Raw genomic sequence first — 72089 nt, 5'->3', positions numbered from 1 at the left:
TTATCTCTATTGACCATACCTTTCAAAGATAGTATCCCCTAGTTCTCCTCATAGAATGGACCATTGGATGTCTCATAGTGGTATCCTATCCTACATTTATCTTGATGGAATTGCCGATAGTTGGTATGTGGCTCTTGGTACGGGTTTCCTCTTACCCTATTATCTTATTTATATCTTTGTTCCAACATGTGGAGATTGATTTTTGTCATGCTATGATGATTTTCATGTTTGCATGTGTTTTGACATTATGCAAATAGATATGATGTCACACCATACTTATGTTTTGATATAGTGTAGGTGATGGTTACATGTTGTTGATGGTAGCGATTTGGGTTCAAAAACATAATTCCACACACACACACAAATATTTGAAGATGCATTTTATATTATTCCTTCTTAGTGGTGATTAGTGTTGGAAGATTTGCACACATGTAGAGAGGAACTCGTGTTAGATACAATAGGTTGTGTTTGATAACATATGAATGTGCCTCATGATGTATACATATAGCTTTGGTGTGTGACATGCATGCACATTTTTCCATAAGACACATTGCTATGTGGCATGTGCCCTATGCATGTCTTCTTTGTGAGGCACATTGCTATGTGCAATGTGGCCCTAGGTGTGTCTTCTCTATGAGGTGTATTGCCATGATATGTTAGGATTTCTAGTGTGTAGGCCACAAATGCATGCATGAGGGACTATTATTATAGTCATGTTTTTTGGGCATGTAGCCTAGGCATGTCTTCTCCATTAGGTACATGGCCATGCCATGTGGGAGTTTTTGTGTTCATGCCACAAATGCACACATGAGGGACTATTATTGGAGTCATGATGAATCTTCACTCTATTTAGCCACAATTTCTAGTCGTATAGTTATGTAATGTGCACTTTTAAGGATTGTGAAGTTTCCTTCAATTATTGATGATCTCTCATCTTTGTTGCATGGGCCAATAGTTTTATTTTATCTTGTTTGAATTAGTTTAATCACTATTGTGATTTTTCTCTATTGTGTAGTTATTGTGGCTATGTTTGATTTGCTATTGGAATTGAACACATTTATTTGACTTATTATTGGTACTATTTTTTCTTTCTTTCAATATTTATGATCTTTGGTAGTTTAGTGAAACTCTCGCTATTTTTAAATGTTGCCTTCTTTGTTGTGATGTGATTCCTCACCAAGATCGACATAGATAACCTTGGATGAGTGTATATAAGGAATCAAACATTGGGAAAATTTGAGGATAGGGATAAGTGTTTGTTGTATGGGTAGCTATGATCCACTTGTACATTCTTAGTGATTATTGACGGCTATGTCTTGGAGGCTAATCCCATTAAACAAACAAGGGGGAAGTCATACATAATCGTATGGATCCTCCCTAGTTGTGTGTGGATTCAAGACCATCATTTCATATGGTTCTTGGTTACTTTGTGAGACCATGGCATCCTCTTAGACCAATATGTGAGCCTTGTATTGTTATCCCTGCAATGTGGATGAATAAGTGTATGTTAAAATAAATGCTTTGCATGCCATATAGTTGCATATGAGTTGTTCACATCATCAGATCATGATTTAGAATATGTGAATTCTTTTATCCATGTGAAGTCAAATGATTGATTATGAATATGTGTTATACATTGAAGCATAATCTGTAAGATGTTCTCTTCAAGAAAAAATATTTATGCTTTCATAGTGAAATGTTGATGAAATGGGGTCCTAGTCTAGGAAAGTAAACTACAAACTTATACATTCACCATTTCAAAACATTTTATTGGGGAATAGTAAATTTCGTTCAATTTAATTCCTCTAGGAGAGACCAGCAATATGATTAATTGTTCCATTTTGATGTGATTGGATATGATTAGATATAATTTCATTGAAGATGCAAGAACTAAGTAAAATTATGGAAAATTGACAAGATTAAGCATAAACAAGCAAATAATAAAGTAAAAAGCTAACATAGAGGTACATATTTGGAAATAAGACTCTAAAATGAACCGAATCAGTTACCTATAGGGAAAATGAGTTTAGAGATAATCTACCTATATGGAAAGTGGTTAAACTCTACCTCTAAGTGGCTCATCTTGAGCATTGTCGGTATATGGGAATTGATGGCATATTATATCTGGTTCTATCATTTTTGTGGGTCCAAAATTAACAAGGCCAAATAGTATTAGTGGGATCATGATCTCATCAAAATGGTTTTGTCTTTGCATTTATGATAGCACATTGATCACACCTTACAAAAGGTTCCAATCTCATCCATAGCATCCCAAAGTAAGGTCAATAATGATGTAACTTAATGCTTAAACTAGAGTTCTGGGTAGTCTTATACTAATCATTTCTAGGATTGATGCTTAAACTAGAGTTCTAGGTAGTCATATACCCATGGCATAGGGTAGGGGTGTCCTGCAAACAATGCTAGTTCTAGATGCCTATTTGCTTGGTGTATAACATGTCAAAATTAGATCAATTGGCTACAGGTCTGCCATAAATTTTCCAACTTATCACTAGTGAAAATACAAGAACCAAGGCTTAGAATACTCATAAATGTCTCTCAGAAAGTCTGCAACAAGCAAACTTTTAGTAAGAATTTGCAAACACACTTTTTAATATTTCATTATATTGCACAGTTAATCTTATTGAATAATGTATGTATATTGAATCTTAATTGTAGGGTCCAATAGAGCCAACATGAACAACACCATGGTGCGACTACAAAAGTTGTGAATATGCCTCATCATGAATAAAGCTGAATTAGCACATTCTCTGTAAAATCTCAAATGCTCTATACTTTGGAAGTTTTGAAATTTTTATGATCATATCGGTCCCCTGCCTAAAAGATTTTTTCCTTGATTTGTTTGTAATACACATTGAGAGATTTTTGTTTTCCTTTTATTTATGCATGTCTTAACCATTCTCCACATGCTTCCCATTCTTATTTAGATTGTTGTATTTTTACATATGTTGGAAAATGTTCTTTGTAACTATATGAAAAGGTGTAAAATGTGGGTATACTCCAAAATCTTGATTACCAACAAGCTATTGTTGTTTAATAGTTCCAGTGTTTGTATTAATTGAAATAGTTTAACCGTTTTAACATGTTTCATAGCAAACCTGCAATTTGTATGCAATCTTATTGTTACAGTTCAATTACTAAGGTGATGTGATTTTCAAAAGTTTTCTGACGAAAACAAAATTGGTTTTCATTTATGTATTTTATTAAAATTTTAGAGTTTCTTCGTGAACATTTAAACTTAGAAGGATTTAAAAATTCATTACAAGAGTATTGGATATAATTTCTGGAGATAGAACTGAAACTCTCTCCCATGACTTCAGATTGTTTCCATGCTCTCTAGGCTAGTAGCTTTCAGACACAAAACATAGGTCTTCTAAATTCTATCCCAACATTAATTAGTTCCTTTCTCTTCTTTTTCATCCTTTTGGAAAGAGAATTGGAAATTGTTAGGAACGAACATCTTCCTAGGTGATTTGTTAAAATACAATGAAGAACTCAATCAAATTTTAATTCACTTCATTTTAAGTTATTATCACAATTCATTGAATTATACTTACAAAAGGCTTCTATTTCCAAGGTAAAATATCAATATCTTTCTTGGATGATATTAGATAGTAGGGTCTCTTGGCTTAGACAAAATAATTCTCTCATTGTATTCAAAGTAGATGCATAGCAAAGCTAGATGCATCAATCGTTAAATCATAAACAAACACAAGCTCAAAAATTGTGTTACCAAGTACGCTTGGAACCTAGCTTATAACTAATTAGTTCATACTAGATATTGTTTGGGTATGGTATTCAATTCTATTAGAATCTACAAAATAAATATTAACCTATAAATTAATGTAAGTGATAACATTTTTAAAATTGGTAAATATAAATGATAATAAAATCAAAATAGCATAACATAGTTGATTTCATAAGAGAGAAAATGAAAAAGTTCACAATATCTTCACTCGATATCCAAGATTTTTAATCCATGAGGATGAAGATGAGGATGAGATAGAAAACCAAAAGACAAGGAATTGTTTATCCAAGTTTCCAAATTTTTGAGGATAAGGAAAAAAACATAATCCTATGAAAGAAGGAGATTGTGCAAGTCATTATCTCAAGTTAAAAGAAATTACTTAAGTAAACTAAACAAACAAATGCAATATCATACTTACAATAAAACATATCCACTTGGTGAATAAAATGGTACATTGGCACACCCCCTTAAGTGCAATTGAGGTAAGAAGAAATGGGTCACAAGGTTAGGTATCCATGTAAAATATGAAATAACCCCAAATTATAAAGAGAGTGTACCCTCTCGAAGTAGAGACTAGAAAATCCATAGGACAAAACTCCATCCCAAGTGACATATGTGAAGGATAATATAGACCCACCCCATCCACTAAAGTTGGTACCTCCACAAAGAAGAGAGAAAAGCAATGCAAAATGTTGAATGGCGAATGTTGTAGTAGGTTCATTTGCAACAAATGATGCACCTTCCTTTCACAATATGGAAATCTTGAGTTGTCAAATTGTTGAATTCCCAATCAAGTGGAATGTAGAAAGGAATTTAGATGTATGGTTTTTGAAGTGACTCATGTGTCTTGATGTTGATGTTAAGCTATGATTGTTCCATAGAAGATTCAGGGACTACAATCATTGAAGTGTGAAACCTTAATTAATGTGAAATAGAATGTGTCATGTTGCATGATATGGTGGGGATAGAACAAGTGAATTTACAATGGGAGATGATGTAACTCGATGGGCATTGTCATCAATGAGAAGACAAATATTCTCAATTGTTTCATCAATATTTGAAAGGTGAGAGTCCACAAATAGATGTGAAATGTTTAAGTAGGCCTCCAAATGAAGTGGATCCCATAGACACGAAGAATCCTATATAGAGAATCATTGAGAGCCCTTGAAGAATCAAATTTGAACTTTAATGAAGCAATACATGATGGAGGAATATCTTGCAAGAGGAAATCAAAGTCATTATGGTGTCATCTAGATCTAAAATGTGGTCTACTTTTCAAAAAAGTAAAGATGCTTGATAGGAATGTGTCCTAGTGGGGTGAATCTATAAGTCATAATCCTATTGCAAAGAACCATGGAAAGTTATATAAGAAGCAAATTTTAATTCTAAAGTAGCAACGTGTATAAGAGATGTTCTCATTTGTAGATGGAGTATCAAGAGGAGGATCACTAGTCCATGGACCATGTCATTGTTGTTAAATACCTACGCTTTTGCTCATAGTCACTTGGTGTAGGAATGAATTCAATGAGATAGGGTAGGAGATCCTACATAATGTAATTTTTCACTATCCCTTGTTTCAAGTACAAATGCTTCTCTGAATTTATCTTGACAATAGAATGTCAGAATTTAATACCATAATCCATGATGAAAACTGCCAAAAATGGAAATTTATCTTAGTTCACAATTACAAAATGCTTTTGTATAGGCCTCTCGAAGATTAAGTACATCAAATTGAGACTTTATAAATTGAGTGTATGTATTAGCAATCTCCCAAATTGTTCAATGGTCTCCAAACCTTGTCAATTTTTTATTTTTATTTTAAGTCAAATATGTATGGTATAGGCATATCATTGGTTGTGTGATTTTTTTTTTCCTTAAATGCTTCTATGACCAAAAGAGACAAGTTTTAGATGAAAATGGGGTCTTATGGGCCTTTTTGACACAATGGTAGGTTCTTTAGACCTGAAAATGCCCCAAAAATTCGTCGATTGCCTTAAGTTACAAACAAATCCTTGTTTGTGAGCATGCTTCTTGATCTCCAATTTTGGTGGAATGAAAGATAATGTTGAATTTCTCAAGCCTTTTGGATGCTTCGAAACCACCAAAAAAAAGCTACTTTGATCATTGAAATGTTGTAGTGACTTGGATAAATAAAGAAAACTAAGTCTAAACTTTAGAAGTTAGTTTTTTCTTGTCAAATTGTTTTCAATTTTCAAATCATCCAAGGAGGCAAGAGGAGTATATTTTGTTATGACAAGATTAAAAAAAAACTTAGAATATTTTGAAACCATTGAAACATGGGGACCCCTTCCCCCCCTCCAAAATCCCTATTTTTTCAAGATGCAATACTTAGGGGAAACATCCCCTTGCCGCACCACTTAGGGATGTCCTAGGGACTCCAAGGAGTCTCTTGAGAATCTTGAGGATGCCTATAGGTCTCCCATGGCCCCCAATTACAAACTCCAATTCTAAACAAAAATGGTGAAATTATTGTGAAAATGTCATCTATATAAAAGGTTTGGCAATGCCCCCTAACCTTGATGGGGGCTCTACCCCAAACCCCCCACAAGGGGCACTACCGATTGACCCCAAACCTTTACCCACCATTCTTATTGTTAATGCAATCGTTTCCATTTTTTTTATGTTGACTAGTTTAAACACTTAGTATGCCAAAGTTTCATCTGCAATTCTTATACTTATTCTTAGTTTGTTCCCAAAGTTCCAAAACTCTATCACCATTGTTAATGTTCAAATTTCAATGCAATCATTGACATATTTTTAATGTTTATTGTATAATTTACATAGTGTGGCAAAGTTTTATTTACAGTTGTTATACTTATTCTATACACATCCTTTTATAATTAATGTTTTAAGTTGTATATATATTTGCATCCCACCCTGCCCCTTTCGTCATCCCCCTATCATCCCCAAACATAAGCCCTTGGTATGTTAAGATATGAAAGCTCACAATAGTTTCATTTGATATGTTAATCGAGGAAAAACCTACAATATATAGCTTACAAGATTCCAAATCCATGAGGATCGTGAAGAGGTAGAAAACCAAAAAAAGAAATTGCTTATCCAAGTTTCCAAATTTATGACAAGGAAAAAGTAGAATCTCAATCAAAGAAGGAGAATGTGCAACTCATTATCTTATTCTACCTAAGTAAAAATATTACCTAATTAAGCTTTTTAATAGTGGAATATCACACTTAGGATAAAACATATCCAAGGTAAATAAAATATTACATTGATAGGCTTCTTTGGTTGCTCTAAAAGTGGTGCCTTATGAATTATGTTCTTGGATACTAAAGTTTCCAAATTTTGGGCACTCTTGATAGCTTCTCGTAGAGATTGTGATTCAAAGGCTTTAACCAAACCTTTCAATGGTTTCTATTGATGTGTTTTTTATGCACTATGCAACACAAAATAAAATACTAAGTATTATATGCTCTCTTGAACAAAATCCTCCCAAGTGCTAAACTACGTGATCAAATGGGATGACTCCAAGATTCCAATAGTCAGGTCTTGACTTTATATTGCAGATAGACTCAATGATTGTGATGTGATATCTGCTGGAATCATAAGGGGGACTTACATTGCTTGGGTCAAGACCTATCCATTCTCATGTTTCATGATTGATTTACACTCCATGATTTAAGTCATCCTTGAGCAACATCTCGACTTAGCCAATTTTTGTTTTTTGTACCCTAATTCTATAATTTTGACCCCTTACTAGCATTGCCTTAGGTTTTATTGGAATTCTTGCTTCTCTAGCATGGGCACATTTCTAGGGTTCATTCACGCAAATTGCTCTTGATGAGCAAGCTAGTGTCATGACCATGACTTAAACAAAATTTTAACTTAGTCAAATTATCCCCTCCAAACTTCTATGAGTTCATCGCCTTCATTCTTCATCATATGGATGTCTTTTGTCATTGGAAGGTAATTCTTGACCACCATACCGCAATCTTGACCTATGCTACCCTAAAACCCTAGAACCTAGTCATGTTTACAATTGAGATCTTGGTGACTTGATCACTTAATATAGCGTAATCATGCAGGTCTCATCTAACTCCGACTCCAACACTTAAGCAAATCAACCCTAGCAACCAAGTACTTTGGAAAATATCTTGCAACTTGACAACATGGGTAATGATGGAGGAATGGAAGGTGAGACCTATAGAGATGAGAGAGAGAGAGAGGGTGAGAGGAAGAGATAATGACCTGGAGAGGGTAGAGAAAGAGAAGTAGAGAGGGAGAGAAGAAGAGAGGGATGGAGAAAGAGACCTAGAGAGGGGAGAGAGAAGAGAGATAGTAGAGAGGGATAGAGAAGAGAGATAGAAGAGAGATACCAATGTTAATCTTTTTCTATAATTTTTTTTTTCCGAAAAATCGGCCTATCGTCAGAATTTTGACTCCAAAGGGTAAAATTCTGACAGAGGGGTGCCATCGGATGCACAACATCCTCGTCAGAACTCTCCTAGAGGCCACCATGATAGCCTCTAGGAGAGTTTTGATAAGGATGTTGTGCATCCGACGGCACCCCTCTATCGGAATTTTACCCTTTGGAGTCAAAATTCCGACGATAGGCTGAGATTGCGATGGTATTCTTTTAGGGTATGAGCATCCATGGCGGCCGTCAGAAAGGTTGGAGGTGATGTTGGAATTACGATGACCACAAGGATAGTCGGAACTTCTGACACAAAGTTTTTGATGACTTTTTTTGTCGGTAGTGTGATGAAATTGTGTCGGAATCCCAACGATTTGCCATCGAAATTTTGACCCGAATGTGCTAGTGAAGGGAAAAACCATAGTGGAAACCTACCCATAATAAGATGATACTCTATAGTAGTATGTGTAAATATTACAATGGAAAATGCACTTGCATTCAGGCACACTTCCTAGAGTTCACTACTCAAAAGATAATGGCTCATAAGGCTACAACCCTCAGGGAAGTCTCACTGACTTGCAACAAGATTCAGACTACAATCTAGAAGAATGAACTAAAAGAATAGTATATCCAAATTCCTAATTATAGTTTGGGTTAAGTACAATTGTCTTCCCTGCAACACAAATCTCTCCTCAATCACAACACCGAAGGATAAATCACTTGTTTGTACGTACACCACTGTCTGATAATGTAGACACACTATCGACACCTAGATTACATGAATATATCACCTATATATATCACCTATATATAATTCATCCAAGCATTTTAACAATTCTAAACATGAAACATGTCCAATTACTCTTGCTCAAATAATGCCTCAATTTCTAGAACATGCTCAACATTGGTGGTGATCAATATATGGTTGAGCGCAAGATAAAAATTCAAAAGATTGGATAGCAGATATAGATTCAAAATTAATTACTAAAATGATAGACACTAGTGAGAATTGAGAGGATTGCAATAGAAAATGAAATTTTTTATGGAAGAAAAGTGAGATGAAAAATCCAGTGGAACAAAGTAATGGCTAGGCCCATCAATCATGTAGAAATTCAAACTTTGATGTGTGCATTTTAAACTTGGCCCAATATTTATGATTATATTATATATAGTAAAAATTTCATTTAAATTTAGAATTGGATATTAGTAGACTTGGGAGGGGTTTTGGTCTGCAACTTGGACGCGATCACCAACTCGTCCTTGTTGCAGGCTCTTTGTACTTCGCAGGGGTTCCCTAGCACTGCTGGGTGGCCCCTGCATTCATTGTTCTTATTTCATCTACTTGGAGGTCTTAATACCCAATTAATACTTGTTAATGGACCAAAGCAAATCAGTTGCTAACGATGCCCATAAGGAGAATTCCATTTGACAACTTGCGAGCGGTGGAGCGAAGCGGTCTTTTAGCGAAGCCATGAAGGACTCATGTGTTGCCCTACCAGAAGGTGCTCGTTTCACTGCCAAAGATAGACAACATGCTCCAGCCAATTCCAACAAAGAAGAAGGTGAGGTTTAGTCTACTAAGCATATCCTCATTAAACCTAATTTGAGGTTTAGTCTACTAAGCATATCCTCATTAAACCTAATTTGTCTATGTCAGCCATTATTTCAAATAAAGTTTCTAGGCTTAAAGAATCTGCCATATTTCTTGCAGCATTAGATGTTGATAATTTACCTTCTAGGTCTTTTATGAATAAGTGGCTGCAAGATATTTGTGGTAAAAAGTTTGCAATACACTTTTTGTCATATGATACAAAAAGGTCACTTTCTTATTTTCTTTAATGACCCTACTAGTCAACAGAAGGCCATTGAAAAACACTTATGGAATATTGGAAATTCATGCTTTAGGGTTATTAAATGGTCGATTGACTCGTGCTCTGAAGAAATCATGGCCTTATCTAGCCCCAAATGGATTAACCTAGGTAATGTCCCTTCATTTCTTTGGAACTACATCCCCCTCCTCCTCGAACCGTTTGGGAAAGTCTTGAAAGCCGACTCCTCTCTCGCCCTACTCCTGCACATGAACGCCAGAGTCTTGATAGCCTTTAATATTGGTGCCTCCTTCCCTTTTGAGATTGAAATAAATATTGAGAATTGCCCTTTCATCTGCCCTATCGAATACCTTGGGGAAATTAATGCCTGCTATGTTTGCAAGCAAAGTGGGCACTTCAAGAAAGATTGACCTGTTTTAGGTAAGTGGGCTCCCCGCCCTTGTTCCTCTACTCGTCATGGCCTTGCTTAGAATAAAATAGCCATATATTTTAGTGACCATGGGAACCTTGCTCTGCACCCACCTCCTCCCCCCCCTCCTTCCCCCCGCCTCTGCCTCCACCTCCCCCACCTCCAAACATTCCCTCTTCAATCCCTATTGTGGAGAGTATTAAGTTCTATCAGCAAGCATTGAGAAATGCTACTTTGGCCCAAGAGGTGCCTTCAAACTCTGAAGCCTCTCTAGACACTAGTTACCATCATAGTAATGGTCCACACACAAAAAATGCGCAACAACTGGTTCTTGAACAGTTGAAATCTGCTGCAGATGCTAGAAATCAATTAAAATCTCTACTTGACAAACAAAAAAATGAAATTGACTATGAAGCTAATGTGACTGGAATGAATGTACACACCCTTCTATCGGGTCTAGATGATGAGATCAATGGAGAAACCACTCTGTCTTCCAGTGAGGGATTTGATGGAAATTGCATGGTTAAATCTTTTGTCCCCAGTATGACCTTAGAGAGCCCCGCTGGGTTGAACTCTCCCTCTGTTTTGGCCAATAGTGCTTCACCTTCTGGTGCCACCGTACTTTGAAATGTCAAAGCTCCTCAAGAAACTCTTGACATTAATGATGGCCCCCATAGTTAGGGGGACTCCCCCAGATCAGTTCCTTGTTCTCCTAATGGGAATGAGAATTTTAATTATGTTGTTCCCACCTGGTCCCTCAATGAAGGGCAGACTGATGTGTCCACCGTGGTAGGGGAAAATCAGATTACTCTGTCCTACACTGATTTTGTGACCCCTAATGCCTCTTTCACCCCTGGTCCGGGTATCACCTCTGAAGAGTCCAAGAGTAATAAATTTCACAAAAAGAGATCTCCTAGAGTTTCTAATAACAGGAAAGACTCACTAGGCCTAGATCAAATCTCTGAAGCAAGAAAGAAAAGGGGTAGACCATGCAATACTGTGGCATTTGATGCAAATAATCTGACTAATACTGAAAGCTGGCCCAAATGCTTTGTGGGGTTTAAGACCCCATAGGAACCCATGGTCCAATCTTAATATTTCCTCATGATGGTTATTTCTTGGAATGTTAGGGGCCTTGAGGCTCTGGATAGGAAATATGTGGTTAAAAGATTCCTCAACTACAATAAAGATGTTGACTGTCTCCTCCTGTAAGAGGTTAAGGCCATTGGGTTTAACCTGGAAATTGGACTTAAATATATCTAGAGGGATGATGGCTCTTTTAATACTAGCCATACCAAAGGTAAAGGGGTCATTGCCATCCTCCTGGGTTGTAAATGGGCCAAATATGTGGTCAAATGGGGTCAATCCCCCTGTGCTCATGCTCTATGGATTGTTCTTCATTACAATGAAAAAAACATTTGGGATTTGCTCAGTATATGCTCCCAATGACTACAAGGAACGAGCCAACCTTTGGGAATGGATGACCACACTTGAGGAGATCCCCTAGCTATTGGGAGGTGACTTCAACATGGTGGAAAGATCTTCAGATAAATGTGGAGGAAACCGGTTTGAATGGAAAGGATTTGAAAGAATGCATTGGGAAAGAATGGTGAACAAACTTAAACTTGTTGACCCGATTGCAGGTAGGAAGGGGGAAATCAAATCAGTATGGTATACATGGTGTAATTACCAGCAGCTCTCCAAAAGGATCTACTGCAAGCTGGACAAATTTTACTTTAATAGAGAGGTGTTTGGGATCCAGAAGGACAATAATGGAGATAAATACTCAATTACCCCATACACTCTCTTGGATCACCACCCTATAATGATATCTATTGACTCCTTAGATCAAGCTATACAAGATATCATTAGATCCCCCTCTTTTATCCTAAACACCCATTTACTCAAGGATGAGGATGTTTGTTGTGCCTTCTTTGCCATCAGAAACATCAACAAAATCTGCAACCACCACCTGTCTTGTACTGAGAAATAGAATCTGCCTATTCAGTCTTGGACCGTTCTATGCCAAATAGTGGGCAAGAAGAGAGCTAAGGATTTCAGGAGAGGTGATCTCTCACTGCATAACTCATTATCTTGTGTTGAAGAGGAACTACAAAAAGACCCCTCCTCTCCCCAACTTACCCACAATTTGATCTCAGCCAAAGCTGAATTAAGGAAGCTACAAAATGAAAAGATTAAGGGAACTAAGGCTAGAGCCAAACTTAATTGGCTTCAAGATGGAGATAAGGGGTCCAAATATTTCTTCCATAAGATTAAGGTTAAAGAAGCTAAAGAGAGAATCCCCAACATCAAAGTCAATGATTCCCTTATCACTAACCCCCATGTTGTCCTTAAGGGTTTTTCACAGTACTATCAGAGCCTTTTCACCTCAAAAGATGGAGGAGAGAAACAATGTGCTGCCAGAGAGCTCATCAAGGGCCTTGTTCCTAGAAAAGTATCAGAGGAGGACTACAAGAAACTAAGCTTGCCAATTTCTAGAGAGGAGGTTGAATATGCTATTGCTTCACTGGGTAATGATAAATCCCTAGGACCAGATGGCTTTCCTGCTGAATTTTATAAAAAGAACCCAAAATGGATCTTGGAGGACTTGCTCAGCTTGTATGTGGAAGCCATAGCCAAAGGTACTCTTGGGAAAGACATTAATCAAGGGCTCATAAAACTCTTACCCAAAGAGGGTGACAAATCCTTGATTAAAAATTAGTGACCTATTACACTGCTAAATGTATCCTATAAGGTCTTTAGTAAGGTTATGGCTATCAGGCTTGAAGCAATCCTCCCCAAAATTATTAACCCCACACAAACAGGCTTCATCAAGGGGAGATATATCTTAGAAAATATCATCACCTATTGGGAGGCCCTTCACTGGGTGAAGGATTCTGGACAACATGCTAGAATGCTACTCATTGATTTTGAAAAGTCTTATGACAGGATTGAGTGGGGCTTTATCAATTAGATGCTAACTAGTCTTGGTTTTTCTCCCCTCCTTTGCTGAATGGTCAATACCTTACTATCTGAGGCTAATGCTACTATGGAGCTAAATGGAATGAGATCCAACAGTATTACCATGTCTAGATCCATCAGGTAGGGGTGTCCACTTGCCCCTGCATTATATGTGATTGTTGCATATGCTCTATATTATGTCCTCAAAGATCAGACCTGCTCACCTAGGGTTTAGGGCATTTCTCTTCCAAGTAATGAGGAGATCTTGAATTTACAATTTGCTGATGACACTGCTATTCTTTTGAAACTAAAAGAGACTAACCTTGCCGCTCTCATTGATAATATTGAGATTTTTTGTCAGGCCTTAGGTAGTAAAATAGCCCTTCACAAATCTTGTTTGTTGCGTTGGGAATGTGACTTTCCTTGCTGGCTTCCTAGATTCAGTTTGAAATGGGAAGGACCCAATACTATTATTCGTTATCTGGGTATTCCATTCTCAATAGAATCCAATCCTAAGGAGATGTGGGAATGGGTTAGAGAGAGGATTGAAAAGAAATTTACCAAGTGGAATAACAATTACTTATCTCTAGCAGGGAGGTTCCAAGTCTAGGAGAAAGTTTTATCCTCCTATAATATCTATTTCTCTTCCTATTGGCTCTTCTCTAATTATTAATACAATCACATTCAGAAGTTGATTAGGAACTTCCTATGGTCAAATGGTAGATGTAACAAGAAGAGACATGATGTAAAATGGGAGTGGTGCACAATGAGTAAAATGAGAGTTGGCATGGGGTTGAAGGACCTCAAACTTCATGGTGTTGTTCTTGCTGTCAAGTGGATAACTAGATCCCTATCTGGGGATGAACCTTGGAAACATCTGATTAAGAATAATATCACAAAGGCAATCCACAAAAATGCAAGGAAATGGAAAAACCTACCTCTTAGGGACTTACTAGCTAGGCAATTTGAAGTTAGCATAGCTCAGTCTGTTGTTTTTAAATCTATATGGAAAGCATGGGGCCTTGTAATACAATTGCTCAGAGATAATGGACTAAGAGATTCTAATGGCAGAATTTTTGGGGATAGATCAATATGGTGGAATCTATATCATAACAATAAATAGTTGGCCATCCTACAAGGGTGCTCTGCTCTCAACTGGCACAATAAAGGGATATGGTGCTTTGCTGATATTATTAAAAATGGTTCTCCTGTTTCCTGGGAGGAGTTGTCCACCGCCTTTGCACTTCCACCCTCACATTTCTGCACCTATAAGATTCTCATGGATGCTCTGTTGCCCCTCCTTCCTCCTAATCTCTCCTCCCTGCCCCTCCCCTTATCTTCCACTCTCCCCTTCCGCTGGGCTGACAGCTCCCCTCTGCACAATACTAAGGCCAAGATTATTTACAACTTTCTTGTTGACTCTGAATGCATTTTTACCCATCTGAATTCCTCCTAGCAATTAGGCTAGGATTGTAAAAAGTGGATTAATTTGTTGGAAAAACTCTGGAATGGACCTGTGGAACCAAAGAAAAAGTTTTTTTCTTGGAAAATAGCCCTTAATAGACTCCCTCTGAAAGACTTTGCTAGCAATTATTTCATTTGTAAATTTTGTCGCCTACCTGAAACTGTCCAACATATCTTTTGTGACTATCACTTTGCCAAAGAAATTTGGAAGCCTTTTGGGTTAAATATAGGGGGTAATGGCATTCTGCTTATCTATGCTTGTTTTGGCTTCATTGATGGTTGCAAAAAGATTGCTAAACTATTTTGGTCTAGTCTCTCTATTGAAATTCTATGGCTGATATGGAAGTTTAGGAATGATGATATTTTTAGTGGATCATCCAAAACCCTCACTGAGTCTCTTAGGAGATTCACCATGCATTTGGTTTCCTTGCAGGTCACTGATGTCCTTCGGCTTGACAAAGAGAATTTTGAGAAATGGTTCAAAGATGGATCCACCATTGCTTACATCAGAGAAATCACACATGGCTTCACCTGGGACAAAGCTGAGGGGAAGAATGTTCCTTTTGAGCAGGCATTGCTGAGCTTCATGCACCAATTGGAAGAACATCAGCAACACTTTGACATGCTATAGGCTGAGGCTGATCTTCTGAGTGTACATGCGGGACACCCTCACAGACGCAAAATATTGGATGGCAAGCTAGAATTTTGGCAGGATGGCTGCCTAGGCTGGACTACCTGGATACCAACGGTGGGGGATGCTAGTGATCGTAATGGAGAATTTACCTTCTCCTGACTATTGTTCATATGACTTGCTGGTTTTCTTTTTTTATATAATGCATACTATATGTTTATCCTTTTCTCTATGGACAAGATGTATATGGTTTCACCTTTTTTTCTTATGTTGTTAGTATGATCTAACTATCTCCGTACTGTTACTCTGTGCTACTGTGCAATTTGTAATAATTCTTCCACCATAGACTCCCACTCTGTTGTTGTTACAGAGTCCATTAAACATATCTCCTCTGCTAAGGGTCCGTTAAATGAACCAAACCCGACACCTGCATGTTCCAGCCAATGGGCAAACCTGAAGTCCCTTAACCGAGCATTGAAGGTGGAATCAAGCATCACATTGCAAGAGCACTGTGAACAACCTCCACAATGTTGTCATTTCGATTCTCTTTCATTCTTACAGAAGTTGTGCCTTCTGCAACTTTCTGCAAATCATCAAACGAATTCAATGCAGATCCTCCAACGTTAGCAAAAACATCATCATATGACATCATATTCTGGCTACTATTTTCCAGCTCTTCCTCTTTTACGCAGCTCCCCTCAACCTTAGGTTGTTCATTATCGTCGCTGGCACTATCATCAACTTCCATCCAATTAGGTTGGTGAATGTCAATGCATTCTAGCCGAGAGAAAACATCTCCTCCTCCATTAGAATAAGCATTAACAGATTCAATAACATTTTCATTCACTCCATGTGTTTCCCGAAATTGCTTAGAGCGATGCCCATTATCGTCTACTCTTGTCAATGGTCGCTTTCACTTCAATCCAGAAAACTGACTTTTATCATTTACTATGTCATCTAAATCCATAGGCTCATAAAATTCTATGAAATTATCTGCACAAAGGTTGTCATCATCATGGGAATGCCTCTTTATTTTCGCCAAGGCCATGCCATCCGCAGAGCTCTCTGAAGCCAAAATTTCTCCCAAGCCTCCTTGCCCTGCTACCTCACTCCAATCTACACCCTCCTCATCCTGGGAGTCAACAACAGATTCAACTTGGGTCTCCAATGGCATACACTCTTCCTCCCACAATCTCTTGAGTCCATCCTCTTCAATAACAACCTCTTTTTCAACATCTTTCAGCTTAGAAATTCCAGTGTCTATACAGGGACTATCATGGTGTTCAACCTTCACCACACGAATGCCAATAACTTCCCGACCATTAATAGTTTGGCCAATAAGTGCCAAGGCTGGCTCAAGGGGAGAGCAAATAAGAATCCCCACATCCTTTTCTTTCATTGGATTTTCCTCTTCAACTGAGTCCCCTTCTTTCTTCCAGCCATCCCACCAATGTACGCATCATTTGAAGCATAGTTTTACATGGAACGTAAAACTGCCATAGAATTTATAAGTTTTACCTTCTCCTTCTTCCTCCATCTCTGCTCAAGCCAACATGGCTCTGATACCAATTGTAAAGATTAGAAGGTGCAGAGAAAACAATAACAGAAACTGAAAAGGTAATAATAAGAGACAACACACGATTTATCATGGTTCGGCAAATATGCCTATGTCCACACTCAAAGCATGGAATACTCTTTCATTAATCAACTCAATATACATGGGCTGCACACAACTATTATACAATCATATTCAGATATGAAATGAGCAGTTGGGAGAATACGAAGGGTCATGTGACCGTTGGACTTCACATTCCCAACACAATTTTGGTGCACCTCCTGCTGAATAGTTGATGTAATTGTTGCTTTATATTTAATTTTAAAATTTAGAATACAAATAATTTATAAAAAAAAAATTATATTTAAATTATTTAGTTTTAATGTAGGAATTTTTAATATTCATTTTCATAATTTTATTTTATATCATTTATTCAATTAGACAATCATTTTTCTTATACATAAAATGAATTTAAAATTCAACATTTCTTTTAGTATAATTAAGTATTTAATTTTCTTTCTAAATTTTCCATCTAAAATTTATGTTAAAATGGAATTAAAAATATAATTATTTTGAAGCATGTTATATTATATTTAATTTAAAAATATCAAACTAAAACACAAATATTCAATTAAAAAAAAATAAGGTGTATATTTACTAAAATGAATATCCAACTTTCCTATGTTCATTTTAATCTATTTCCTGTTTTATACATATATATAATAAAAATTTAACGTTCATAAACAAACGAATCCCCTTAATAAAAACTCTCATCTAATGGGAATAATATTTTTATTATTTATTCAAATGATCGTTCAAAATATCCATATTTTTAAATTAGAATATATTTTTAATATTTATTCAAATCATCATCTTATATATATATATATATATATATATATATATATATATATATAAATTTTATTTTTTGATGTGCTTAAATAGTTGAGGTGGCAGTTATGTTTTCATATGATGAATCTTCTAATGGATGACAACCTTTAAGTAGATAAGTAGATATGTGAAGAAAATGTGGGATTGTATTGGAAGTTGTATCTAAAGCATTAAAACCCTAACTCAAATTAATTCAAATTACAAATTTTAATCTACCAAATATACAAGATGTATAAATTGTAAGTATTAAATTGGTGAATATCAAAGTGCAACTACAAAGAATTAATACGAAAGCATTTCTAATCTAAAGATGTGAATCTTTTATTAATTAAACCAAATAGTTGTGAAGTAAAATAAAATAACTCTTAACCCTTAAACAAATCAATTTTATAATGACTAATATTAAATTATGGTTACATTAAAGTAATCAATAAAGGTTCAATTACAATTAGGGTTCAATCAAGGTTATAATTCCACTAGAGTTAAAAAATCATTTAGTTATGGTTACAATTAGTACTAAGGTTATATTTAACAATAGATTTTTATAAACAAATTGGGTTAAGATTAGAGTTAGGGTTTTGTTGCATTTCTAAAATTGTTTACTTTGGTTTATGGGTAGGGTTTTAATAGGGTTAGGGTTAAAAATTCATTAGGATTGGGGTTTTGAAGAAAGGTACGATTGTGGTTACAATGTAATTAGAGTTAGAATTAGAATTGGAGATAAGATTAGAGTTAGGGTGCAATTAAGGTTTTAGCATAAGTAAGGTTAGTGTTGCATTACAGTTAGGATTCAATTAGAGTAAGGGTAAAATTAGAACTATAACATAAATATTTAAGTTAGGGGAAGGGTTAGGGTTATAATAGAGTTATAGTTAGAGATTAATTGTGTATATATATTTAAATATATATTATTAAATATATATTAATTCTATATATATTATTAAATGCATAGGGTAGTTTTATTATTTATTGAAATACTTAATATATTTCAAATATATTTTTAAATTTAGTATATATTATTTTAAATGATCATTCATTATATCTCGTATATATATTTATAAATTAGAATATTTTTTTTACTATTTATTCAAATGATCATTGAGTAAAAAATTATCACATCATTAATTAACACCTAAATTATAGGTTACCTATATCCAATGGACGTATTATTTAATTGTAAACCATGAAAGAAAATTATATAAAACTCTAAAAATTTGATATTTTGTACATCATATTTATTTAAAAGTAAATACTAAACAAAAAATTGAAAAAATATTATTTTCAAAATTTAAATTTCAACTTCAAAAAGACTAAAATTGAGTAACTATAAAATAAGAATAGTTTATCAACCTGATTGTCACAAAACATCTTAAATTGTACTAACATGATAGAAAATAGATGTCAAATATATTAAAAATCAAAATATTAACTTATATTTATGTTTACATTGTAAAAAGCTTCTCAATGCAATTACTTCCAATTAACTCAATTATTATTTTTATTTTTTTAAATGAAATAAAAAATATTTTAATATATCATATAATTTCTCAATTAACCATTATTTACCTCTATATTGTGCGTGAATCTTATCGGTAATTGTATGGCTAACCATTTCGCATGAGCTCCCACTTGACGGCTGCAAGAGAACCATTTCATTTCACACTTCAAAATCAAGAACTTTGGCTTTTTAATTAATATATGTTTAAATTACCATTTAAACTTCTTTTAGGAAAATGAATTTTAATTAAAATAATGCAAACAATAAATATACAATTCATTTATATTTTGATTGTTTAAATATTTTAATTTAAATGAAGATGGTGTATTTAGATTTGGCCTAAAATAATTAATTAAAAAAAAATTTAAAAATAAAAAATAAATAAAATAAAATAATATATTTAATAATATATAGATATATTAATCAATAATTTTAAATTAATAAATATTAAAATTCTTTATTTAAACAAAAAATTATATACTAAAATCAAAGATTTTTTTATTTCTTAATATACCTTCTTTTTTTAAGATAATAGATAAGCATTTAATTATAAACTAAATCATCTCTATATTTTTTCAGGTTCAATAATATCTCTAAATCTTCTAGAATAATTATTCATAAATCCTCACATGTAAATTTATACCTATTTAGAAAATAATTACTCCTTAGTCTTTCCATGAAAATCTTATACCTATAAAAACTATGATAATATAGGGAAAACATTTATTATCAAAGTGGCTAGAGATTTTGCCAAAATCTATGCTAAAGACTAAAATATATTTGATTAATGTAATTGAAAAAAAAATCTCCAACTTTTAAAGAATCATTGATAAGGATAGTCTACTTTGTTAGAAAAAAATTAGTTTGGTTGCTATATTAGTAAATATCAAGAATTAAAAATGAAATGAATTAGTAATATTTTTTATTTGTATGTTTATTTTAAAAGTTTATTAATTTTTTATTCGCATTTTTAATATAAAAATTATATGAAATAGTTTAGTTACATTAATATACAATCCACTCTACCAATAAGGCATGGAATATACTTACACAAGTATGTTAATTTTTTATGTATCATTTATTTTTAAATTTATAATCATATGTCAAAGTATTTAATATAGAATGAGGTGAAATAGAAGTAATTTTTCTTTTACAATTCTCATGAAAAAAATGATAATTATATTTCATTTCTTAATTTATTTAATTATAATTACAAGTTAAAACTTAATTAAAATATTTTATTCTATTAATAAAATAATTTCAAAGTCAAATAAAATAGTTTTGTGTATTTTTTATTAATTTAATAGTTTAAAAAAATAAAATTTTAAGTTTTTTTAAAATTAAATATTCAAAAATATACAAAAATTGATCTTTAAAATTATTGAAAAACTTAATGTATTATATGAAATACAATAATTATTTATATAAAATTTTAATGCTATTGATATGATAATGTACTTAAGATATAAATATTCAAATAAATAACTCAATAAAATTATAGATAACAAATATCTAAAATATCTATTTCTTAAAATATGGAACACTAATTTATTTAAATTATTTATATTAATAATTAATAAAATTCTTCGGGCTCCTCTCCAGTTTGCTCATAGATCTGTCTGGTTCGATCTCTGACTTCATTTTCAAACGTTTCTAAATGTTTTCTAATGTTTTATATATTTAATATAAAATATCTCGACTATAACTCAGTGATAATAAAAATTAATAAAATTATTAATTATAAATTTAAAATCAATTAACACAGTAAGTATAACTTGTAAAATCAGCTAATCGAACTATAAATGGATTAATTCATAAAATAATTCAAGTCTTTTGTTTTACTGCAGCTATTAATAGATTTAAATTCATTAACAAATTCACTTGTGCGTCATGTGTTGATAATTCATATAATTAGAGTAAAGTAAAAGAGCTTTTTTTTAACTATGCCGACAATATAATCTAAATTTAGGTCAGAAATAACCATAAATACCCTTTCTGCTTCATTAACGCTGCATGTCTCTCTCAGATACTTCTCTGGAATTCCAGTTTTAACGAAAATGGCCGATTCTCATTCTCCAACTGATATAGACCCAAGTGGGCTAACATACTCTGATTACGAATTAAATTTCCCTTCCCAAAATATATTATCTATTAGCCTACGATTTCATACCTTAGCTGATCTTCTGTTAGACAATAACACTATAATCTCTATTCTTGATCGATTTTCTAGCCTATGGAATAGCAGTGATCTTCAAGCTCTGGCAGATGATAATGGTGGGCAATTAGAGTTTTTTGTGGCTACAAGCGAGCATGTACAACAGCCGGATTTCATGGATTTTCTGAGAGCTACTAATGCAACGAGAATATTCGTGCTGCGCTTCAATCAGGTATTTCTTGATGAATTCCCATTGCGTACTTCGCGGTTCAGGGCTGGATATGAAGTAACCGGAAGTTCATACTTGAAATTTAAGCTATATACAATAGATGATGAGACAATTAGTGAGTCAGAGATTGGTCGCATTTTTTCACAAGACTTGATGCAGACACATAATTTTGGTTTCTTTCAAGCTATAATGCAGTTGGAAGGGAAAATCCGCCTTCTTGTTGGGACTCCTGATCAGCTAAGCAATCCGTTGGTGATTGATGGAATACGTAATTTTCATAAAAAATTGCGTGCTTATACTTATCACGGTCAATATCGTGAAAGTTCTGGAATGAAAGATGAAGAAGCTGCAGAGATTTTGGGATCGCCCACGTCGTGGATTGCAGGATTCGAAGAGGCAGAGATAGATTGTGCAATTTGCCTTGATTCAATTGAAAGAGGTGTGGAAGTAAAAGCATTGGCATGCAAGCATGTGTATCATTACGCATGCATTCTGCGCTCAACTAAAAGAAAGCAGCAGTGTCCCTTATGCCGTGCCAGTTACGATTACAGACAGACTCAATTGCTTTCAGCCTGTTTATGATTCGCTGATTTCTCAGAAATTGTTTTCAACCTGTTTATGATTACATGGTGTCGTTTGTGAAGAGTTAAATCAAAGCAGTGGTCACTTCTGAATATGAATTAATTTGTTGTGTTATAAATGAGATTATGTGGTTGCCTCTACATATGAATTAATGTGTTCTTTTATTTTTTTATACATTTTTCAAATATACAATTGAATCACTTGGAGAGATTCGAGAACATTTTCGAAAGGCGTGGTAGAGATAAAATTGACTCATACATTTATTAGCAAAACATCTGTAACTTTTTTCTTTCAGAAATCTAATTTAAAAGACGGGAAAAAATAGAACACAATAAACAATTTTATATTTATATTATTTTTATCTATTCAGTGAACAATCTGGTTTTCGCCTTCACATATGCCAAATGAAATTTAGAACAAAGAAGCTTTAAATCCTAGAGAATGATTAACGGTGAAATACATAAGATCAGGAAAATTGTAGCAGATAGACCTTGCTACCCAGTCAGAAGAAGATTTGTTTTAAATCCTAGAGAATGATTAAAGATGAAATACATAAGATTGCGAAAAGTGCAGCACATAGCCCTTGCTACCCAGTCATACATTGACACTTTAGTCAAACTATATTGCAATAATAATTTCATCACGTGTTATCCAAAAACTAATACGATCAATTAAAGTCATGCTTGATTGAGAATTAAATTTTGCCGATCCACAGTTTAAGCCGATTTTTAAGATTTATTTCTTCATCTTGAGGAAACACAACTAAAGAAAGAAAGGAGAGTTTCATTAGCATTTGTAAAGCATCTTATAGTTTGCAAGTTGAAGGAGGATTAATTTAACTTCCAACAAAATATCCTGTAGAAGTTTTCAGGAATATGTGCCAGTCCCTTGATCAAATATAGTTCAACTCCAATAGATCGAAATATAGCTGAATAGCGTTCTTCCATGTCATTTCTATACAAAAGAATCCCCCTGGTAATTGAAAGACGCCCAATCACTCTTGCTCAGACAATACCTCAATTTGGTGTTGATCAACAAATGGTTGAGCACAAGATAAACCTTCAAAAGATTGGATGGCAGATGCTGATTCAAAATTAACTATTATAGTGATAGAGACCAGTGAGAATTGAGAGGGAAAAAAAATGGTGGACAGAAGAAAAGTGAGATGAAAAATTCAATAGAATAGATTAATGGTTGAAATCATGAGGGACCTAGAAAATCAAATCTTAGTGTGTGCTTTTTAAGCTCAATCTAATATTTATGATTATATTATGTGGTAAAAATATCATTGAAATTTAATACTTGATTTTAAATTAAGGATTTTTTATTTTCGTTAATTTTATTTTATATCATTTATTCAAGTAAACAATTTATTTTTATTTTATTTATCACTAAAAGGTCGAACCCAAAATATTTTATTAAATTATAAACAAGATTACATTCTCGGGCATCAGTAGGAAAGAGTTGAGAGGAGAAAACTCAGACTTTCTGCTAGCTTGTCACCATGGTATCTATCCTCCCTAAAGAGCTGAAATTCCATATTACTCATCCACAACAAGTTTCAATCCTATTTTATTTCCATTAATAGGAGATTTCATTTCTTTCCACAAAGGATGAACTCCAAATCCTTTCCAGAGACTGTGTGTGAAGCTATATATATGCATATGTGTGTGAAGGGTCTAAGACCCAGAGGACCAGCCTGTGTGGATCATCAAGAAAGTTTTAAAACAATTGTTCACCCTTAGAGGGCAAATAGAGATCTGTGATTATAAACTTGAGGGCTACCTTCATAAGGCTTATCAACAAACTACAAATGTCCGATATTCTTAAAATGAATGTCCATCCCTGCCTACCTCTACCTATACATGTAAATGCAATTTATATATATCTATGTGTATACACACATGTGTGTGTATGTGTGTGTGTGTATATGTGTGTGTGTATATGTGTGTATATATATATATGTATATATATATTTGTGAATATATATATATATATATGTATGTATATATATATGTATATATATGTATGTATATATATATATATATATACATATATTTGTATATATACATATATTAAAAAGGAAGGGAGCTATGACACAACGCAAAAAATCACATTTTGAAAATAACAGTATGGATCTCTATATTCACAATATTGTCCACTTGAACCCACAAGCTGGAACTACTAAATTACGCCTATCTTTATCATGCAGAGCATTATGAGAATGTATCTAAATCAGAGAAGAAAGTGAAATAAATTTGATGCGAGAAGAACACAAAGCAAGTAAACAAATAGGGATCAAGTCCTAGGACTTAGGAGAAGCCCGACACCTTCTCGATCACACCTTACTTGTTGTTGTCCCTGAACTAGTAGGGGGTTCATCTGGACTGGAGGTAGGGTCGGAAGGGATCTCCATATCATCGGGGACTACTTCAATGTTTTCCACCTCAAGATAGTTAGCCAGCCATTATCGGGGACTACTTCAATGTTTTCTGCCTCGAGATAGTTAGCCAACCATTTGTTACAAGGTAGGTTTTGAACATGCGGGAGCCACATAAAAAAGAAAAAATTCCTCTACCTTATCGGATTATAGGCTGCAAAGGCAGCCTCATCTTCTATTTCTAGGATTAGAAATCTTGGCATCGGTTTGTTTTTCCATATGAATTTGTCATAGTCACGGGGCTTAGGAATAGTTAACTCCTCATCCAAGTTGACGACAAACCCAATAGTTCCTTCTTAAAGACACTTCTGCATAATTTCACAACCACCTCCCTATCCCTCTCAAAGAGCATGACCGCCACTAAAAACATTGCAGCTAGATCAGAGTTGGCCCTAGTGCGATCATCATTCTTAATATACTCTTCCCCTAATATTTTATTGACTGCCCGAACAACTAGGACATTTGTGAAAACTAGAACGCCTTTCAATCTATCTTCTTTGATGTCCCCTATAAGTGCCATTTGACACTTGAGCCCCATTAACCTCAACTCAGATTATCGACTAACCTCGATTATATTGGGATTACTGACTACTCTATAAACAAAGCCATTACTATATTAATTATGCTTTGAAAGACTCCGTAAAATACAACTCAACTTTTGCAGTTTGATCGCTCTCTACATACTAGTCATAGCTAGCACGTGCGGCAAGGAAGGTAAGAAGGTCACATCAACATCTCTGTATATGCCACCACAATAGAGATTTTAATAAGAGTATATTAATATATGGTGGCCATAATAATTTTTCCACTACATGATATGAAAATATGAAAGCTACAATCATTTATTAAACTTTTATGTTTTGGAATGTGGAATGACAATTAGATTGCAATTTTCACTTTCTATAATTTCAAATATACTATTACATATCTATTGTTATTAGATGTTCCATTGTGATTTTCATTTAAAAAATTTCACAATATTTTTTCGTCTATTTATTTGAAAGGGTTTCTTTAAATTTTTTTATTATACTCAAAAATCTAAGTATACAACATAATAAATTAAGGTTTTATTATCTCAGAACGCAATGAGTTTCCATGGCTATCAAGTGGATATTTCATGCCCTCGAAGGACAAGAACCCTGGAAGATCCCTGTCAGAAATAACATACAAAATGGCGTCCCCAAGTCTACCAAATCTTGGAAAGCCCTATGCTTTAGTGATTTGATAGCAGGTGGATTCTTGTGTCTTTTCAAGGAACTTGGGTGTTTAAATCCATCTAGAAAGCCTAGGAGCATGTGTGTAAACTTATTACCAACTCTAATATTGACTGTAATAATACTCTGAATGGGGAAAGGTCAATATGGTGGAATCTCTACCATAACTCTAAACCCCTCGCTTTAACCCAAGGTTGCTCTGCTACGAATTGGTATAACAAAGGCATTAAATACCTCATGGACATCTTGGAACATGATAATCTCATCAGCTGGGAGGACCTTAGCAATAAGTTTGGCCTCCCTGCCTTGCATTCGAGAACCTACAATATGATTAAAAACACTTGTGCTTGTCTAGATCTTCTTAAGAACACTGAAGTAGATGCTCACAGATACCTCTCGTTCCGATGGAAGGATGGCTCCCTCCTCTCTAAGGTCAAAGCCAAGTCTATCTACAAACTGCTCACTCATGATACCACGGTGATCGATCATATTAACTCCCTCTGGTATGTTGACCTTAATACATCTGCTTGACAGAAAACATTTGAGAAACTATGGAAGTCCCCCATCCCCCCTAAAATCAAATGCTTCAGATGGCAACTAATGTTGGATAGATTGCCTATTAGAAATAACATTGGTGCCTTCGACCTATGCTCTGTATGTAGGAAGCTTGAGACTATGCGGCACATCTTTTTTGACTGTATTTTTGCCAGAGAGGTCTGGCTGATGTTTGGAATTTCCATTAGTGAACATGTTTATACTCTTGATATTATTGCTAGATTCATTCATGGCCACAAGAAGGATGCTAACTTTTTTTGGCAAATTCTCTCTTCTTTCATACTTTGGTTTATTTGGAAGCTTAGAAATGAGGAAAAATTCGAAGGTACTGATAAGACTCTTACTGGTTTTTTTAAGAAACTCACACATTATAAAATTGTTGTGCAGGTATGGTTTTTGATGAATGTTGAGAGGGAGAAGCTATTGCATTTCCTCAGGGATGGTCGGGAAACCATGTTCATATATGAGATGAAGGATGGCTTTGAATGGGCTAAAATTGTGGAGAACCAGACTGCATTCGATGAGGCTCTAAAGAAACTTATCAAGGAACTCAAGGATAACAGAGGTCCCTACTTTGATAAGCTCGAAATGTTTACCCAAGTCATGGAGCGGAAGAAGGTGGTGTGGATGGAAGGGCCACAAGGATGGACAACATGGATGGAAAACCAAGATGAGATTCTCCAATAGGTGTCCAGTAGCCTCTAGTTGATGTATATGGTTCATTGTATATACTCTCTCTCATAACTCTTTTTTTTGTAGGAGGTTGTCTTTGTTCAGTCAGATAATCCCACTGGTTAATGGTTGAGGTTTTGCCTCCCATCCTCATTTTTTGTATAAACTCTCCTTATTTTGATCTCTTGATATTTAATATATATAAAAAAAGAAGAATGCATATATACTCACCATTATCCTATGCATGCATCAAGGTTTTTAAACTTTTAATTTTGAAAATTAGAATGCAAAAAACATCTATATTAAAGATATGGATTATTAATATACAAAAAAAATTATTACTGAATTTATATTACAAAGAAAAACATCTATATTAAAGATATGCATTATTAATATAAAAAAAAATACATTGAGAGATATTTTTACTCAGCATATATTATTATATAGATGTAATCATGCTGATTGATTATTGATTGTGTGTATTTAGATATCTCTTGAGGATTTATACTAATAACTAATGTAATTATTCATAAATTTAAGATTAATTATTGTAGATAAAAGATAAATTAAATAAACATACTTTTAAAAATATTAAACTCCAAGAAATATATCTCAACATCTTTAAATAAATATATTAAGTTATTTATAATAATATTTAATCTAATTATTAATCAATTGAAAATTAATTAAAAAGAGCATACACGACTTACAAAAATCTTATAAAATCAACTGAGTTAATTGATTTTATATGATTTTTGTAAGTCATACATAGTCTTTTTAATCAATTAAAAATAATATGCATGACTTACAGAAATCTTATAAAATCAATTGAATTAATTGATTTTGTAAGATTTCTCTATTCTTTTTAATCAATTAAAAATTAATTAAAAAGAACATGCATGACTTCAATAATCTTATAAAATCAATTAACTCAATTTTTTTTTTTAAATAAAAAATTTGATAGTTTATATTTATAGTTATAAATTAACTTGCCAGATATACATCTAAATACGTTCTCTACCTCTTAGCTTTGCTTCATCTCTCTGAATTACTTTCTCGGAAATCCGATTGCAACGAGAATGGGTAATTTTTTTGGCATCACGGGAAGTGATTGCGCTACGCCTGAGTCCCAGCAGGAAGCAAGTTTGTCCAGTCCAAGTGATATGGATCCACCTGGCGTAACAGACTCTGATAGTCTGTTAAATATGCCTACAGAAAATACAATGTCTGGTAGAATACAATTTTATTCCTTAGTTAATCTGCCGCTGGAGAATGACTTTCTAAACCCTTTTTGTAATGGGTTTTTGGGGCCAGAGGATAACAGTGATCTTCAATCTCTGGCAGGAGACAATGATGAGCAATCAGAGTTTTTTGTGGTCACAAATGAACATCCGGACTTCAGTGATATTTTCATCGCAACTAATTAAGTCAGAGCTGTATTGCTGCCCACCTTTGATGAAGAACATAATGATGGATTACAAGCTGGTATTAGCTGGTTCAGTGCTGAATTTGAAGGAGGTGGAAGTTTGATCTTCAAATTTGAGCTGTAGAGTAGATGATGGGACATTTAGCGACTCTATGATGGGTCAAATTGTTTCAGAAGAACTGATGCAGACAGAATATTTTGGTAACTTTGAAGATAGAATGCGGCGGGAAGGGCATATCCCCTTTTTTGTTTGCACTCTGATCAGCTACGGAATCCGTTGGTGGTCATTTTCTTGTAAAAATTATGTATTAGTAATGCAAATTTGCCTGTATATCTGTATGAAGCTCAAACTTCTGGAATGAGCGATGAAGAGGGTTGGATAGAAGAGGAAGAGATAGATTGGGCAATTTGTCTTGATTCAATTGAAAGAGGTGATGAAGTTAAAGCATTGGCATGAAAACATGTGTATCATTATGCATGCATCCTGCGCTCAAGAAAGAGAAAGCAGCAGTGTCCCATATGCCGTGCCAGTTACAATTACAGGACAGGCCAATCAGAATAGAAATTCTCTGCATTCTGTGAAAAACACATTAATAGTTTCATGTTCTTTGACTGTATGATCATGTAAAATCAAAACAGAAAAAGGTATATTATTTCTCTAGGTTTTCCTAAGCCTGTTGGATTTTATATGCATAATGCATATCTTTGTAAATATTTTTCTGAATATTAAAATTTCAGTAATGCTTGGCCGTTTACTATGTGTTTGAAGCTTTTATCCAAATCTAGGTCTCATTTATGCAGAAACTAAATCTTTTGTTTTATTTAAAGTTACATTGTATCTGGAACTTGTGCAAAATGTTGTGTATCATAATATTTTATGTAATTCAGAAGGGCTCGTCTGATTTCCCATTTAATAGAATTATGTGTTATGGCTTTCACAGACTCTCTTTGGAAGTCAAATCTGCAAAACAATTTTATTAAAACATTCGAGTTTACTCTAGCAGCATAGATAAGATAAAAGAGTTTAAGATTTATGAATTATATTTTTCTGTGGTGTCTTTTAAATATTAAGAGTTCAGTTTGGGAAGGTGTAGTTTTGGTGAGCTTATAATTCATTCATGTTATGTTTTTTTCTATTATCTCAAAGTTATGAGATTTTGGGATAATTTAATAATATAAATAATCAATATAGAGTAAATTTATATTTTAATTGTTTAAATTTTTGAAGTAAAATTTTAAAAATGATATATTTAGGTTTGAAGGTAAATTTAAAAAATCAGATTTTAAAAAAATCAAAATGATACAAGAATAATTAGATAATGAATATTTAAGTTTTACATTTTTTAAAGAAGTTTTTAATACATTTTTATATTTAAGTTTGATTATTAAATTTGTTATCACATTATCTTCTCTATATTTTATCATACTAGAGATTGTTGTAGAATGAGGAGTAGTTATCATAAGATTCAAGGGTCACTTCTGAAAATGAATTGGTTTTCTTATGTGTCATTCAAATATAAGAAACTTGATTTCATATGTCAAGAATGTGTAGTCTTAGTGAACTTATAATACATTCATGTTATAATATATTTTTATTATCTCAAAGTTACTCAAACACAATAAGTATTTTTTACATGGCTTTAAGATAATTAAAATAATGCAAATGATAAATATACAATATATTATATTTTAATTATTTAATTTTGTATGTTAAATAGAATAGCTAATATATTTGGATTTTATATTGAACATAAAAATTAAAATAAGGTCACTCAATAATAGTGAGACATAGTAATGAATAATTCAAAATAAATGAATATTAAAGTTTTAATTTTTTTTGGAAATTATTTATACAAAAAGACTATATTGAATTTGTTATCAAATTATAAACAATATTCATTTTATATTTTTATATTTAATATTGATTTTCAATAATTTTATTTTATATCATTTATGCACATAAACAATAACTGTATGATGATATTAAAATTAACTTAAAATTTTGTAATTGGTTTGATATAATAATTGAATAGTTCAATTTCTTTCCAAATGACTATTCAATTTTAAAAACTTCTGAACTCATAAAATTACAGATTTATATTTATCAAAATGAATTTTAGACTATTCTATCTCTTCTTGACATTAAACAAAGACAATCAATTCTTGTTAGTTTTTTCAATTAAATATTTTTACTATTTTAAATAAAAATGTAATAAATGTAGCAAATAATTTTTCGATTAGCCATGCGCATATTGTTCATATACTTATCCTCAATAATAGTTCGGTAGTTAACTATTTCGCATGCATGACCTCCCACTCACCGACACTTGCGAAAGAACCAATTCATTTCATTTTTTTCACTTCACATTTCAAAATCAGAGAAGTTCATATTTTTATAATATATGTTTGCTTGCCTGTATGCTCATTTTTTTAGTAGCATTTGACAATTAGTACTCTGTGATTTGTTTCTGTTATAATTTATTTAATTATTTTATTTTAATATTATAATTTTATTAGATTAAAAAAGTTAAAGTCTTAATATGTTTTAGCTTATTTTATATAGATTATATTAAACATATAAAAAATTAATTAAATGAATAATAATTATTTGATAGTGTCAATAATTTATTTTTAGTAATTATTTAAATCAAATTAAATCAACATTGGTATTAGAAATTTTAACTTTAATAATGTATGTTAATTTTTAGAAAAACATGTAAACCCAACATATATTCTAAATAGATCAAGTTATTACACAATAAAATAAAACCCATTCCATCTAAAAATGTATAAATCTATCCATCTCTTAAATAAAATCTATTGAAATTTATGATCTATATCTCCATACTTAATTTAGGTTGAAAACCAAGATCCGTGTTATACATTCCATTACAGCATAAATACATTCAACGAGAGGCTTTTACAATCACAACATAAATACATTCGAAGAGAGGCTTTTACAATCACAACATAAATACATTGGACGGGCTTTTACAATCACAACATAAATACATTCGAAGGTTTTCAATTATTTTGACAGTCATTCTTTTCCATTCTTTTCCATTCTGCTCGATTTAATTTCTACTGAATTCCATAGATTTGTTCTGTACATTTAAACTTGATTAGAAAATAAAAAAATTATAAGATGGATGAACACATACACTATTTAAATATAAATTATTTCCTTGAAACTGAAAAAAAATATATTATTAAAGTTAAACATTTAATGGATCTAAAGCTTTTTAATAAGAATAAAACAAATTTTACAAAGACCTAAAATTCAATTGACAAAACTAGTTAGAGTATGAACCAAAGCCTAAGCCACGGCTAACCACTAGGAAAACAACAAAACAAAACAAAAAAACAACAAAGCAAAACAAAATAAAGATCTGCGACCTAAAAACTACATGATATTATTTAACATCTGGATAGACTTAACATTTTTATCTATAAAATTCCTACTTATCTTAGATAAATTCTCAATATTACATACTAATATTCACCAACTTACCTTTGTCCGTGTTACAGGTGCAAGAGGGCCTTCGTTTCATTCTCGAAGTTGAGCTCATTTTCCCTCTTCCTTTACCATAGATGGATATGAAGGGAGAGGCATGAGTGGCCGAGGGGAAGACATTGAAGGACTGAGATTTTTCATGGTCTCTGAAGTCCCTCCCTGGTGTTTGCCCTGGCAGTCCTGCTAACTGCAATAACCACTCTCGGGGTTTCATTGATCTTTTGCATCGCTATCTCTAAATTCTTAATTTTCTCATGGTGAATTTTCATGGCTTTCAGGTGTGTAGCGAGCTCCGTATTATGTGAGGAAGGAGTATTCATAGTGATTAAAATTTTGACACCATTCATTTGAAGAAATTGTTTTAACCATCTACCACTTCCTTCAACAGTTTTTCTACATCCCTATATTTGAAATAAAATAATCCATTTTCATAAAATTTTGATTATATAATTTCGTATCTAAGATATAAATATATAAAAATTATAGATAACAAATATTTAAAATATATATATTTTGAAGTATCAAACAATAAACATTATCTCTCGTCTTTAACAAGATATATTTAAAAAAAATATTAATAATTAATTTCCTTTTTCTTAAATTTGTAATCAATTAACACAATATGCATGACTGATGGAAAAAATTGTAAAATCAATCTGTCCATCTGCTACAAGATTTCTGATAAAATGGTGTTGGAGATTTCTGATAAAATGGTGTCGGATATCTATATGCTTAGTTCGACTATGAAAAACTGTATTCTTTTTTATAACAATAATAAAACTATTGTCATAATAAACAACTGCAGTTTTTGTTGGTTCTTGCCTCAAATCTGCAAGTATCCTCCTCAACGAAATCGCTTGGCATGTTGCAAAAGTAGTTGCGATGTACTCTTTTTCCGTGGATGATAGTGATACTATGGACTGTTTCTTTGAACACCAAGAAAGTGCACCTGATCCCAACCTAAATACATATCCTGATGAACTTTTTCTATCATCAATAGATCCTACCCAATCACTATTTGTATATTCAATCAATGTAAAGTTTTCTGTTGATGTATATAAAATTCCAAAGCTGCTTGTACCATGAACATACCTGAGCATCTTCTTTACTGCACAAAAGTGAATCTTAATTGGATTTTGCATAAATCTTGATACTAGACGGGCTGCATACATGATGTCACGTCTAGTTGTAGTAAGATACATAAGATTGCCAACTACACTTTTGTATAGTTTTGTATCTATCTTTTTAGTATCATCATCTTTGGCCAATTTTACATTTACATCCAAAGGTGTGTTCATTGGTTTACAATTTTTCATTCTAAATTTATCAAGCAAATCCTTTCTATACTTTTCTTGTGAAATAAAAATCCCATCATTAAATTGTCTGACTTCTATTCGAAGAAAGTAATACATCAAACCTAGATCTGCCATTTCAAATTCACTCTTCAAAGTTCTTTTCTGAATTCATCTATTAATACTTCAGTATTGCTAGTGTAAAGGAGATCATCAACATACAAACAAATTATAAGCAAATCATTAGTACCATTAATTTTGGTATAAAGTGTAGGTTCACATTCACTCCTTTTGAATCCATTCTTCTGAAAATAATCATCAATTCTACTATACCAAGCTCTTGGCGTTTACTTGAGACCATAAAGAGCCTTGTTCAACTTGTAAACTTTTTGTTATTGTCCTCAAATCACATATCACTTCTTCATTTAAGAAAGAATTTAGAAAAGTTGATTTAAAATCAAACTGATGTACTAACCAATTACATTGTGCTGCTAATGCAAAAACTATTTGTATAGTATCCAGTCTTACTACAAGAGCATATGTTTCATTCTAGTCCATACCTAGTTGTTATGCGAAGCCTTTTGCCACCATTCTCACTTTGTGTCTTTCAATTGATCCATCAGCTTTATACTCTGACTTACAGACCCACTTTAGTCCAATAACATCCTTTCTTGGTGGAAGTTTTGCTAACTCCCATGTTCCATTTCTTTTAGTGGAATCTATCTCTTCATCCATGGCCTTAGTCCAGACTTCATGCTTTACTGCATTTTTATATTGTCTTGTTCTACATGAATATGAGATAAAGAAAAATTCATAATTGAATCAAGACTAGTAGTTCTTTCATAAATTTCTTTAAGAGCTTTTACCTTCCTTGGAAGAGGATTTGAATGAAGTTTTGATGATGGAGATGCTTGAGTGGAATTTAAGTTGTTGCTCGAGCTAGTAGGTTGAGATAAAGATGACAAGACCTAGTAGGGAATACTCATTCTTACCCCATGGTGTAGGTGATTTAACATGGGGAAAATCTGAAAATGGAATCTCCTTTTCCTTCTATCTAAGATGATGTACTCCATGAACAATAGGGTTACCTCCTTTTAGATACTAGGAAGTTCTTCCCTATCGGCAGAGACTAATAGAAAAATCTCTTTCCGGATTTGATGAAGGAGAGCTACTCCTCAGGGGGAGTAAGTTGTATGTTATGTTCTGATTTTTTATTCTTAACTGCTTTGGAATTTGATGTCAAAGGGGGAAAGATATCTATGGAAAAACTTTGTATTTGGGGAGAGATGAACATTCTACTTGGAGAGATGTATTTTGATTTCTATTATTGATCTATCTTTGGGAGATTGTTGATTTGTTTTTTTGGCATTCTGTTTTTGGCACTTAGATGTTTTTCCATCTAGTGTTGCCATCAATGTCAAAGGGGGAGATTTTTGGTATTATGGATGACTTCGTCATGTGTTGCATTGGTTTTGTCATTGATGTCAACACTTATCTTCTTGGAAGTCTACATTGTTGTTTTGGCACTTTGGTTATATTGGTTTATTGTTGAACCGACACATTGTGTTCACCGACATGGATATTGGCTTATGCACAGTCATTGGTATATGCTTCACCGACAAGATATATGGTTCACCGGTAGTGATAATGACTTCTTATCATCTGCAGATCATTTGGTTATGTCGAAGACATGGATTGGATATTTGGATTTGGCATTTTTCTTATTGGTCTAATCGGGTTGACATATTTGCATTAACCAATATATAGGTCTAGGTTATGGACTGATACAAGATATCTATTCCAGATCAGCACAACACATTATGGAAATGGTTTATTGATTGGATATTGTATTGGGCCGACATATTGTATCGCATCAAGACTTATTTTGTAATTGATTTAATTGTAATATCTTTAGTGAGCTGACCTCATGTATAGGTCTTGGGTTTGGTATATTTAATTGTAAGATCTTATTGAATATCAGGATATGGTATGAGTGTGTGCGAATATGGAAGAGCGAAAATAAGCAGATCCTTGTGAGAATCACGCAGACATTATCTGAAGGTTGAAGGAAAGGTTATGAAAGTGTTCGACACTCATGTTTAGAGCTTAAACTGATACTGAATCCAACATTGCAGATGCTATTCTAAAGCAGTACATTGTTATTGGATTTAACCATCCAACTGTAGTCATTGTGACTCCTTTCTTGTGATTGAGCAGTGAGCTCTAGGCGGTTGGCCTTTCTACATGTGCAGACCCCATTTGTATACACTTACTATTTCCAGTAGTATTATCTGATTGTAGGTAAGGTTTCCCACCACGATTTGTCCCCTTATAGGGTTTCCACGTCAAAATCTTCGTGTCATGTGTTGTGGATGGTGTTTATCTTTTTGTTTCATGCATTAAGTTATATCGGTACTGCTATAACAGTTAATCTATTTTACCGACATTAAAGATTATTTTACCGGCACTGAGTTGAAAGTTAAAATAATTTGTTTTGGGTTATAATTTATTGACAATTGGTTCACAATTGATTTACCCCCCCCCTCTCAGTTGTCCTTCCTGGTTCCTAACACAGTTTATCAAAGAGGTGATGATGCACTTTGAGATGTTTAGATCTTGAACTTATTAAGAATGAATACTTAAAAATAGTGGAATGTCTAGTTATAGAATCCGATGTGATAGAAGATTACTTAACTGAGAAAACCAAGAAGACAAATTAAGAGCATAATGAAAGATATTAGATGTTTATGCTCACTACAAATTGACCAAGAAAACATGACAGATCTGAAAAAGACATGTAGTAAGACGGCTCTGGACTAACAGAGACAAAAATTCATACAATATTTTACACAGTCCCAGACGATAATTTAGACAAACCCATATGACAAAAAATAATCTCATATGACACTTCCCATAGAACCATACGCTAACTGATAGCAAACATCATCTTCTAATCTTACTCGTACGACAATTAACATAGAACATGAAAATAAACTAGATTTCTTTCATGACAAACTAGAAAGATCATACGATTAAGGATAGAGTAGAGACAAATTTTTGACTTTGACAGATTTTTGACAAAAAATGTTTGATGTTTTGGTTCCGTTTTCTAGTTTTAAATGTCTGATTTTCTATTTCAGGGATGAAAACATAACAAAGACGTAATATGATAAGTAACCTCAAGAACAACATGCAAAATCCTAAGGAAGTTGGCTCAAAGAGAAAACATTTTCTTGCAAAATTAGGTACACACCTAATAGGTAATCAGAGTATGGCTATTGAGTCTCACACAATGGATTCTCAACGACGACTCCAAACACTAATGGGGAAATGATATGGCAAGTGTCTTGGGAGAGTTAATATCTCTCTTGCACAAGATTATCCCCCTTTCAGAGGTGAATCAGGTAGCTTCTATCTTAGGGTTCATAGTAAGGATTTCCATTTGGAATTACATCTTGTAGTCACATAAGCATGATTGAGGTGTATAGGCCAACAAGGTATTGAAACAAGAAGTATTCACGCAAGTGTGATTGAGATCGTGAGGCCCTACTAAATATACAATATGCGATACCTGAAAAGAGAAAACTTAAATAATCTCATCCTCCAAGACATTAATCCTGAGAGGCCTATTTTTTAGAGCGATTTGAAAATATTAGGTCTAGTTGTACTCACTTGGGTTGTTCTCATAGGGTGATTACTTTTTCCCACTGTGACAAGCCCACTAAAGGTATTCAAATCTCAAACATAGAAGCACTTCAAGGGTCAGGATTTATGATTGTCCCAATAGAAAAGAGCATACTCTCCTACCTTTTAGACAACTTCTCAAGCATAGAAAACAAGATGTTCATTAACCATTAGCAAATTTCAGTGTGCCTCGAAAACTTAAGAATACACAAAGTCTTGTTTATTTTCCTTAGACAACCTGCAAAAAAAATATATTAGTAATCATGTTATTTTGATGAATTGAATCTCTTTGGAAAGCATAATCTTCGACAATCGTCCTGAAAAAACCAGCTAGGCTACTAGAAAACTCAAAATCAGGCAAGGGTTAGCATTAGTAATAACCAAATTTGAGCACTAAAAACCTTAAAATGCAAACTGTTTTAAAAACACAAAAGCATAAAATTGTATGAGCATATTCATCTGATAGTATGAGTACCCAAAGAAACTCATACATTATTGTAAAGGTAATCGTACGAGATTCTGAAGCAAAGATGACTAGAAACCGATGAGATTGAAAATTTGATGATGAACGAGGCCAAGAAATTATATTTCCTGCCCCATGGTGGGTGCCAAAATGTATGTGTGTGAAGTAGGATACCTACAGCTACAACACAAACACTCAATAGATCATTACAAGCATGCTTAGAAAATTAAAATCAAACAAAGGATGAACCATGACAAAGTGACCTATCGCCTCCTAAGAGATGCGAGTGTGGATTTTCTCTCTGATCTGGATAAGAAATCCCAATTACTTGACTACACCGTGATGGAGGATTTAAAATGATATGATGTGCAATCTAGATGAATGCATGATTAAGATAGATTGATTCAAGAATCTAATTGAGTTAATGATATGCATGATTAAGGTAGATGATGGTGCAATTAAGTTAGATGAGAGACGGATTAGGCTATATGATAAAAATACTATGCTAAAATATGATCAAATTAAGCTAGATCTAAGATGAAATTTCCTATAATAACCATGCTTAAATGGTATGTAAGAATGGATATGCCTATAAGAATGATACTTGAAATGAGATGAGATGGGATCCTTTGTGCTCCAAAATGAGGGATATTTATAAGATTTCCAAGACCATGGGTGAGGTGGCAGGAATCAAGGTTCAACATTGAGTTTGAATATATCAAGGGTAAAATTGGAGGAGGTTGGAGAAGAGGTTGGAGGAAGGGACATTTTTCATCTTTGTTGTGACAAGTGTCAAGGAGCCTTTCTCATGAGAGGGAAAGTGTCCAAGGGAGGAGACATGTGGCCTAAGTGCCATGTGTATCAAGGAGAGAATATCCAAGCCATAGGAGGTTAGGATAAGGAAGTTAGGATGTGCAAGATAGGATAAGGTTATTTAAACCCAAGATTAGATGGAATTGGCTAAGTTAGGGGGTGGTTAGGTGGTTAGAAGTTAGCAGGCATGTGGGTAATTTGAATTTAAAATTAAAATAATAGGAAAAGGCTAATTAACTTTCAATAATTCATAAATTGATTTATTTTAATTAATTAGAGGACTAGAAGAAGTGAATTAAATGGGGGAGGATTAATCAATTCAGATTAATTAATCAAAGAGGACTATTAAAATAAACTTATTAATATTATAAAAAATAAAAAAAATAAAATGAACTTATTAAATAAATCCTTATATTTATTAATAAGTAGATGAATGCAAGAATTTAATCAAATTGCTAATGAATTGAATTAAATTGAAAAGGGGGATAATTAAATAATTGCTTATTTAATTAATTCTCTTCAGACCATTTTTAGTTGTATACACAACACATGAAACTCATCGCCCTGACATTGTCTCCACTAAAATACGAGAAAGTGTGCTCTAAATCTCTCCAATAAAATCTCCCATCAATATGCTAATGTCTAAACCGATCCTCTCCTCCTCCAATCACCACCAAATAGAAGAAAACTTCTAGAGATGCATGATAGCGCACCTCACCTTGGTGTTTTTACCATACGGATGCATGGCGAAACACCTATCGAAGTCTATCAGACAATTCTTGGCCTCGAGTCTGGTACCAGAACTGTCAAAGGAAGGAGGAAAAGATCTCCTCAGATCCCTCATATAACCCATAGTGACTGAATCCTGATCTAGTGGGACCTCTCTCCTCCTTGGAGACCTTTCTCTCTCTCCCTCTCCTTCAAGATCCTATTGGTGAGACTCTCCAAACTGCATATTACCCAGTTTTTCGTCCTCTGGTCTAGGGCCAAGTCTAGCTAGCACCTCTTGAAACATCTAATCTAGCTCCTCCCTTTTGGGCACCTTTTGTACAGTGTGCTTCTCACTCTGATGCATAGACTGAACCTACTCTACACTCTGATGAGTGGGTTGTAATGAAGGACTTTGAGGGACGACACTACGACTAGGTCCCCTACCTCTACCTCGATTGTGGCCACCTCCACGACCTCTAACTTTGGCTTCCCTATCCATAATACTAACACATCTCAAGAGAAACAATTTAGATCTACAGGTAGGATACTAACAAAGAGAAACAAAAAATAATAAGACTTAGCAAAAGGTCAATTTGAATGGGTTCAATTTAAAATGAGAGTACCCAGTTTTTAAACTTGGGCTCTGATACCAATTGTAACGCCCTGCCAGGAAACCCTAAAGGGATTAAAATAAAAAACTAGAAAAGAGTGCAAATAATATTTTTTTATTTTAAACTTTCATAAGTTTAATGATGCAATGAGTGAAAGTAAGTTTAGATTACACAACAAAACACTTAACACCTAAAGGGTTTCCAAACTAGGTTAACTAGGTTACCACTAACATAACTTGACATTAATTAATCCAATTAAGTAATTAAACTTAATAACATCATGACACTAAAACAATGGTTAATTTATCCAGTAGAATAAAATATCAATAACATGACTTAGTTCATTTATTAGAAATCTAACCATTTTATTATATTCAATATTCTAATAAAACATATACATTACAATAAATTTCTAGTTCATTTATTAGAAATCTAACCATTTTATTATATCCAATATTCTAATAAAACATATACATTACAATAAATTTCCATACATACATTGCTTGCATCAAAGATAATAATTACATTACATTTAACTAAATCAGATAAGATTACATTACAATTTACATCTTTCCATGAAGGCATACATATCAAATTAATAACAACTGACCATGAGAGGTCCAAGATATACAAATAATGATCCATAACAAATTTGATCCAACTGGATAACAAAATGCTTGAATCCAAGCACAACTGCAACACCTGTGAAGCCACCTCCTCAAGATGGAAAGTGACACTACCACCTAACCATGTGGCTCCAAAAAGAACCACCCCAGTGTGCTAAGAGATAGGAATAAGACCCACTAGAAACATATAGGTATGCACATGCACATGGTCGAATCCACAACATCAGAATGACTCACAAGAAGTAAACTCACAGAACATGATTCCACATTAAAACAGGTGAAATCAATAGGACTACACACTAGTGATCATAAGGGAAGAGTGTCATCACATAGCTTGGTATGGCTATCTTCGTAGGCCTCCATAGGTCCCAACCCTCATCATGGGTTATCCTAGTAACCTATCCCAAACCTCGGGCCCCATCTAAGTCTCATGTCGACCCAAAATAATCCTTTCATGAAGACAAGGTTGTTGGTTTGCCATTCCAGGCATTCTCGCTGCATCTTGAGTTTGTACTAGCACTCAACCATGAGTGAGACATAATTATCTTATTTAGTGTTTTCATCTACCAAACCCCTAATAATTCATTTAGTTATCACTTACTTAAGCAAACTTTCGATGGGTTACCCAACTAACCACTTTGGGTGTGGCCCCCAATCGAAAGCCACTCTCCTATACGACACTTAACCAAAAATCATACAAACTCCCAAACCCAAGGTATAACATGAAATTGGACACGAAGTTCAGAATGGTAGAAAACCCACTTGGCCAAACAAGCCCTTACACGACGTTACCAACTAACAAATTCTTTGACTTGAGACAAGAACAACCATGATAACCACCACATGACAACATTTGATACATTCGACAAAAGAATTGCAGTTTCGAAAATAAAGGCGAATACAATAAATAACACACATCTTCACTAATCTAACTTGATAATAATTTTCATTTCTTTTGCAAAAATACATCATGACCAAGGTTTTCTAAAACATCTATATTTCACCTTTGTGTCATAAAAAATAAATCACCATCTTGCAATAAATTAAAACCAAAATATCAGTTATATAATTATACATATAAAAATATAATTTAACTAATTTATTCATTAAACTATTATTAATATTTTTCCCAAAATAAAATAATTATTTTTTTTATTCATTTTCAAAATAAAATATCTATTATATTAAAATATATACATATATATTAATATTTAATAATAATAATTTAATTTATATTAAATAATTATTAAAAAAAAAATTATTACAAAATTGTGGGGGCTGGCCCACCAATGGTAATGCTCCCCACTGTATGTGGGGACCAGGCCTGGAATTTGACGGTCACCCCTACCTGTCATATGAATTTTTTATGACGGTTTAGTCATTTCAATGCCTTTCATTTGACGTTTTCAAATAAATATTAACTATCAAAAAATATAAAAGTAGAAGATTGAAGCAATGATAATCAATGCACATCTTTCTTGGGAAGAAATGAAAATCATTATCTTAATGAGAAAATAATGATAAATTAGTAATATATGCAAAAATCTTGAATTTATTAAATAAGTTTCTAAATTAATACACTAATATATATTATATTATATATTAACATTAAATGATAATCAATTAATACCTACTAATTTAGTAATAATAAACATATAAATTTTAAAATTATATATATTATGACAAGTTTCTATAAAAATCTTATTAATATATTTTAAAATTAAATTGACTAAGTTTCTAAATTCATATATAAAAAAATAGAATATATTGTAAAAATTCATATTAAAATATTTAATCAATTATATTCTATCATTTCAATAATGACAAGTTTCTAAATTCATATGAAAAAATAGAACTATTCTAAAAAATCATATTAAAATATTATAAAATTAGAAACAACTACATCCTTCCATATTCTAAATCCTTCCATTTCAAAATATTTTAAATAAATTTGTATTTTTATAATAAACATTCTAAACTAATATATATATTACCTACTATATTTTTTTATGGTTTATTTATAATTTGAAGTGTCATCTATACGGTTTATGAAAAAAATAGCATGTCAATGCATATGTTCCACTAATTTTTTAAGCTGTCAAATATGGTTCAAAAGTGAAAAAACGGCCATTTTGCACCACGATACAAATAATGTAAACTTAGGTAAATTTTAGAGACAAAAACAATAACAAAAAATTTAATTTATATATATATATATATATATATATATATATATATATATATATATATATATATATATATATATATATATATTCTTTCATTGATATAAGAAAAAGAAACAAACCTCCAACATAAAAATTTACAAACTTCACCCAATTTACAACATTATAAATAAACTTAAAAAATGGAATCTTTCAAATGAACAGAAGAGGGTTTAAATTTCAAGTTTCAAATTTAACGTTCAACCATCATTAAAGAAAATAAAGCTAAAACTTAAATCAAAGTATACAAACACTATCCCTCAGTGAAAAACCACTAGCGGCGGGCTAGGGCAGGCAGTTAAAGCAGACAGTTAGTGCAGACGGTGAAGTGGTGGTGGCTAAGTAACCAAGGACCCTAAAGATCAAGCGGTTGACCTGTAATCTGACGGTTGTCGCTGGACCGCAATGAGAAATAGCTCGACGATTACCCATCGCGACTGAGCTACAAAGAAGAGCCAGGGTCTGGTGGTGGGTCAAGGTGCATTCCAAGTGAACCAAGAGGTACCATGTGGCGGAGCTCAGTCCAAAAAATACAAATTAAAGAGTGAGCCAATTTTCGTAAAAAATACAAGCACGAGGATTGCTAGCACAAGAAGAGTGTTATTTTTTGAAGTCTAAAGGTTAAAGTGATTAAAATTAAATATTTTAATCATAGTTAATTAAATGTAGAGTTGCACTGAACAAAGTGAAGAGTCATAACCCTAAAAAATGTAATGTATATGTCTGAAATCAAGACTGATAAAAAAAAGGGAATTAGGAAGAAAGCGAGGAGAGACTCTAGATAATATTGTACTATTTCAAAAACTTAATTTTATTGCTTGAAAATAAATTAAATTAATTTATATTTTATAATTTAATTTCTTTACAATTGTGCCTACGGATGCTACTAGCCTATATATATAGAAATATATATAAAAAAAAGTTGAGAGACATCGATGCTTTCATTTCAAAATTTAACTTAAAATTAATAAATTAATAAATGAAAGCCTGGATATCTCTCAGCTTTTTTTATATATATTTCTATATATATAGGCTAGTTAAAGAAAAATCATTAGGTAGAGGTTTGGTGAAGATATCAAAAATATGTTCCCTAGTCTCGATATAATCCAACTTCACTTCCTTGTGAAAAAAAAAAATGATAATTTTAGGTCTAATTACTGTGGTGGTGTTTTTAAAACAACAATTAGGATCAATGAAAAAATAAATAAATCAATTATTTATTATAAATCCCTCAGCAGTGGTCATACATGAAAAGCTTTTAAAACAACAATTAAAGCCAATGAAAAAATAAATAAATATGAAAAAAAACTACAGAAAAATTATCTTCATCAATTATTTATTATAAATCCCTTACCAATATCATGATTAACTACATGATATCGAATCTAGATATAGTCACATACAACATACTCTCAGTACTTATCTGTATAATATCTAATTTGCCAAAGTAGAATCATTATCCTTTCTCAACTTATATCTGATAGCCATAGGTGTTCCTACGAGTGTGTAATCTTCCATTTTGAACTTGTTTAACATCTAATGGAAAAAAAAATGGTAGATGAAAGAAAAGTGAGTGAAAATCTAATGGAATAGAATATTGGCTAGGCCCATGATACATTTAGGAAGTCAATCTTTGGTGTGTGTTCTTTAAGTCTAGTCTAATATTTATGATTATAGTATAATGTAAAAATATCATATAAATTTTAAATTTAAAATAATATTATTTTTAAAATAAAAAATTTCAATACTCATTTTAATCAATTGTAGATAATATCATTTATTCAAGTAAACAGTTATTTTTTTTCATTTTGGTCATTTTTTTTCATTTTGGTCAATTGGGTGGGTGGTCTCTTGGATTCTAGATATCACAAATAACTTTTTCTCCTTCTCTAACAAGGTGGAGAGTCTTTAATGAATGGGAAATAAGAATATGGACAATGAGGAGTCTAATAAAATGCTAATGTGGGTTCACAACAAACTTAATAATGTGGTTAATGTGAGTATGGAGGCTATTTAGAGGAATGCTAGTGGTCACCGCATGGTAAAGTGCAGGACCCCTATTCTAGGACTAGTAGCGTGTCTAAGGCTATTGGTGATTTGGCCCAACTTAGTGAAGAAGTCATGGATATGCATGACCAAATCATACAAAAGGATATGAAGGATAACAAGATTATAAAAGATATTCATTGTAAAGGATTTGGAGGCCCATTCAAACCCCATTTTACCTTATAAAAAACAATTTTTTTCTTATAATTAAAGTGAATTAATTTAATTCTTTATTTGTTTTGATAGAACTAAATCTTTTATTTAAAATTTATGCTTTTGATTAAGTAAAGTGGTAATGAGTCCAACTTGTTATAGATCTAATAAAAATCCATCAAAGACAAAATTAAGTTGCATCTAAAATTTATGTTAAAATATAATAAAAAATTTAAATACTTAGACAAATTTATATTATATTTACAATTTTAATATCAAACTCAAAAACAAGTCACAAATTCAATTAGTTTTATTATTATTTTAAATTAAATAAATATTGCTCAAATATAACATTTAGTTTTTCCCATTAGCCATGCTTGTATTGTTCACCTCTATATTGTGGTTATACTTATCCTCAATAAGATAAGGTTGTTCTTCCTAAACTAACTTCAACGGGTGTTCCAGGGCCTCTTAAAAAATATCATTGGTTGCTGAGATTTAGTAGTGTAGTTCAACTTAAAATTTTAAGCTTCCAAATTTATGAAAGTAGTTAATTAATAAGAAGCAAAAAAATATTCCTAAGGCGGTGGCACAATTTTTAGCCTTATCCCAATTGCACCCACTAAAAGATGTCATCCTAAAACATAGAAACACCTTTTGTTTAGAAAAAAATTTCAAATAATCCTCAATTGCACCCATATGCAGTCCTAAGAAAATTGAAACTACTACTTTTTAGAAAAATATTCTAAATAATTATCTCACCTAAATTTTTAATTTTTAATTTTTTTAATTCATGAAATCCATTACTCTATAAAAATATATCTCCAAGCCTCCTATAAAACTTTACCCCTAACCATTTTGCGTACATGACCGGGACCGCTATGTGATGATGAACCGTTTGAGTTCATATTTTCATTTCACACTTGAAAATCAATAACTTAGTTTACATATATTAAAAGAATACAAATAATAAATATATAATCAATTTATATTTTAATTGTTTACATATTTTAAGTTAAGTTAAAAATGATATATTTAAATTTGATTTTAAATATAAAAAATAAATCATTAAATAATAATTAGATATATTAATCAAATATTTTAAAATAAATGAATATTTAAATACTTTATTTTTTAAATTATTAATTTATTTAAATCATGAAATTTTTTTGTTTTTGCTATTCTATATTTTTCAAAGCTTTAATTCTAAGTTATGTTTATATTTTTTGAAGTTCAATTATATTTTAGAAACCAAGGGGGAGACAAATATATGTGGAACACATGGCCTCATGAGTATTTATTTTTCTACTTATTTTTAATCAACATTGTAAAATTGGTATTAATAATATTAGTAATAATTTGTATAGAAGAAAAAAAAAAATGTTAAAAAATAAATAAATTTGTTAAGTGACATTTTTGAGAATATGTAGTTGGTGCTTATTTCCATCCTCCTATTTTCCCATAGCTTATTTTCAATTTCTAAATAATAGTTACTCCACTAAAATAGCAAAAGATTTTACATTATCCTTTCCCAACAATTATAAAATCAAGCAGTACTCTCATTAATCTTTCCTTGAAAATCTCATACTTGTAAAAGCTATGTTAGTGTATTTATCAAGATTTAATTAAACTAGCTAGAAATAAAATATATTTGCTTCAATTTAGTCTATGTTAAATTTGGTAGCCATTATAATGATTTTATAAACAAATCATGTGATTGAGAAATAATAGTTTTTTTAAAAATCTGAACTCTTAAAGAGTCATTGATAAGGATAATTTAATTTCATTAAAAAAAATCAATTTCTATGTTGTGGTTTAGATTTTGATTGTTGATCTAGGTTTTGTTAGTTATTCTTAATCTAATAAATAATAAAAATGAATTGAATATATTATTTTTTTTTTAAATTGCATTTTAGTTGGCATATTTTAATATAACATGATTATTGAATAGTTTAGGTATATTAATGCACATGTTAAAAAAAATATTTTACGATTAAAATTGATAATCATTTATATATCAAAGTATTTAGTATTGAATAAGTTAAAAAATATAATTATTGTAGTGTTCTTTGAAAAAAATGAAGTAAATATAACTAATTTTGTTTTAATTTATTTAATTATAACTACAAGTTACAGTTTAACTAATTTTTTTAGTGTATTAATAAATTAATATCAAAGCGAAATAAAATAATTTTGTATCTTTTTCATTAATTTAACAGTTCAAATAAATAAATCTCTCCGTTTTGAAAATAATAATTAATTATTCAAGAATACAAAAAAATAGATCTAAAAATATATTGAAGACTTAAATGAAATAAACTAATATAAAAATACCAAAATAATTTATTTCCATAAAATTCTGATTAGTACTTAGATTTAAAATAGGAAATAATTAACTCGCCAGAATTATAGATTACAAATATTTAAAATATCCAAGAGTAAACAATACAGTTTCTAATAAGATATATTTTTAAAAAATAAATTAATGATTAATCTATATATTAGTAATTTTCTAACCAATTAGCACAATATGGATGACTTATAAAAAAAATTGTAAAATCAATTAATTCATTTATCATTGAAAATTCGAATTTACTTAGTCTACTGTTTTGGTATAGCTATTGATAGATTTAAATTCATACGCAGATTCACTTTTGGATTATATTGATAATCTATATAATTAGAATTAACTAAAATAACTTGTTTCTTACTATGCCCAGAATACAATCTAAATTTAGATCAGATACACTCATAAATACCCTTTGTGCTTCGTTAACGCTGCTGTCTCTCTCACTTACTTCCCATTTTAACGAAAATGGACAATTCTGGTTCTCGACAAAGAGAAACAAGTGTTTTGATTTAACAATTGTTTATTATAAACATAAAACTATTTTTTCCTAATTTATTAATTACTTAAATTTTACTCTGAAAAGGAAGTACATATATTTGAGTGGTACGAGTATTAGGTGGAAAAAATAGATTAAATTTTAATTGATTGTAATGTGATTTAATTTCATTTGTTTGTATTGATATGCTGTGATGGTTTAATGTGGTATTACAGTTCTTGACATTAAGATTCAAATCTAGTTGAAATTTTATTTTTCAACATTTATTTTACTTAGACATGCATTTATATTGGGGGATGAATTGGTGTAGTGTGATAATTAAATTGTAGTGTTATGATTTATTAAGTCAAGATTTAAACCTTATGGAAACATTATTGTTGAATATTTGTGTTACAAAAACATGCATTTATGTTGTAGATGAGTTGATACAATGTGACAGTTAAAATATTAGTGTTTTCCATTTTGACACCAAGATTCAAACCCCAATAATATTTTATTGTTAACCATTTATACTGCAATGACATCAATTTATATTAAGGATGAGCTAATACAATTGAAATTTAGTTCTAGTGTTATGGTTCTTGATACCAACCCCACTGAAATATTATTGCTGAATTTATGTTATAAAGAAATTCATTTATATTAAACATATGCATTATTAATATATATTAAAAATATATTAAGAAATTTTTTTATTAAACATATATTATATGTGTGTGTGTGTGTTTTTGTGTGCATGCGCATGCTAATTAATTAAAAAAATATAAAATAATTACCATGAGATTCAAGAATCACTTAAAATATGAATTAATTATCACAAAAAAAATATTATCAATAACAAAAGGTTATTTCATTTTATTTTTATTTCAACTAATATAGAATTACCTAGCCTAAGAGACTTTTCTTGTGAGGTTAATATCCCTCCTAAAAGTTTCCCTGGATTTTATACCTTACATTGTTTGGTATAGCTGGAAATAAAGTACCGATTCACGGCTTGATCCAATCGAAGTCATTTGATGGGATAGAGGCCACCATTTTTACTCATTCAGATGGATTTGATAGACCTGAACTAGAGTGAATGCCCACAACAAATTTTTTATTCCTAATGTAGTGCCTCCCAATGCTCTACTCTAGACATATAGATCCAATATCCTTCTATCTATAGCTATCAGCCATATGTGAAGGAAGTCCTTACTCTCTATCTCCAACTGATACTGAAATCCAATGTCTAGTTTTGTTAGCTATTCAGTCCATAGCCTCATGGATATGAGGATTCCCATATATTGGCCCCTAGTTCAGATAGATAAATAAATAACATCTTTACAATAACTCTCAATGCTCTATAATAGATTAAATTTTGAGGCCAAGAATATTAATTCTCTTCAAGTTATATCAAAAGATAATGGTTATTAATTAGAATTCCCTATTGCCACATACACATGTATATTGGTTAAAAGGATAAAATTTACCAATCAAGAGTTTTAAATAGAACACAAAAAGATTTATAAATAGTCACAACTATCACAAAACAAAAATGAGGAAGAACTAAATGAGTCTCCCACTAATTTACCAGCTCCAAGAACATGTGACCCTACAAAAACATCAGCAAAGATGTAAAATGATTAGCCCATGTAGGAACTGGGTAATCAAATCATGAGAAGGAGAAACCCAATCAAAAACATTCCATCCTCCATATTTCATTCTATAGCCCATTTAGCTATACAAAATCAACAATCATATTTCATTCTTAAGGGATATGAACAAAAGAGATGCAGTTGCAGTACTAAGTTAAATCATGAATTTGAGTGGTGAGAGAAGGTAAATGCCAAGAGGAACTATCAAAAATCCATGTTGTTCAAAAGGGAAACTAAATTAATAGAATCAATCTCACAAATATCACACTTCCAACCCAATTCATAAGCTTTCTACCAAGTAACTATAAGAGAACAAGCTTCCATTTGATTATTGGTACCAAATATAGTAACCACATAAAAAATAATTGCATAGAGCTAGAATCCAGATAAATTCTTGAATCTAACTAGTTATCTTTTTCCTTGTTTTATTAAAATTATCATTATGGTGATGATATGAGACACTATTTTTTATAAAGATAAATGGGTTTTACAAGGACTTGAAATCTAAAGTTTTACAACAGCCGGCCAATAGCTAAACCGACAAGAAACAACAACAAAATAGGGGAACAACCCCGAGCAGAAACAAAAACTGAAGAAACGCAGATAAACAAGCCAAAACAAAATAAAAAGCTCTCAGTTAAGAGAGAGCACCTATTCCTTGTTCTTTTGAATGGAAATCCTATTGATTTCCTTGAACTCCTCCATGATGAATTTGGAGGTACATTTGTTGCTGCTTCTGCTCCTGGTTCTGGAACTGGGTCCAATGATTTTGCTCTCACCAGCGGCCATATCATCTACTCCAAGATATTTAACCAGATCGCTGTGGTAGGATCTATAGTCAACAAACATGGCATTAATCTTTTCAAGACCCTCGATGTTGTTGTTCATGGCTTCTTTACTAATGTCGACCAAATTTTTGAGATTTTTCTTAATCTCAGCCATGGATTGTTAAACCTTATCAGTCATTTGTTCGTGAGTGTACTTCATCACCTCAACATTATGGTAGAGTTTTTGAGTCAAAATCATGAGTTCCTCTAGGTTGCTGGGCTCAGTGGAAGTAGTGAAAATATCGATAATTTCTTTAAACCCCAATTTGAGGGTGTCAATTTCGCACTCAAGCCACTTCCAGCAACTCTCTTGTCTTCTGGTAGCTTCCATGACCAGATTCATCAAACTACCAATAGTCTGATTTCCACAACTCTCTTCCTTGACCGTGGTCCCTTGTTTTTCTTTCTGGACATTAATAGGGATTGTTAGCTTAATCCCTTGGTCCATAATCTTCGAGCTGAGATCCTTAGCCACCAAATTTTTCTTTTGGTGAGGGGTTCGTCTTTGGAGATTAGTTTGTTGTTGGATTTATACTTTCTAGCTGCCCATCTTGGGGGATTTTTGTTGCTGAATTTCCCAAGAGTGACCAATGTCTCCCCATCATCCGCTGGTTCATATTCAAGGTCATCATTAAGAACCCCACTTTCATTTAGGTCCATTTCAAAGTCAGACACATCTTGGACATCCATCTACATGCCAATCTCAGCAAGAGGGGGTACAATTTCAAGGGATTTAGTGTACTGCATGATAAGGACAATAAGTCCCTCTTGAAGATTAGGGTTGTTAGGGTTCTCTTGATGCTTTTCCAGGCTAGGTGGAAGGGAACATAGATGATTTTACCATGTCGAAAATGATTTAACATAGTGAAATGGTAGGAAAAGATGCTTGCATACCCCCCATCGAGGGTGATATACCTCATTTTAAGCTCAACCATGTCAGCCCAAGGGGCCATGAGGTCTTTTTTGTTATAGCCACCATCAGTCATCATGGCAACTCTAGAGTGCTCCTTGTCTTTGCCAAAGAAACTCAATATGTCCTCTGTTGGCATATGTGCAGAGTTTGATGTCATGATGATATTGTATGTTGTCATTGATGTCAATATGTTGAAGTGAACTAGTATGATGGTATGAAGTGAACCGGTATGATGATGTGAACCGGTATATGTGAAAAGGTGAATCGGTATGTTGGAATGTGAACCCGTATATGAAAAGTTTGTATCAGGGTTTCATTTGATATGACTACCGGTTGGGACTCTCAGCTTCAGGGTTTCTGGTTGATGCATTTCAAGTCTATGTGATTCAACCGATGACATCTTGCGATGGGTTAGCATTGAAATGAAGATCAGATCGTGTTGCCACATCAGCCTTGTGCACGTGAAGGATTTCCTTGAGGATTTTGCATGAAGAAGATTGATCCTATTTACCTCGGGAATGTGCGAAGTCTCAGTAAATGGTGGAGAGTGCATGATGGATTATCTGCTTCCACAAGCGACAAAGAATGAATGATGGAGAATGTCTTGAGATTTGTTCAAGATTGTTTTACATTATGCAATTAGATTAAACGGTCAGGATTGGACCGACTGTATTGTTAACCTAGATGCTTAGGGTTTTAGGTGATTGACCTAATTGTTGTCTATAAGGACGACGATGATTTGCATTGTGAAGTTGTTGGAAAATTTTATGTGTGTATCCAAGTGAAGAGATACTTGATTCTTGCCAGACCGGTGCAGTGAGTTAAGATCTACAGAGTGTGATTATAGATGTGAAGGAACTAAAGTGGATCTACCTTGGCATTGAGTGTTGTTATCAGATCAATGTATTACCTGTTGACTTCTAACCATTTCAGCAGTTGGAAAATCCCTTAACTAGGTAGCTTTAATAGGCTTTTTGTAAATCCTTTAACAAGGCAACTCAAAATCATTGAGTTCTTTCAATCCTCTGACAAGGTAACCTTTAACAGGGTTTTAACCTTTAACTGGGTATTTAGCCATCCCTTAACCGGGTGATCCCTAGCAGGATTAGTTCCTAGCAGAACCTATTGTAAAAGTCCGCACCGTGGTTTTTCCTAGTTGGGTTTCCATGTGAAAAAAATCAGTGTGTTATGTTTGATGCTTTTTCATGTGATGTCTTAGTGTTTTTTGTTAAGTGGTAATGGATGCTAATCCAGTGGTCATTATATTTCTGATGATGTATTACTTGTTTAAGCATATGGGTAAAGTGGAAATGAGATATTAGGTTTTGTGAAGATCTAAGTGTTACTGGTTTATGTCTTTCACAGTCTCATTGTGTTTTACCAGTAGTGCCCTGATTTAGATCAGTGATGTAGTTTACCAGTTAGTGCAGTCTTCATAGTCTAAGTTGTTAGAGAAAGTTTTTGTCTATACTGATTCACCCCCCCCTCTCAGTATCTGTTGAGTATTTACTGTTCATCATTATTCATCAATTGGTATCAGAGCGTCCTCCAGGTCCTCTGTTTTATAAGCTTAACCTCTTGAGAAAAAGATCCTATTTTAATGATGAAGAGGGAAGGTCCTAAATTCAATAGAGATAACTTTAAGATATGGAAGGACAAAATGAAGATATACATTAAAAGCATGGGTGCTCAACATTGAAGCTATGTTGAGAATACTTATGTTGTCCCTACCGGTACTCTCACCGATGATCGTTGAAGAGAAATTTAGTAGAACGAGCAAGTCATGGAAGCTCTTATCAGCAGTCTATCTGATGTTGAGTTTATAGATGTTCAGGAAAAAGACAATCCCAAAGATGTATGGGATACTCTGGAGTCTATTTATGGCTATGATGAGAATGTGAAGCAAGCTAAGAAGAAAGCCTTAGAGGAAAGTTTGAAGACATGCAGATGATTGAAGGAGAGACCATTCAACAATATGGGATATGGATTAAAACTGTGGTTGGAGACATCAAGAGTGCAGGAGGTACAATGGATGATTCTACCATTGTTAGCAAAGTTTTGAGAGCCTTATTACTAGTCTATGCAATAAGGGTGCCACTATTTAGAAGTTGAGATCTATTGACAAGACAAAGTTGTCCCTATATTCCATCATTGCTATGTTGACCACATATGAGCTAAACAGTTATGATGGCAATGTTCAGAAGACTGATTCAGCCTTTAAAGCATCTACTGCACTATCTAGAAAGGGTAAAGAAGCTAGTACCAGCTGTGAACCTAGACAAAATAGAGATATGGATGATGAGGATATCGTGATAGAATTTGAAGCTCTTCTAGCCAAGAGACTTCCTAAGGGAACTGGAAAATACAGAGGTAAGCTCCCTTTGAAATGCTTTTCTTGAAATAGGATAGGACATGTTGCTGTCAACTATCCCAATAGTGATAATAAGGACAAACCAGAGAGGGTCAAAAATTTCAAAGGAGGAAATAGGAGAAACTATCTTGTTGCAGTTGATGAAGGTATCACTGCTGATGAATTAGAAGATGAAGAAAGTGAAGACATAGTATTTGCAGCTGTTAAGGAAGATGTGTTAGACAAGAAGGCTCTTGTCTCTTGCTTTAATAATTCTAATGAGTGGATTATTGACAGTGGTTGTTCTCACCACATGACTGGTGACCAAAGAAAGTTTATGTCTCTAGAAGAGTATGATGGAGGTGTAGTCCAATTTGGTAATGATGCACCTTTCTTGGTAAAAGGAAAAGGGTCCATTTCTCTAAATGGAAAAAGTAGTGTTGATAATGTGTATTGGGTAGAAGGTCTCAGGCATAACCTTTTGAGTGTTGCTTAGCTGAATGATAAAGGACTCACTCTGGAATTCAAAGATGGAGTGTGCAAATTAAAAGGAAAGAGTGGTGAACTGATGGCCACCTGTATGTAGACCAAAGGTAACTTATTTCGGTTAAATACAAATATGAGTCAATGTCTAATGGTTAAGTTTGATGACAGTTGGATATGGCATAGGAGACTCTGCCATGTAAATTTTGATAATATTGTGAAGGCTAGTAAGATCAAGGTAGTTAGAGGATTGCCTCTGCTGAACAAATCGAAGAATCCTTTGTGTAGAGAATGTCAACTAGGGAAATTGTCTTCCTCAACCTTCCAAGGTAAATCTTTCACAACAGATAATTTACTTGATCTTGTGCATACTGATTTGTGTGGTCCTATTAAAAATAGGAGTGTTCAAGGAGATAGGTACTTTATGATTCTTACTGATGATTGCTCAAGATTGATGTGGGTCACATTCTTGAAAGACAAGTTTGAAGCTTTTGGAAAGTTCAAAGCCTTTAGAGCACTAGTTGAAAAGGAAAGTGGTAAGAGGATCAAATGCCTTAGAACCAATCAAGGAGGTTAGTTCACCTCAGAAGAATTCAATAAGTACTATGAAGAGAATGGCATCAAGAGGCAATTGTCTTCCCCCCGGACTCCAAAGCAGAATGGCCTAGTAGAAAGAAACAACCAGACTATAGTTGAAGCAGCCAAAATGACGTTGATTCAAGGGAAGGTTGCTCACACTTTTTCGAGAGAAGCAGTGAGCACTGCAGTCTACACTATGAACTGGGTACTCATCAAGAGAGTTAAGGATAAAACTCCTTATGAGCATTGGACTGGTAAGACTCTTGTAGTAAGCTAGTTTAGAGTGTTTGGTAGCAAATGTTATATCAAGAGAAGTGAACACTAGAGAAAGTTTGATGCAAAATGTGATGAGGGAATATTCCTAAGGTATTCCACCAAGAGCAAAGCTCTTAAATGTTTTAACAATAGGACTTAGAGAATTATTGAAAGTATCAATGTTAGAGTCAATGAAACATCTGAGAAACCTGAGGAAACTGACACTGAGAAAGCGGTAGATGAACCAGATGTAACCTTCTGGGAACTAGTTACAAAACAACCAAGTACCAGTGACAGTTTTCCTACACTAGTAGTTGTTGATGAAGATGAGGATGAAGAAGAAAAGTAAGAGGAATCAGTTAAGATCATTCCTAGGTATGTAAAGCTACGTCATGATTCAAAGAAGATCATATGGGATAAGGATGTGGGAATTCTTACAACAATAAAGGTCAGAGAAAATTCTTGCATGATCTCTGAATTTGAGCCCAAAATATTTAAGGAGGCACATAAAGATGAAGACTAGATTAAGGATATGGAAGAGGAACTTGACCAAATAGAAAAGAATGGTACATGGTCTTTGGTACCCAGACATGAGCATAAAAATTTTATTGGCACCAAATGGGTTTTTAGAAACAAATTGAATGAAGATGACGCAATGGTAAGAAACAAAGCAAGACTGGTATGTAAGGGATATGCTCAAGAAGAAGGAGAAGACTATGGAGAAACCTTTTCTCCAGTACCTAGATTGGAAGGAGTTTGAATTCTTCTTGCATATGCATCCTTAAAGGGATTCAAAGTGTATCAGATGGATGTGAAATCTGCATTCCTGAATGGAATACTTGAAGAGGAAGTGTGTATAGAGCAACCAAATGGGTTTGCCCTATCAGAAGATAGTGGTATGGTGTGTAGGATACATAAAGACTTGTATGGATTGAAGCAAGAACCTAGAACATGGTATGAATGCTTACACTCACATCTTGTGAAGATTGGTTTTGAAAGAACAAGTGAAGATAGAAATATCTATCTAAAGTCAAAAGGAGATCAGATTCTGATCTGTAAAGTGTTTGTTGATGACATAATTTTTGGTGGAGATGATAAGATGAGTCATGCATTTGCAGATGAGATGAAGAAGGAATTTGAGATGTCACTGATCAAAGAGATTAAGTTCTTCATTGGACTAAAGATTCAACAAATGAAAGATGGTATCTTTATCACTCAGTCCAAGTATGTCAAACAGGTGTTGAAGAACTTTGGCATGGAAGACAGCAAACCGATTGGTACATTGATGATTACCGGTTGTAAATTGTCAAAAGAAGATGACTCAGCGTTAGTGAATGAGAAAGATTACCGCTCAATGTTTGGTAAGTTGCACTATGTAGTACACAACAGACTAGGCATTGCACATGCAGTGGGCATTGCTGCACGTTTCCAGAAAAGTCCAAGAAATCCCACTTGGTAGTAGTCAAGCGGATTCTTAGATATCTGAAAGGAACTATAGATTATGGATTGTGGTATCCATATATTAATGTTTTCAATCTCAAAGTGTTTACAGATGTCGATTGGGCTGGTAATGTGGATGACCAAAAGAGCACAACCGGTCGTGCATTCTTTCTTGGTGATAGACTAGTCTCATGGATGAGTAAGAGGCAGAGTTGTATCTTGTAGTCTACAACAGAAGTAGAGTATGTTGCAGCATTTACGAATTGCACTCAGACAATTTGGATGAAGCATGTATTAAGTGGTTTCAATGTCCCTGTATCTGAACCGATGAGTATATTTTGTGACAACACAAGTGCAATTAATATTTCCAAGAATCCGGTATTGCATGATAGAACCAAGCACTTCGAGCTCAAGTATCATTTCTTGAGGGAGAAAGTTCAGAACAAAGAGGTTGTATTGGAACATGTTTCCAGTAAGTAGCAGTTAGCAGATATATTCACCAAGCCTCTACCGAAGGCTACATTTACCTATTTAAGAGGTGAATTAGGGGTGTTGCCCCTTCAAGAGGTGAACTAAAGGTATATGCTTCATATCAGTCAGGTATTGTAGTGTCAAATCTTTTTAGGATTGATGTGTTGAAGGATGCTACTCCTCAGGGGGAGAAGCATAGTGGAACATGGATGTTTGTGCCTCCACTTTGGCATTGTTGTCAAAGGGGGAGAAGATGTGAAGTAGAAAAGATATTTGCAGTATTGGCTACACATAATATCGAAGAGATTGGGAGAAGATCTGAAGTGGAGAGATATATTTGTATATCACCATGTTTATTGCCATCAATGCCAAAGGGGGAGATTGTTGGCATATGTGCAGAGTTTGATGACATGATGATATTGCATGTTGTTATTGATGTCAATATGCTGAAGTGAACCAGGATGATGGTATGAAGTGAACTGGTATGATGGTATGAAGGGAATTGGTATGATGATGTGAACCAATATATGTGACAAGGTGAACCGTTATGTTGGAATGTGAATCGGTATATGCAAAGTTTGTATCAGGGTTTCATTTGAAATGACTACCTATTGGTAGTCTCAGCTTCAGGGTTTCAGGTTGATGCATTTCAAGTCTGTGTGATTCAACCGACGACATCTTGCGATGGGTTAGCATTGAAATGACGATCAAATCATGTTGCCATGTCTGCCTTGTGCACATAAAGGATTTCCTTGAGGATTTTGCATGAAGAAGATTGATCCTATCTACCTTGGGAATGTGCGAAGTCTCAGGAAATGGTGTAGAGCGCGTGATGGGTTATCTGCTTCTAGAAGCGGCAAAGAACGAACAATGGATAACGTCTTGAGGTTTGTTCAAGATTGTTTTACATTATACAATGTGACTAAATGGTTAGGATTGGACCGACTATATTGTTAACCTAGATGCTTTAGGTTTTAGGCTACCGACCTAATTGTTGTCTATAGGGATGATGATGATTTGCATTATGAAATTGTTGGAAAATGTTGTGTGTATCCAAGTGAAGAGATACTTGATTCTTGCTAGACTGGTGTAGTGATTTAAGATCTGCAGAGTGTGATTATAGATGTGAAGGAACTAAAGTGGATTTGCCTTGGCATTGAGTGTTGTTATCAGATCAGTGTATTACGTATTGACTTCTAACCATTTTAGCAGTTGGAAAATCCCTTAACCGGGTAGCTTTAATAGGATTTTTGTAAATCCTTTAACAGGGTGACTCAAAATCATTGAGTTCTTTAAATCCTCTGACAAGGTAACCTTTAATAGGGTTTTAACCTTTAACCAGGTATTTAGCCATCCCTTAACCAGGTGATCCCTAGCAGGATTGGTTCCTAGCAGAACCTGTTGTAAAAGTCCTTAACCGGACTAGGCTCCTAATAGAATGAACTTCAGAAGAGTTCAAAGAAAACCTTGTGGGTATTCATCCCCACCATGGTTTTTCCTAGTTGGGTTTCCATGTGAAAAAAATCACTATGTTATGTGTGATGCATTTTCATGTGATGTCTTAGTGTTTTCTATTAAGTGGTAATGCATGTTGATCCAGTGGTCATTATATTTTTGATGATGTATTACTTTTTTAAGCATATGGGTGAAGTGGAAATGAGATATTAGGTTTTATGAAGATCTCAGTGTTACCGGTTTATGTCTTTCACAGTCTCACTGTATTTTACCGGTAGTACCCTGATTTAGATCGGTGATGTAGTTTACTAGTTAGTGTAGTCTTCGCAGTCTAAGTTGTTAGAGAAAGTTTTTGTCTATGTTGATTCACCCCCCCCCTCTCAGTATCTATTAAGTATTTACTGTTCATCATTATTCATCATCCTCCTCCGCCATTTTCCTAATCCTGGAAAATCTTCTTCCATTCATAGCCAAACCAGTGACCATAGCCACCAAAGTTTCATCAATCTAGTAATTGGTACCATAGGTCGTGAGACTCCCTTTTTTCCTTCTATTAACAAAGGCCTCTGTAAGCAGAGGAGAGGGGTTGTGAAGCCAGTCTAAGTAGGGGATGAGAAAACCATCGATGACTTCCTGCTAGACATCTTTATTCTTCTTCCACTTCTCATAGGTAGAGGGCTCTTGTTTGTTCTTATCCCCTCCCATTATGCTCCTGGTTGCCAAATAGTATGAGATGGGGCTCACCAACCAGTCACAAAAAATGGGCCACACCCAAAGAATATCCAAACAATAGCACAAAAACCACACAATGAGATAGGAGATCCAGTAGCCGAGGAGGTTTCTAGATCATTGATTAGGGTAAACCAAAAAGAGTCATTTCCTCATCAACTTACTCATGTCATGATAAGTGGTCATTGATTATTGTAGTAATCATTATGTACCAGCTCGCACAAAAGGCATCCCTGCTACTCCACCAGTTGGTTGCCACATATCCCATCGCCAGATTGGCCAGTAGATCTGCCGCCTTATTGCCTTCCCGGTATATGTGCAAGATTTTGAAATCTATCAGCTTATTAGTGATATTTCGGTAGTCCTTGATCAAGTTGGCTATGATCCAGCTAGGATCTGTGCATCCACTTAGGTAGTTGACAGTGTTTAGTGAGTCAGACTCAAGCCAAACTTTAGTAAAGCCTTCTCTTTTAGCCATGTGTAACCCAATGTGGGCAACACCAACTTTCGTGGAGTGGCTAGACTGGTGCCCAAGGGGAGCACCATTGCAGAAACTAGCAGACCAGAGTGATTCCTATCCACTCCCCCACAGCCAACCAGTCCAAGATATTATGATATGAGAAATTGTTTTTTATTCTATAATGATCTTTTTCTTTTAGTTTTACTTAATTTCTATCTATTTTTCTTCCTTTTTATTGAAGATTTAATATTTGAGAAATATATGAAAATTCATAATATATCTCATGCAACATAAACAAAATAATCTTTTTAATAACTTATCTATTTCTTATTTCTACATGGAATCCATATTCTTTCAAAGTCAATATATACTCATAATTTTTAGTGTTTCATACTTATAATATCTTTCATTTTCATGAATATATCTACTCAAATATACTTCCTACATATTCTTCACCTTTTAGTACTATTCTACCTTGAAATCAATTCCATATATTTTATCTATGCAAATATATTACAGAAGGGCATCTACTTGCAACTTCATATTTGCATCCATGCATATGTACATGTACAAATTGTTGGCACACTTGCCACAAAATTAGTATTATTATAGTGTGGAAATAATAAATTTAATATTTTGTATCTAATTTTAAAATATTATCTTTATTATAACATCTAGATGATAATAGTTAGTTTTATATAAGAGATATAAAAGTCATGTATTAAAAATCATATGTTTTGGGTCAATGAATGGACAACTATAATTTGGTCTAAATGAAATCAACTTGAAATGCTCTTGGTTTGACCTTGTGATTATAACTTCAGCACATTCTTTGCTGATACACCTTCAAATGATCAAAGTATTTTGTCTGTTAGGTCTCGGGGACAACTGAGAAGGGGGGGGGGGTGAATCAGTTGTCTTAATAAATTTAAACCAAAACATCTTAATCAAATTACTGCTTAATACCGGTGCGACAGTTTGTTGTACCGGTGGACAGATTAATAGATAAATGCAATACCGGTAAAGATTAATGCATGAAAATAAAAGATAAAGTCATCCACAACACATGACACCAATATTTGTATGTGGAAACCCTGTAAGGGGAAAAACCATGGTGGGAAACCTTACCCACAATCAGATGATACTACTATAGATAGTAAGTGTACATAAATGGGGTCTGCACATGCAGAAAGGCGAAGCACCTAGAGCTCACTTCTCAAACACAAATGGGAGTCACACTGACTACAATTGGATGGTTAAATCAAATAAGAATGTACTGCTCAAAATCATATGCTGGATTCAGTACCGGTGTAGTTCTGATATGCTTTCACAAAAACCTAGCTTCACCTTCAAATGATGTATGCATGTATAGCTCTGCTTAATCTCGCATATACCTTCGCACAAATCCTTTTTCACATTCCTCATTCAATCTTACAATTAAGACCTTACATTTATACCATAACCTAAGACCAATTTTAGTAGGTCGGCTCTACAAGATATTAAAATAAAATCATTTTACAAACAATACAATATCCGATGCAATAACCAATTAAACATGTCATCTTAATGCATTTACAACAATAATTAATCATCTCCATAGCATGCTATGCTAATCTGGAAAAGATAAACCTGTCGGTGAAACACTGGACCTATTTGTCGGTAACTGGCAAATATGCAAATATGAATATACCAATAATCAATTCTTCAAGACAAGATGTCCACATGATGTCTTTGACATTACCAGGTGTCTTCCATGCCATTCCAAGTGCCAGTGATCATTATATCCTGTTGGTGTACCATATACCAGTGACTGTGCAATAGTTACTTGCTTGCCGGTGAATGTTGTTGTATCTCCAAAGTGTTAGAGTTTTAGTAGGCGTTGACATCAATGACAAAACCATACCAAAATACCAACAATCTCCCCCTTTGGCATTGATGGCAACACAAGATGGAAAAACCATCAAAGTGCCAAAACAGAAATGCCAAGTATAACAATGATCTCCCCAAAGTAACAATCTCTCCCCCTAAGAGTAACATGAGTTTCCTTATGTTTTCCTGTACCAAGATAATGTGTTTTTCCATATATATCTCTCCCCCTTTGACATCAAATGCCAAATTTGTAACAAAATACTAACTGTTAGATGCATATACAAAATACCAACCAATTATAATATACCAACTACTCCCGCTTAGAAGTAGCTTCCTCATCAAAGCCAGAGTAAAAATATCTCTGCTAATTCAGTCAGTTGATGACAGTCATCAACTTTCTAAATATCTACCGGTGGGGGTATGACCCTAAGCTATTCTCTGAGATATTCAAAAGTCTCCTTAGGAAAAGGTTTAGTAAAAATATTTGCAGGTTGTTCTTTAGTATTCACATAAACCAGTTTTATTTCTTTTGCTTCAACTTTTTCTCTTAGAAAATTCAGTTTGATAGAAACGTGTTTTGTTTTAGAATGTAGTACCGGATTCTTAGATATATCAATTGTTGTTGTGTTATCACAATAGATATTTATAGGTTCCTTGCATTTTACCTTTAAATCTTTCAACATTTGTTTAAGCCAAAGTACCTGTGTATAGTTAGTTGCTGCTGCAACATATTCTGATTCTGCTGTTGATAAAGATGTACAACTTTATTTCTTACTCAACCAAGAAACTAATATGTTTCCAAGAAAAAATGCTCTGCCAATGGTGCTTTTTCTATCATCCACATCTCTTGCCCAATTAGCATCTGTGTATGCACATAAGTCAAAGTTTTCGTCTCTAGGATACCATAATCCAAGATTTGTAGTGCCTTGTAAGTACCGGAAGATCCTTTTTACTGTTGATTCATGATTTTCTCTATGATTACTCTGAAATCTTGAACAATACATACTGCATTCATGATATCAGGTCTTGTTTGTGTTAAATACAGTAAATCTCCTATCATAGATTTGTACCTAGTTGGATTAACAGGAGTAGATTCATCTCTTAAAGATAGTTTATCATTTGTATTCATAGGTGTGCTTACCGGTTTAGAGTTCTCCATCCCAAATTTCTTAAGTAACTCTTTTAAGTACTTGGATTGACTTAAGAATATACCTTTTTCAGTCTATGAAATCTGCAATCCTAAAAAGAATCTTATTTCACCAATCATGGACATTTCAAATTCTTGCTACATTTTAATAGAAAAGTCTTTACACAATCCATCTTCTCCTCCAAATACTATATCATCAACAAAAAATTCTATAGCCAAGATTTCATCATTAGTCACTTTCTAGTATAAGTTACTGTCAGCATTACCTTTAGAAAAACCAATTTTCAAAAGATACTTATCCAATCTTGCATACCAAGCTCTTGGAGCTTTCTTCAATCCATACAAAGCTTTATTTAACCTGCAAACCATATCTTTTTCATTTGTCAAAGAAAATCCATTAGGTTGTTCAATGTAAACTTCCTCCTCAAGATCTTCATTCAGAAATGCACATTTAATATCCATTTGATATACTTTGTAGTTCTTATGTGCTGAAAAGGCCAAAAACAATCTTACTGCCTCAATTCTGGCTACTGGTGCAAAGGTTTCATTATAGTCAACTCCTTCCTTTTGAGAATATCCCTTACACACTAGTCTTGCTTTATTTCTGATAACCTTACCATCTTCGTTAAGTTTGTTTCTAAATACCCATTTTGTTCCAACTACATTTTTATCTTTAGGTCAGGGAACTAATGTCCAAGTGTTATTTTTCTTAATTTTCTCTAATTCTTCTTCTGTAGCTTTAGTCCAATATTTATCTTCACATGACTCATTAATTGATGATGGTTCAATTTGAGAAATAAGACATACCTCTTCATTTGCCAATCTTCCTCTTGTCATAACTCCTTTATATTTGTTTCCAATTATCTGATCTTCAAAATGATTCAATCTTACATACCAGGGTGTCTTTGTTTGCTGTTGTTCCTCAGTCACAGTGGAATTCTCAGATGATACCGGTGTAACTAGATCTTCACTCTGTACCAGTGGATTTGGCATAGTTTCATTTATTGGAATTTCTGTTACCGGTTCATAATCTATGTACCTTGAAGTTCCTCAGAATTGTTCATCAATTTTTACATTTGTACTCTCAACAATTTTCTGCAACCTCTTATTAGAACATCTATATGCTTTACTCTTAGATGAATAACCAAGAAATATTCCTTCATCACTTCTAGGATCAACTTTTCCAATATACTCATCTCTTCTAATGTAGCATTTGCTTCCAAATATTCTGAAATATTTAAGAGTAGGAGTAATACCAAACCATAGTTCATGAGGGGTCTTAGCGGTTTCACCTTTGATGTGAACTTTTTTGAATGTATAGACTATTGTACTTATTACTTCTCTCCAATATACATGTGGTAGATTTGCTTCTGATAACATACTTCTAGCTGCATCCAAGATAGTTCTATTTTTCCTTTCAACAACTCCATTTTGCTGAGGTGTCTGAGGTTCTCATAACTGTCTTCTAATTCCATTTACTTCATAGAATTTATTAAATTCTTTAGATGTAAATTTACCTCCTTGATCTGATCTTGAACATTTGATTTTCTTACCGGTTTCATTTTCAACCATTGCTTTGAACAGTTTAAACTTTCCAAATGCTTCTTATTTCTCTCTGAGAAAAGTAACCCAACACATTCTGGAATAGTCATCAATGATTAGCATGAAATATCTATCACCTTGTAAGCTCTTAGTTCTAGCTGGACCACATAAATCAGTATGAATTAAATCAAGAGCATTATTATATTTTTCTGGAATACTTTGGAAACTAGCTCTAACTTGTTTTCCAAATTGACATTCCTTACATATTGTATTGTGAGGTTTGACAATTTTAGGTAAATCTCTAACTGCCTTAGTAGTATTGATTTTTACCATGCAATCAAAGTTTACATGACAGAGTCTCTTATGCCATAGCCAACTTTCATCTATATGTGCAATCAAACATGTCTTTTCAATGTTATTCAAATGAAAGATATTACCTCTAGTCTGATTACTGGTTGCAATTTCTAAACCAATTCTGTTCATTATTTTGCATTTTCCATTCTTAAATTGTAATTGAAATCCTTTCTCAACTAATTGACCAACACTCAAGAGATTATGCTTTAAACCTTCAACATAGTAGACATTATCAGTGTTAAGCTTACCATCAAGAGATATTGAACCCTTACCTTTGATGTGACAAGCTTTGTCATCTCCAAATCTTACTAAGCCTCCATTATATTCTTGAAAGTTCAAGAATTTACCTTTGTCTCCTGTCATATGATGTGAACATCCAGAATCAATGATCCATTCATCCTTACTTCAATTTTAGCTACTAAGGCCTGTTCTACCGGTTGCATTGTAGGTGCCAGTTGATCTTCTGTCATAGCAACAAAAGCCCATCCATTGTCTGTCAGATCTTCATCAGAATCATCAATTACTCCTTCATCAACAACATAACAAGATTTGTCCTTATTTTTCATAAATCTGTATCTCCGATATTCAAGATTAGGCTTGTATGTCCTTGTAGATTCTTCTCTTAGTCTAGCATGTCTATCAAGGCATCTTGAATCCATATGACCAATCTTATTGTAGTTAAAACATTTAAAGGGTCCTTTACCTTCATACTTACTTCCAACTAGACCTTTAGGCATTTTCCTTGCAAGTAGTGCTTCAAGTTCTTCAATTTCTTCAAGCTCTTTCCTCCTTTCCTTAAGTTCTCTTGCATAAAAGGCTTTCCAATCAGATTTGTCAAATGATGATGCAGATGATGTTGATGATTTGAAGGCTAAATCTATCTTTATAGTAGCAATAGGACCAAATTCCTCAATTTCAAAGGCTGAAAGTTTTCCAATCAATGTATCCCTAGTTACTGATGTATTAGGCATTATGCTTAACTCATTTATAGTAGTAACCTTCATTTTATATGCCGGTGGAAATCCTCTTAAAACTTTTGAAATAATTTCATCTTCACTTAAGGTTCCTCCACAACATTTAATACCTAAAACATTTTCATTTACTCTTTCCATAAAAGAAGAAATTCTTTCATCTTCTTCCATTTTCAGATTTTCATACTTGACCTAGAAGCTTTCAAGTTTTGCAATTTTGACTATGGAATCTCCTTCATTTAGTGTTTCCAAATGATCCCAAATAGATTTAGTAGTTGATCTATCTGATAATCCCATGATTTGCTGTTCTATTTGTAGCGTCCTAAAATTGTGACACTTACAATTTCGACCGCATTTCGGTCTTCACGATGGTGACGCAACATGCAACCTGAATGGAGACCCCGAAACCTGATTATGACACTGAAAACTGCATTTTCTTGCACCCTGGCCTGAACCTCCTTTGCACCTTGCTGTCCAGGGAGGTAAGACCAGAGCACCCAGCACCCTGGTCCTTCAGGACCAGGACGCCTAGTGCCCTGGTACCCCAGGACCATGGCACCCAGCGCCCTGGTCCCTGGGTCCTATTTTGGGGCCGGTCTCCTTTGGACTTCGGGGATTTTTGTTTGCAATTTGGAAAATAAACTTTCCTGGTCGGCCTAAGGTCGGGAAAATCAGTCTATCAGCCCTAATTGACAAGTATATAAACTACATTTTCCTCTTTCATTCGATATGATGGAAAAGTCGTGGAAACTATACTCAAGCATTCAAGCATTCAAGCATTCCTTCAAGCAATTGATCATTTCAAGTCTCCATTCAAGGCTAAGTGTTGCATTCAAGACAAGGATTCAACCATTGAAGAGGAGATCACTTACTACATACTACATACAACATACTACAACAACATACAACATTTATACCTTCGCACATAAGGATACAAACATCCTTAGAACAAGGTATTAGTACATGTTTTACAGTCATTTACATTTACAGCACTTGCTCATTTCTTGGTTAATTCCAAAACTGGGGTTTGACCTAATGGCAAACCCCTAATCCCTAACCCCCCAATCGTCTTCACTTTGCTATGTGTAGGTTGCAGGTACGCGATTGAAATTGAAGATCTGGAATCCTTGTGCAGAGACGAATAGATCCCCCTTTGTTTCGCGGATTTTTCGGAGGACCGTGGCACCGGGCGCCATCGTCCCGACAACTTTTGCTCAAATTTGCAGGACAGCGCCGTATCGACATTTTACTGCTAATTCCAGGTCCGCAGCTTCATACTGTATTCCTATCTCAGTTTATAAGCGAATCTTTGTCACTTTCTATGCATTCCTAGCTTAATCTTCCTATCAACATTCTTTACAAAAGAGGGTAGCCTTGCTGTCTTAACCCTTGAAACTCATTTAGCATCCAATCTTGCATTGCGTGGGATTGGATCTTGTGGGTTTCAACCCCTCTTTTGAATGTAAAGTCTCTCCCCTAAGTGAAAACCATCAACCCTAGTGAATCTCCCTTCTCTCTCCTTGGAGTTGGAAGAGGGGAGAGCAACTAGGGTTCGATCGCGATTTTCCTCTTTACATTTTGGTGAACCCGACGTGAACATCCTTTCTAATTATTCATGGTTAGATCTGAAAATTGGATTCCTTGATTACATTTCCATGTTTGATCTTTTGCAAAATTTTAGAGGTGATTGCATAAAAAACCCTAAATTTTCTTTTTAAGTAATTAAACTTGTGAAATATTTAATTATTAATGCTTGTTTCAGATCTGCCCTTCTATTACAAATTATCAATTCATATCTATGCTTTAATTTTGAAAATTAAGTGGTTAAGTGTCAAAACCCTAATTTTTGAAACCCTCTTGATTCAACCTTTGTCCGACAATTTCACTGATCAAAACATCTCCAAATCAGCTATAACTTTGGATTCCGCAATAAAATCACAATATCTTTCATCCCTGAAAATTTGGAAAAAAGTTGCGAGGACCATGTGCACTCCAAGCGCCATCGTCCCTGACATTTTTTCTGAAATTTCGGGAGCGAGATCTTACTGTATTTTCCTACTAAAATCCAGAATTTTGGCTGATTTTATCAATTTTAACACCTTCAAAATGAAAGTCAAAGTTGGTCTAGGGATTGCTTGGATTAACGCTTCTAATCATTCAAAAATCATTGAAACTGAAATTTTGTGTCAAAATTGTGTTCTTATTGTCCTAAATCTGAAAAGTGTGTTTGCATTCATTCGAAATTTCAGTGCTTTATTCAAATTCTTACAATTTGTGACTTTTGAAATTAAGTGCTTAATTACAACAACTTTAATTTCCGCTTTCAAAATTGAATTTTGCGTGAAATTGAGTCAATTTTTAAATTTCAAAATTTGCATTGCTCTTGACATTCCCTCTAAAATCATAAAATTCAAAATTTCAGTTTCCCTCTCTTTTTCAAAATTCAAATTTTTGCATTTTTCGACAATCTTGGTAGGGTTCAATTTTGAGATTGCAACTTTAATTTGGCCTACCTATAGATCATAAAATCACTCAATTTTTTCAGATTAGCTTTAAAATCATCATACCTTTCATCCCTGCAAATTTCGAAAAAAGTTGCAAGGAAAGTGTTGCACTCCGAGCCCCATGGTCCCGAACATTTTTTTCGAAATTTCGGAAGATTGTCGTGATTGCATTTAATAGCTTAAATCCAGAAGATTGGCTGATTTTACTGAAAATTGCTACCTCTAAAAATCAAAATTTTCTCTCCCTCTCTAGTGCATGAGTTTTACAACAATAAGCCCTACTTACACTATTCCTGTTAGATGAAGCCTGAGAATTAAGTCTTTCCGAGGTTTAATTATCGAGGAGATGGAACCTAATTTGAATAGCCTTTTTAACGAGGACATGGGTAATTCCTCTAATCCTCCTAATGATGAAGAAGCTCTCCATGAGGTTTCTGAAGAACAAATTTCAAAATTGGATAACCAATTTGACGATTTTCACCAATGGATGTCTCATGAATACCCTGATAGTGAAGCTCTTCCTTTAATTGAGGGTCTAAAACGTATGCTTCAAAGTGATAAGAATGGAATTGATATTTTGCGTGGTATTGCACACATTGTGGATTCAAATGTGATGCCTATGAAAAGTTGTGCCGAAACCTTAGGTTATACACAACCTCCTACTCAAGTCAATCATTCTATTCCTTTGATGACTTCTATTGCTAGCATACCTACCTTTACATAAAACATAATGGCTACTTCTACACAAGACATTCCTCCTGTGATCACTAGTCATGGGGGCAATCCCCCTTCTTCAATCAACCCTCTTCCTTCATTTAATCTTCATTCATTCCTTCAATGAGTGTTCCTATTACATCTTCACAAATGAACATGACGCAAGGGGGCAATTCGTTTAATCATTCCATTCCTCCTTGTAGTGTTCCTCCTGTCCAATCATCTCCTATGACTAACTATCATAGTGTCCCACCACCTTACTCTCTACCTTCTTTCAATAACATAACACCTCCATCTCAATCTAACACATCTAATATGAACTCTTCGACTAAAGCGACCATTAACAATCTTGCACAAACTGTCTCTTCTTTACAGCAACAAATTGCCTCTATGAATCAATCTAAGTTTAGTGTGCCCACATTTGATGTTGCGAGCCCACTTTCTCTTGACATTGTCCGAGCTATTCCCCCTAAACATGTTGAAATCCTGCATTTGGAACTTTATAATGGTAAAGGTGATCCTCTAACACATGTTAAGACTTTTCAAACAATTTGTACTGATTTTGCTTATGACCCAAGGTTGCTTGCAAAGCTATTCACTAGAACATTAAGAGACAAAGCCCTACAATGGTATTGCTCGTTGCCTTCTTATTCTATTACTTCTTTCTAACAACTTGCAAATGCTTTCATTCAACAATTTCAAAACAATATAAGTCCTAAAGTTACTTTGATTGATTTAATGCATTGTAAACAAGGTGTTAAAGAAAAAGTGACTGATTTCATTGGTAGATATAAGCATTTGTATGCTCAAATTTCTTTTCCAGTGCCTGACAATGATATTCAAAGAATCTTTATTTCTAATTTACAAAAAGATATTCGAGACAAACTTCTATTTTCTAAGTTTACTTCTTTCCAACAGTTGTGTGCAACTCTTCACAATTATCAACTGACTATGAGTCAAATGGAACAATCACATCCTATGGCTCCGAGTGATAAGGGTGATAGCAGTCAACAACCATTTGGAAAGTTTAAACCGAACAGAGATTCCATCAAATTCAATGAAAACATCATCAACAACAATGTGAATGCAGCATCAGGTGTGCCTCCTATTTCTAAATTTTTCAAGAAAGAAAGAAAGTATACTCCTTTGAATGAATCATTGCATAGTATTTTGAATAAGTTATTGGAACAAAATGTGCTTACTCTTCCTCCTATAAGGCAAATTGATCCTGCAAAGATTACTTCACCTTATTTTGATAACAAAGCCTTTTGTCAATTTCATCGTGAACCTGGGCATGATACTGAAAAATGTTTTTCTTTAAAGGGTAAAATTCAAGATTTGATTGATAATAATACTATTTCTATTTCTGGAGTGAATGATAAAGGCAATACATCTGTAGCTCCTCCTAACCAAAATCTTCATATTTTCACTGATCCATTACCTTCTCATACCTCTAATGCAATTGAGACTAATGATTCCTCTTTTTCATTTGATGGTCTTGTGTCTATGACTCTGAATGTGATTAACTTTGTAGAGCAGCAAGAAAACCCTAAAGAACCTTCCATCACATTTGATTCTAGTGAAACCATTAGGGCACCTGATGGTCCTTTATACATAGTTGCAAAAGTCAAGAATACACCTTGCCGTGGAGTGCTTATTGATCCTTCGTGCATGGTTAATGTTATTACTGAAGAATTTCTTTTTACTTTGCAATTGAATCAAGTGATATATGACAAAACAGATGTGATTGTCAAACTATTTGATGCATTTTCTTCTCCTGCAATTGGTTCTATTACATTGCCTATTGAGGTCCATAACAAATCCCTTGATGTGAACTTTGCTATTATTCCATCTTCCGAACAATTTCATGTGAAGCTTGACTATCCTTGGCTATCTTCCATGAAAGCTATTGCTTCTCCTATTCATAAGTGTTTGAAATTTCCCCATAATGGTGAAGTTGTTACTGTCAATCATAGTCTCTTTAAACCAGCTGAAAGAACTTCTAGCATTCCTATTGATTACTTTTGGCCTAAACAATTCCAATCTCTTCCTCCGCAAAGTGATCATCTTTTTAAATCTTATCAAAAGTGGAAAAAAGACATGATCCTATCTTTAAGTGAACCTAGAACACCTAAACTTGATATTCCTATCGTTCTTGAGAAGGAAGTTCTTCCTTTGAAAGATAAAACTAATGTCTTTCCTCAAGAAGATTCTCAACCCATTCCTATGCATGTGACTATGTCTATATCTAATAAACTTCCTAAAAGTAGACCTATCCCTCCTCGTCATGATGGACTTGGTCTTCTTCCTAAACCAAACATTCCTCCTTTTTATGGAGCAGTCCCTCCTCCTTCTTTTTATAGAGAGAAGAGACCTTCTTCTTCTCCTATTTTCCAACCTAAGAGACCACAACCTAAACACCCAAGTGATAAGGATGAGAACATTCCTCCTCCTCAATCTCCTAATCTTCCTACTAAGACTAGACGAAATCATTCTGCACGTGAACACCGACGAAAGCGTCGTCTTAGAGCTCAAGCAGCTGCTTCTCAAACTTTGCAATCCCCAAAAACACCTTCAACAAGCATTATTCCATTTTCTCCTCAGCCGACGATTGAGCCAAAATCTCCTAAACATAAGATGCATGATGGTCTTGATCCTGTGCGAGTTAAAGATCCTATTTTTATAAATCTTGATGATGATATAGATGAAAATGTTATTCATGATGCAAATGTTACTCTTGTTCATTCTGATAGTGAATATGAACTTGTTGATGTTGATAACCATTTATCTAACGCATTTTCTAAAGCACTTATCCTAGCTCCTAGACAAGAACAACATGGCTCGGAACATGAACATAACCCTTGTTTGGATCTTGTGATAGCTCCATCTGCTGTGCTGGATGTTCCTCCTCTAGCGTGTTTCCTACCTTCCCAAAACATTGATCAGCAAGATCGAGGGGTAGATGACGTGCTAGACTAGTTACATTAGCATAGCAGATTCTCTCCTCCTCTCTTGTGTTACTTCTTCTATATGTTATTCTCATTCTTCTATTTGTTGTCCTTAGTGTTGTCTACTTGAGGACGATGCAAAGCATTGAGATCTCTCGATCTCTCTCATGTTGACTCAAAAGACACATGTGTTCCCTTCTTCTAGGTGACCTTCCTTGATTGGGGAATGAAGAAAAATTATGCATACATACATATGATATATATACATGACTTATCATACAGCATACTGACCCCGAGGAAAGCGAAGTCACCTTGTGCTTTGTGTTTTGTGTCTATTATCCTTGGGCTTATCTCACACTTGGGGGCTAAATCCTTGTGATAACGTGCTCCTTTCCTTTCTCATTTCTTATATGTATCACTACCTTAAAGCAATCACCCCCGGTGAGGCGTGTACGATCGCTTTAACGTAGGGGGGCATACATCCCATTCATATCTTTTCAAGATACTTGAAAATTTCTTGGCGAACTTAGCTTTGCCTTGAAAATTTTCGGTATTCCTTTTGCATGACTCATAGTGAGGGAACCTTACTACTGACAGTCATGGTTCTCCCTCATGATCTTCCCTTTTACTTTGTCAATCGAAGTCGTAAGATCCTTAGTCCACTGGGGGCTTGGTGTGTCTTGCCTCCTTGACGTGGTGAAAGTCTTTCAATGATTGTTCCTTGTACTTTACTGAAAGTATGAGCATACATACTCCCGCTAAAGTGGGGGCTAAATGTAGCATCCTAAAATTG

This window comes from Cryptomeria japonica, chromosome 3 (assembly GCF_030272615.1).
Source record: "Cryptomeria japonica chromosome 3, Sugi_1.0, whole genome shotgun sequence".
Lineage (NCBI taxonomy): Eukaryota > Viridiplantae > Streptophyta > Pinopsida > Cupressales > Cupressaceae > Cryptomeria > Cryptomeria japonica.
Note: the sequence above shows the minus strand (reverse complement) of the source record.